This window comes from Triticum urartu, chromosome 3A (genome assembly GCF_056163025.1).
Source record: "Triticum urartu cultivar PI428250 chromosome 3A, HENAU_Tu73, whole genome shotgun sequence".
Lineage (NCBI taxonomy): Eukaryota > Viridiplantae > Streptophyta > Magnoliopsida > Poales > Poaceae > Triticum > Triticum urartu.
Window position 1 is genome coordinate 502,276,003 of NC_141875.1, and position 72,089 is coordinate 502,348,091.

At 41.7% G+C, this 72,089-nt stretch overlaps 1 protein-coding gene across 1 annotated transcript; it reads left to right on the forward strand.

Moving 5' to 3' along the window:
• The first annotated feature begins 28,880 nt into the window (after positions 1–28,880).
• Positions 28,881–30,408, forward strand: LOC125548572 (RING-H2 finger protein ATL67). Its single transcript, XM_048712142.2, has one exon. It carries the CDS (start codon positions 29,247–29,249, stop codon positions 29,829–29,831), a length of 585 nt encoding a protein of 194 aa, XP_048568099.1. The 5' UTR covers positions 28,881–29,246; the 3' UTR covers positions 29,832–30,408.
• Positions 30,409–72,089: the final 41,681 nt, after the last annotated feature.

Below are 72,089 nucleotides of genomic sequence, written 5' to 3' on the forward strand. Positions count from 1 at the left end.
CCTTCAAGAAGGTTTCTAAAACCGGGAGCGATTGGCTGTTAAAATGGGCCGGCCCAGATCGGATTGCTAGCGGCGTAGCGTCGATAGTTCTACGAAACAAGCGGCAAATAGGGAATTCCTTGCTTTCGCAATTCGCACAAAGAAGAAATTGTTGCTGCACAGAAACACCTTCTGCGAGCAGAACATACAAAAAGACACTTCCACACAAGATCAAGCTTCTGACGCATGTTTCTCTACATTATTGATTCTAAAGTATCTTTAAAATACTAGAGCAAGTCATCAATTTACAAAAAGGCAAGAACTAAAATTTGGCAATCTTCTTTTTCTCCAATATGCCTGGGTGCGTATCATTGCATTGATAGGTAGGTGAAATACAAAGTTAGAGGTCCGCCGGCTCGTACATTAGGAGGCATGCCGGGAGCACTCGAGAGCGGAGGAGAGGGGTTGCTCAGCCCCACTACAGTAAGGTTTACAGCGCTGTTAAAATTTGGCAATCTAGCTCTCGGACTTGAATCCTGCTTCCCCATCAGAGGGAAAGAGCCTCTAAGGAGAAACCGATCCAAACTAAGCAACAGAGAACAATGAAACCACACAAACTTAAGCGGAAGCTAAGGTGAGCTCTGAAACTACATGAACTTTACCAAGTAGAACAAGCAAGGGAATGGAATAAAAGAAACCAGATTACTCACAGGTAAAGGCTACAAGGCTTCCAGTAGCCTCCGGAGGCTGCAAATCTGCACCGGAGAAGAGTGGAGAGTGGTCGCACAACCAGAGCAACCGAACATAGTGAGTCGGAAACTGATAACGATCCAGTAGTAAAGCAAAGAGTGGAAGCTGGGATGTGAGAATATGCTACTGGGATGTGCGGATGCTCAGCGGACAGTTCGGAGACAGCTTTGATGCTCTGAATATGCTTTCGTAAGAATTACAACTTAGAAAAGTAGACTTGTAAAAACAGCATCAAAGTCGTTGTAGTATAGTGGTAAGTATTCCCGCCTGTCACGCGGGTGACCGGGGTTCGATCCCCGGCAACGGCGTTTTTTACATTTTTTCCCCATTCGGGACTTCATTTCCCTTCCAAGCACAGGATGGATGGAAGACTGCCAGTACTACATAATTTGGTGAAAAGTTGTGCTCTCAATCCAGATTTTGTATATTAAAAAAAGGAAAAATGGTTTAATGAACATACTATCAATATGATGGTCCTATTTATGAAAAATTAACGTTCATACACTCTTACGCGTGCGCCCACACATACACCATCATTACAATTTAGCATGGAAGTGTAAATAATTTTAATCATAATAGCTTAACGAAGGAAAAATGGTTTGATGAACATACTGATGTGTAAATATTTGCGAAAGGTCGAATGTAATATTAGATAAACCAACCCTTACAAGGATTTCTTACAAGAACAAAGAAATTACAAACAAGTTATTGAAGAAACCAAAACCGTATTCCTTTTGCATTTATCGGCGGCGCAACGTGAGCAATGCATGTTGTCGTCTCCGGGCCTCCGTATCAGCGAAGCAATCTTGTTGAAACCCAAAAGCTTGAAGAAGCAACAACATGGAGACACCGAGAACCACGATTTGAACATATCTCCCTCCTAGAGAAGCTAACACCGAGGGGAAGGGGGTAGAAGATAATCCCAACTACGACCATAGAGAGGAGGGGGACACAATCCTCACAAGTTCCTTGACGGAGCCGCATCAAACTATCCTTCATCAAACGAAAAAGGATTTAAAGAACAAAATCACATTGCAACGTCTTCCAATTCGTAGGACGTCGCCAGTGACATAGAAGAAATTATGAAAAAAGAGGCCCATTAGTTGGCCCTGACTGAAGATACACACACCTACTTTCGGCGACGAACAAAACTTTTATCATATTTTAATTAAAATATTAATTCTGTTATTGGGAGGGTCATTACTCACATCGAATGGAAAACAAATCATACTTTTTCACCTTACTAATTAAAATAAGGTGATAAGTTTTTATATTATGTGATAGTTAGTAAGGTGAAAAAGTATCATATGCCTACAATTTTTTATGTTAGGTGATAATTAGTAAGGTGAAAAAGTATCATCTCTCATGAATGATTTGTATCATATCAAATTTATAATTTCCGCTAACATATGACTACAATTTTTTCTATCATCGAACATGAATACCAAGGACCGATGTCAGCTATTCGCCATGGAGGGAGTATTATCTGGTAAAGTCATATACATTTAATATATTAAAAGATATAATTTATTCTTGTTGAATTATGTAATTGTAACATGGCGACACTTGAAAGACCTTTGTGTAATCGTTGTCACATTTTGAACCATGTTTTGTATCTATAGATCTACTTTCTTTTAGGGAGTATCTAGTTCTGTTTTGGGCAACAGAGGTACTTCCCTCTTCCTCCTTTATCTTCCTTCTCATTTTGACATCTCTTTTTATTGGTTGTAGGTGGTCTGCCTCTTTGCTGCTGGCCATGTATTGCGTCCTAAGTCAATCATACCGAAGATTTCTCCGAGGCATAAGCGTATTTTTTGACTTAAGGTTTGTACAACGGTGCTGCCTTAAGAGTGCCACATAAGATGTCCGCCGAGGTGGAGGAAAGAGAAATCAGACAAAAATACTTGTCATCTTTTAATTAAGAGATGATTTCTTAGAGATAATATTAAAAGGTAACTATTGTACATCTATTGTTTTCTCTAGATTACATGGCATGATTAAGATAAGACCATCTTATCAGCCACTATACATGCCCTTATAAGTCTATCTATAAATACAATATGCTCCCTAATTTTTAAGGCCTCACAGCCAATTAAGGTCTTCAATCTGGAATTGGGCAACCCGATTTTGACCGGATCAACAATTTATTAAGGAGCTCTCTCATTCAAAATTTTTAGTTCACTATGCTTCTTAATTTTTACGGCCTCATAATCAATTAAGGTCTTCTGGGTCAACAGATTTTGACTGGGTCAGTCATTTCTCAAGGAGCTCTCTCATTCAATTTTATAATACATTATGCTCCCTAATTTTCAAGCTCTCCCATTAATTTGAACTATTCAATTTTAGATTTGGTTTATGATTTTGACCAGGTCAACGGTTTTTTGAATCAATAGGCGGCAATCAGCCTATAAAAACATACCAATCCCACACATCCTCTCACTACCTAGAAAAGGAAACGTCAACCTACGATATTCTAGCTTAAATATAATATATGCAGACATGGATGCAGAAAGCAGATAACACATAATCACAACATGAAAAGGACCACCGAAACACCACATTATAATAAAAAGAAAACCCAAATGATAAGTTTTTTTTGAGGCAACCCAAATGATAAGTGCCACACATATGGCACGAAGTAACATGGCCCAAATGCCTCCATTACCATCCATTTTCCCACAACATATGACATCAGCAGTTTTTTTTTGTTTTTCAGACATAAAAATGTTTGATCTCCTAAGTAAAAAATCTGATTAAACATTCGTTTTCATCATTAAATCCGTCTCAACGAGATCTTCACAACTAGATCCCATATTAATATGTTTCGACGACTTTTTTTAGGCCAAAAGTTGTCATGATGTTTACACTGAAGTTGCCATAATATTTACACTAAAATTGTCATGATACGTTTCATATATTTTTTCTTCTAGATTTTAAAGCTAACATTGTATTTCAATTATTTTTTACCATGAATTTTATTAGTTGACCATGGCAATTTATAGTAATTAACCACGACAAATTTACTTCATGGATCATGGCAATTTTTAGTAATTCATCATGGCAAATTTAGTTTATAGAGCATGACAATTTTAGTATTTTCACCATGGTAATTTTTTTGTATGAACCATGGCAAGTCTAGTACGTGTATCATGGAAATTTAAGTAATTCACCATGGTAATTTTAGTTTATGGTTCATGCCAAATTTGAGTCAGTGACCATGCGTTTTTAAAGTAATTGATGACATATTTCCTTTTAATTATGAACCATGGCAAATATTAGTAATTCATCATGACAAGTTTAGTTTCTTAATTCCCTTTTTTTATAACATGTAAAAAAAAATTAAATGTAAAAAAGAAAAGTAGTTGAAACATATCAGGTAACTTCAGTGTAAATGTCATAGCAATTTATGTGCAATAGACATGACAACTTTTAATAAAAAAAGTCATCGGAACATATCAATATGAGATCTAGTTTCGTAGATCTCGTCGCGACGGATTTAACGGTGAAAATGGTTTTTTAATTGGATTTTTAATTTAAGAGATAAAATAATTTAAAAACTGAAAATCAAAAAGATTCCCGTAGACATCATCAGTTTCATTATTTTTGCATGCATGCAGTGACATGGCACACAATGGTGACGAGGCGTTTGGCTCAAGTTGCTTCGTGCCTCACGTGTGATACTTATCGGGGTCCAATGAAAAACAGACTCGATCATGTCCCACACTCGTCTTACCAAATACTTACTAAGTTCCAAAATATAAGGTGTATTTGTTTTTTGAAAACTCAAATTCTCTTTAGCTTCGACCAAGTTCAGAGCTAAAAATATCAACATCCATAATACTAAATAAGTAAATTTGAAAATTCATTTCAAGATGAATCTAATGCTACCAAATTGATATTATCGATATTGATATATGCTACCTCTTGAGCACCGCGTTGGTTTCCCCGAAGAGGAAGGGATGATGCAGCAAAGTAGCGTAAGTATTTCCCTCAGTTTTTGAGAACCAAGGTATCAATCCAGTAGGAGGCTACGCGCGAGTCCCTCGCACCTGCACAAAATAAATAAATCCTCGCAACCAACGCAAATAGGGGTTGTCAATCCCAATAGGGTCACTTACGAGAGTGAGATCTGATAGATATGTTAAGATAATATTTTTGGTATTTTTATGATAAAGATGCAAAATAAAATAAAGGCAAAGTAAATAGCAAAGGAAATAACTAAGTAGTAGGAGATCAATATGATAAAGATAGACCCGGGGGCCATAGGTTTCACTAGTGGCTTCTCTCGAGAGCATAAGTATTCTACGGTGGGTGAACAAATTACTGTTGAGCAATTGACAGAATTGAGCATAGTTATAAGAATATCTAGGTATGATCATGTATATAGGCATCACGTCCGAGACAAGTAGACCGACTCCTGCCTGCATCTACTACTATTACTCCACTCATCGACCGCTATCCAGCATGCATCTAGAGTATTAAGTTAAAAATAGAGTAACACCTTAAGCAAGATGACATGATGTAGAGGGATAGACTCATGCAATATGAAGAAAACCCCATCTTGTTATCCTCGATGGCAACAATACAAGACGTGCCTTGCTGCCCTTACTGGCACCGGGAAAGGACACCGCAAGATTGAACCCAAAACTAAGCACTTCTCCCATTGCAAGAAAGGTCAATCTAGTAGGCCAAACCAAACTGATAATTCGAAGAGACTTGCAAAGATAACCAATCATACATAAAAGAATTCAAAGAAGATTCAAATATTATTCATAGATAGACTTAATCATAAACCCATAATTCATCGGTCTCAACAAACATACCGCAAAAAGAATATTACATCGAATAGATCTTCACAAGAGAGGGGGAGAACATTGTATTGAGATCCAAAAAGAGAGAAGAAGCCATCTAGCTACTAGCTATGGACCCGTAGGTCTGAGGTAAACTACTCACACTTCATCGGAGAGGCTATGGTATTGATGTAGAAGCCCTCCGTGATCGATGCCCCCTCCGATGGAGCTTCGGAATAGGCCCCAAGATGGGATCTCGTGGATACAGAAAGTTACGGCGGTGAAATTAGGGTTTTGGCTCCGTATCTGACCGTTTGGGGGTACGTAGGTATATATAGGAGGAAGGAGTACATCGGTGGAGCAATAGGGGGCCCACGAGGGTGGAGGGCGCGCTTGGTGGGGGTAGGTGCGCCCCCTACCTCGTACCCTCTTGTTTTCTTTCTTGACGTAGGGTCCAAGTCTCCCGGATAATAATCTTCCTAAAAATCACATTCCCGAAGGTTTCATTCCGTTTGGACTCCGTTTGATATTCCTTTTCTTCGAAACCCTAAAACAGGCAAAAAACATCAATTTTGGGTTGGGCCTCCGGTTAATAGGTTAGTTCCAAAAATAATATAAAAATGGATAATAAAGCCCAATAATGTCCAAAACAGTAGATAATATATCATGGAGCAATCAAGAATTATAGATACGTTGGAGACGTATCAAGCATCCCCAAGCTTAATTCCTGCTCGTCCTCGAGTAGGTAAATGATAAAAACAGATTTTTTGATGCGGAGTGCTACTTGGCATAATTTTAATGTAATTCTTCTTAATTGTGGTATGAATATTCAGATCCGAAAGATTCAAGACAAAAGTTCATATTGACATAAAAATAATAATACTTAAAGCATACTAACAAAGTAATTATGTCTTCTCAAAATAACATGGCTAAAGAAAGTTATCCCTACAAAATCATATAGTCTGGCTATACTCTATCTTCACCACACAAAACATTTAAATTATGCACAACCGATGACTAGCCAAGTAATTGTTTCATACTTTTGACATTCTCAAAACTTTTTTGTTTTTCACGCAATACATGAGCGTGAGCCATGGATATAGCACTATAGGTGGAATAGAATGGTGGTTGTGGAGAAGACAAAAAAGGGAATATAGTCTCACATCAACTGGGTGTATCAACGGGCTATGGAGATGCCCATCAATAGATATCAATGTGAGTGGGATTGCCATGCAACGGATGCACTAGAGCTATAAGTATATGAAAGCTCAAAAAGAAACTAAGTGGGTGTGCATCCAACTTGCTTGCTCATGAAGACCTAGGGCAATTTGAGGAAGCCCATCATTGGAATATACAAGCCAAGTTCTATAATGAAAGATTCCCACTAGTATATGAAAGTGATAACATGAGAGACTCTCTACTATGAAGATCATGGTGCTACTTTGTACTATGAAGATCATGGTGCTACTTTGAAACACAAGTGTGATAAAAGGATAGTAACATTGTCCCTTTCTCTTTTTCTCTCATTTTTGGGCCTTTTCTCCTTTTTATGGCCTCTTTCCCTTCTCCCTTTTTTTATTTGGGCTTCTTTGGCCTCTTTTATTTATTTTTCATCCAGAGTCTCATCCCAACTTGTGGGAGAATCATAGTCTCCATCATCCTTTCCTCACTGGGACAATGCTCTAATAATGATGATCATCACACTTTTATTTTTCTTACAACTCAACAATTACAACTCGATACTTAGAACAAAATATGACTCTATGTGAATGCCTCTGGCGGTGTATCGGGATATGCAATGACTTATGATTGACATGTATGAAAGAATTATGAATGGTGGCTTTGCCACAAATACGATGTCAACTACATGATCATGCTAAGCAATATGACAATGATGGAGTGTGTCATAATAAACGGAACGGTGAAAAGTTGCATGGCGATATATCTCGGAATGGCTATGGAAAAACCATAATAGGTAGGTATGGTGGCTATTTTGAGGAAGGTATATGGTGGGTGTATGATACCGGCGAAAGGTGCGCGGTATTAGAGAGGCTAGCAAAGGTGGAAGGGTGAGAGTGCGTATAATCCATGGACTCAACATTAGTCATAAAGAACTCATATACTTATTGCAAAAATCTACAAGTTATCAAAGCAAAGTATTACGCGCATGCTCCTAGGGGGATAGATTGGTAGGAAAAAACCATTGCTCGTCCCCGACCGCCACTCATAAGGAAGACAATCAATAAATAAATCATGCTCCGACTTCATCACATAACAGTTCACCATATGTGCATACTACAGGAATCACAAGCTTCAACACAAGTATTTCTCAAATTCACAACTACTCAACTAGCATGACTTTAATATCACCATCTCTATATCTAAAAACAATTATCAAGTATCAAACTTATCATAGTATTCAACACACTCATAAGAAAGTTTTATTATTAATCTTGTATACCAAGCATATTAAGATTTTAAGCAAATTACCATGATATTTAAGACTCTCAAAATAATCTAAGTGAAGCATGAGAGATCAATAGTTTCTATAAAACAAATCCACCACCGTGCTCTAAAAGATATAAGTGAAGTACTAGAGCAAAATTATATAGCTCAAAAGATATAAGCGAAGCACATAGAGTATTCTACCAAATTCCAAATCATGTATGGCTCTCTCAAAAGGTGTGTACAGCAAGGATGATTGTGGTAAACTAACAAGTAAAGACTCAAATCATACAAGACGCTCCAAGCAAAACACATATCATGTGGTAAATAAAAATATAGCTCCAAGTAAAGTTACCGATAGAAGTAGACTAAAGAGGGGATGCCTTCCGGGGCATCCCCAAGCTTTGGCTTTTAGGTGTCCTTAGATTATCTTCGGGGTGCCATGGGCGTCCCCAAGCTTAGGCTCTTGCCACTCCTTGTTCTTGAAAACTTCACAACACAAAACTTAAAGTAGAAAACCTCGTGAGCTCCGTTAGCGAAAGAAAATAAAAGATCACTTGAAGGTACTGTAATGAACTCATTATTTATTTATATTGGTGTTATAACTATTGTATTCCAACTTATCTATGGTTTATAAACTATTTTACTAGCCATAGATTCATCAAAATAAGCAAACAACACACGAAAAACAGAATCTGTCAAAAACAGAATAGTCTGTAGTAATCTGTAGCTAGCGCAAGATCTGAAACACCAAAAATTATAAAATAAATTTCTGGACTTGAGGAATTTATCTATTAATCATCTGCAAAAATAATTAACTAAATATCACTCTCTAAATAAAAATGACAGCAGTTCTCGTGAGCGCTAAAGTTTCTATTTTTTACAGCAAGTTCAACAAGATTTTCCCCAAGTCTTCCCAATGGTTTTACTTGGCACAAACACTAATTAAACACAAAAAACACAATCAAAACAGAGGCTAGATAAATTATTTATTACTAAACAGGAGCAAAAAGCAAGGAATAAAAATAAAATTGGGTTGCCTCCCAACAAGCGCTATCGTTTAACGCCCCTAGCTAGGCATAACAAGCAAGAATAGATCTAAGTATTGCCATCTTTGGTAGGCAATCCATAAGTGGCTCTCATAATAGATTCATAAGGTAATTTAATCTTCTTTCTAGGAAAGTGTTCCATGCCTTTCCTTAATGGAAATTGGAATCTAATATTTCCTTCCTTCATATCAATAATTGCACCAATCGTTCTAAGGAAAGGTCTACCAAGAATAATAGGACATCAAGGATTACAATCTATGTCAAGAACAATAAAATCTACAGGCACATAATTCCTATTTTCAATAATAATAACATCATTAATTCTTCCCATAGGTTTCTTAATAGTGGAATCCGCAAGGTGCAAGTTTAGAGAGCAATCATCAAAATCACAGAAACCTAACAAATCACACAAAGTCTTTGGAATCATGGAAACACTAGCACCCAAATCACATAAAGCATAGCATTCATGATCTTTAATTTTAATTTTAATAGTTGGTTCCCACTCATCATAAAGTTTTCTAGGGATAGAAACTTCCAATTCAAGTTTTTCTTCATAAGATTGCATCAAGGCATCAACGATATGTTTAGTAAACGCTTTATTTTGACTATAAGCATGAGGAGAATTTAGCACGGATTGCAACAAGGAAATACAATCAATCAAAGAGCAATTTTTATAGTTAAATTCCTTGAAATCCATAATAGTGGGTTTAGCAACATCTAGGGTTTTAATTTCTTCAATCTCACTTTTATCAAATTTAGCATCAAGATCAAGAAATTCCGAATTCTTGGAACGCCTTCCAGGTAAAGGTGGATCATATTCAGTCTCATCATTATCAAGATTCATATTGCAAAACAAATATTTAATAGTGGACACATCAATTACTTTTAGATCTTCATCTTTATTTTCATAGGAACTAGAAGACCACACTCTTATAAAGGCATCTTTCTTTGCACGCATCCTAGCGGTTCTTTCTTTGCACTCATCAATGAAAATTCTCATGGATTTTAGAGACTCATTGATATCATGCTTAGGTGGAATAGATCTAAGTTTCAAAGAATTAACATCAAGAGCAATTCTATCAACGTTCCTAGCCAAATCATCAATCTTAAGCAATTTTTCTTCAATCATAGCGTTAAAATTCTTTTGCGAAGTAATAAATTCTTTAATATTAGATTCAAAATCAGAGGGCATCTTATTATAATTTCCATAAGAATTGTTGTAGGAGTTACCATAATTATTAGAGGGATTACCAGGGTAAGGCCTAGGATTGAAATTTCCTCTATACGCGTTGTTACCAAAATTCTTCCTACCAACAAAATTCACATCCATAAATTCATTATTATTCTCAATCAAAGTAGACAAGGGCATATCATTAGGATCAGAAGAAACACTCTTATTAGCAAATAATTTCATAAGTTTATCCATCTTTCCACTCAAAACATTAATTTCTTCTATCGCATGCACCTTTTTATTAGTAGATCTTTCAGTATGCCATTAAGAATAATTAACCATAATATTATCTAGGAGTTTAGTAGCTTCTCCTAAAGCGATTTCCATAAAAGTGCCTCCCGCGGCCGAATCTAAAAGATTTCTAGAAGCAAAATTCAATCCGGCATAAAAGTTTTGTATAATCATCCACAAATTTAAATCATGAGTAGGGCAATTACGTATCATTAATTTCATTCTCTCCCAAGCTTGTGCAACATGTTCATGATCAAGTTGCTTAAAATTCATAATATCGTTTCTAAGAGAGATGATCTTAGTAGGAGGAAAATACTTAGAGATAAAAGCATCTTTGCACTTGTTCCATGAATCAATACTATTTTTAAAGACGAAAACCAAACTTTAGCACGATCTCTAAGCAAAAAAGGAAATAGCTTCAATTTAACAATATCATTATCCACATCTTTCTTCTTTTGCATGTCACACAAATTAATGAAGCTATTTAGATGGGTAGCGACATCTTCACTAGGAAGGCCGGAGAACGGATCTTTCATGACAAGATTCAGCAAAGCAGCATTAATTTCACAAGATTCAGCACCGGTAAGAGGAGCAATCGGAGTGCTAATAAAATCATTGTTGTTGGTATTGGTGAAGTCACACAATTTAGTATTATCTTGAGCCATCGTGACAAGCAAGCAAACTAACACACAAGCAAACAAAAAGCAAGCGGGCAAAAAGAGGCAAATAGAGAGGGAGGATAAAGAGAGAGAGGGCGAATAAAACGGCAAGGGTGAAGTGGGGGGAGAGGAAAACGAGAGGCAAATGGCAAATAATGTAATGCATGATATAAGGGTATGTGATGGGTACTTGGTATGTTGACTTTTTCGTAGACCTCCCCGGCAACGGTGCCAGAAATCCTTCTTGCTACCTCTTGAGCATTGCGTTGATTTTCCCCGAAGAGGAAGGGATGATGCAGCTGATGGGGAACGTTGCAGAAAACAAAAATTTTCCTACGGTTTCACCAAGATCCATCTAGGAGTTCATCTAGAAACGAGTGATTGGATTGCATCTACATAACTTTGTAGATCACGCGCGGAAGCGTTCAAAGAACGGGGATGAGGAAGGCGTACTCGACGTGATCCAAATCACCGGAGATCCTAGCGCCGAACGGACGGCACCTCCGCGTTCAACACACGTACGGTCAGCGTAACATCTCCTTCTTGTTGATCCAGCAAGGGGGAAGGATAGGTTGAGGAAGATGGCTCCAACAGCAGCACGACGGCGTGGTGGTGGTGGAGCTGCAGTACTCCGGCAAGGCTTCACCAAGCACTATGGAGGAGGAGGATGTGTTGGAGAGGAAGAGGGAGGCACCAAAGGCGTGGGTTGAGAGGCCCTCCTTCCCCCACTATATATAGGGAGTCCAAGGGGGGGGGGCGCCGGCCCTAGGAGATCCAATCTCCTAGGGGGGTGCGGCCAAGGGAGGAATCCCTCCTCCCCAAGGCACCTAGGAGGTGCCTTCCCCTTTTGGGACTCTTCCCTTCCTTGAACCCTAGGCGCATGGGCCTCTTGGGACTGGTGCCCTTGGCCCATATAGGCCAAGGCGCACCCCCTATAGCCCATGTGCCCCCCCGGGGCAGGTGGCCCCACCCGGTGGACCCCCGGGACCCTTCCGGTGGTCTCGGTACAATACCGGTGACCCCGAAACTTGTCCCGATGCCCGAAATAGCACTTCCTATATATAATTCTTTACCTCCGGACCATTCTGGAACTCCTCGTGACGTCCGGGATCTCATTCGGGACTCCGAACAACATTCGGGTTACTGCATATACATATCCCTACAACCCTAGCGTCACCGAACCTTAAGTGTGTAGACCGTACGGGTTCGGGAGACATGTAGACATGACCGAGACGACTCTCCGGTCAATAACCAACATAGGGATCTGGATACCCATGTTGGCTCCCACATGCTCCTCGATGATCTCATCGGATGAACCACGATTTCGAGGATTCAAGCAACCCCGTATACAATTCCCTTTGTCAATCGGTATGTTACTTGCCCGAGATTCGATCGTCGGTATCCCAATACCTCGTTCAATCTCGTTACCGGCAAGTCACTTTACTCGTACCGTAATGCATGATCCCGTGACCAGACACTTGGTCACTTTGAGCTCATTATGATGATGCATTACCGAGTGGGCCCAGTGATACCTCTCCGTCATACGGAGTGACAAATCCCAGTCTTGATCCGTGTCAACCCAACAGACACTTTCGGAGATACCCGTAGTATACCTTTATAGTCACCCAGTTACGTTGTGACGTTTGGTACACCCAAAGCACTCCTACGGTATCCGGGAGTTACACGATCTCATGGTCTAAGGAAAGGATACTTGACATTGGAGAACTCTAGCAAACGAACTATACGATCTTGTGCTATGTTTAGGATTGGGTCTTGTCCATCACATCATTCTCCTAATGATGTGATCTCGTTATCAATGACATCCAATGTCCATAGTCAGGAAACCACGACTATCTGTTGATCAACGAGCTAGTCAACTAGAGGCTTACTAGGGACATGTTGGTGTCTATTATTCACACATGTATTACGATTTCCGGATAACACAATTATAGCATGAATAAAGACAATTATCATGAACAAGGAAATATAATAATAATGCTTTTATTATTGCCTCTAGGGCATATTTCCAACAGTCTCCCACTTGCACCAAAGTCAATAATCTAGTTACATTGTGATGAATCGAACACCCATGGAATTCTGGTGTTGATCATGTTTTGCTCTAGGGAGAGGTTTAGTCAACGGATCTGCTACATTCAGGTCCGTGTGTACTTTACAAATATCTATGTCTCCATCTTGAACATTTTCACGAATGGAGTTGAAGCGACGCTTGATGTGCCTTGTCTTCTTGTGAAACCTGGGCTCCTTGGCAAGAGCAATAGCTCCAGTGTTGTCACAGAAGAGCTTGATTGGCCCCGACGCATTGGGTATGACTCCTAGGTCGGTGATGAACTCCTTCACCCAAATTGCTTCATGTGCTGCCTCCGAGGCTGCCATGTACTCCGCTTCACATGTAGATCCCACCACGATGCTCTGCTTGCAACTGCACCAGCTTACTGTCCCACCATTCAAAATATACATGTATCCGGTTTGTGACTTAGAGTCATCCAGATCTGTGTCGAAGCTAGCGTCGACGTAACCCTTTACGACGAGCTCTTCGTCACCTCCATAAACGAGAAACATTTTCTTAGTCCTTTTAAGGTACTTCAGGATATGAAGCAATTTGTCGAAATCCGGGCCCGCCATCGCTTCTTCATAGTTCGAAGGTTCACCGTTGTCTAACAACATGATTTACAAGACAGGGTTGCCGTACCACTCTGGTGCGGAACGTGTCCTTGTGGACCTACGAATTTCAGTAGGAGCTTGATCAGAAGTATCTTGATCATCATCATTAACTTCCTCTCTAGTCGGTGCAGACACCTCAGGAACATTTTCTTGAGTTGCGCCCTTTTCCGGTTCAAGAGGTAATACTTCATCAAGTTCTACTTTCCTCCCACTTACTTCTTTCGAGAGAAACTCTTTCTCTAGAAATGATCCATTCTTGGCAACAAAGATCTTGCCTTCGGATCTGAGGTAGAAGGTATACCCAATAGTTTCTTTAGGGTATCCTATGAAGACGCATTTTTCCGACTTGGGTTTGAGCTTTTCAGGTTGAAGTTTCTTGACATAAGCATCGCATCCCCAAACTTTTAGAAACGACAGCTTAGGTTTCTTCCCAAACCATAATTCATACGGTGTCGTCAAAACGGATTTCGACAGAGCCCTATTTAAAGTGAATGCGGCAGTCTCTAAAGCATAGCCCCAAAAAGATAGCGGTAAATCGGTAAGAGACATCATAGATCGCACCATATCTAATAGAGTGCGATTACGACGTTCGGACACACCATTACGCTGAGGTGTTCCAGGCGGCGTGAGTTGTGAAACTATTCCACATTTTCTTAAGTGTGTGCCAAACTCGTGACTCAAGTATTCTCCTCCACGATCTGATCGCAGGAACTTGATTTTCCTGTCACGTTGATTCTCAACCTCACTCTGAAATTCCTTGAACTTTTCAAAGGTCTCAGACTTGTGTTTCATTAAGTAGACATACCCATATCTACTCAAGTCATCAGTGAGGGTGAGAAAATAACGATAGCCACCGCGAGCCTCAACACTCATTGGACCACACACATTAGTATGTATGATTTCCAATAAGTTGGTTGCTCGCTCCATTGTTCCTGAGAACGGAGTCTTGGTCATTTTACCCATGAGGCATGGTTCGCACGTGTCAAATGATTCATAATCAAGAGACTCTAAAAGTCCATCAGCATGGAGCTTCTTCATGCGTTTGACACCTATGTGACCAAGGCGGCAGTGCCACAAGTATGTGGGACTATCATTATCAATCTTACATCTTTTGGTACTCACACTATGAACATGTGTAGCATTACGCTCGAGATTCATTAAGAATAAACCATTCACCATCGGAGCATGACCATAAAACATATCTCTCATATAAATAGAACAACCATTATTCTCGGATTTAAATGAGTAGCCATCTCGAATTAAACGAGATCCTGATACAATGTTCATGCTCAAAGCTGGCACTAAATAACAATTATTAAGGTTTAAAACTAATCCCGAAGGTAAATGTAGAGGCAGCGTGCCGACGGCGATCACATTGACCTTGGAACCATTCCCGACGCGCATCGTCACCTCATCCTTTGCCAGTCTCCGCTTATTCCACAGCTCCTGTTTTGAGTTACAAATGTGAGCAACCGCACCGGTATCAAATACCCAGGAGCTACTACGAGTACTGGTAAGGTACACATCAATTACATGTATATCACATATACCTTTCGCGATGCCGGCCTTCTTGTCCGCTAAGTATTTGGGGCAGTTCCGCTTCCAGTGACCACTTCCCTTGCAATAAAAGCACACAGTCTCGGGCTTGGGTCCATTCTTTGGCTTCTTCCCAGCAGCTTGCTTGCCGGGCGCGGCAACTCCCTTGCCGTCCTTCTTGAAGGCTTTCTTACCCTTGCCCTTCTTGAACTTAGTGGTTTTATTCACCATCAACACTTGATGTTCCTTTTTGACTTCTACCTCTGCTGATTTCAGCATTGCAAATACTTCAGGAATGGTCTTTTCCATCCCCTGCATATTGAAGTTCATCACAAAGCTCTTGTAGCTCGGTGGAAGCAACTGAAGGATTCTTTCAATGACCGCATCATCCGGGAGATTAACTCCCAGCTGAGTCAAGCGGTTATGCAACCCAGACATAGTGAGTATGTGCTCACTGACATAACTGTTTTTCCTCCATCTTACAGCTGAAGAACTTGTCGGAGACTTGATATCTCTCGACCCGGGCATGAGCTTGGAAAACCATTTTCAGCTCTTCGAACATCTCATATGCTCCGTGTCTCTCAAAACGCTTTTGGAGCCCCGGCTCTAAGCTATAAAGCATGCCGCACTGAACGAGGGAGTAGTCATCGGTACGTGCCTGCCAAGCGTTCATAACGTCTTGTTCTGCAGGGAGAACAGGTGCGTCACCTAGCGGTGCTTGTAGGACATAATCTTTCTTGGCAGCTATGAGGATGATCCTCAGGTTCCGTACCCAGTCCGTGTAGTTGCTGCCATCGTCTTTCAGCTTGGTTTTCTCTAGGAACGCGTTGAAGTTGAGGACTACGTTGGCCATTTGATCTACAAGACATATTGTAAAAAATTTAGACTAAGTTCATGATAATTAAGTTCATCTAATCAAATTATTCAATGAACTCCCACTTAGATAGACATCCCTCCAGTAATCTAAGTATAACATGATCCGAGTTAACTAGGCCGTGTCCGATCATCACGTGAGACGGACTAGTCAACATCGGTGAACATCTTCATGTTGATCGTATCTTTTATACGACTCATGCTCGACCTTTCGGTCTTCTGTGTTCCGAGGCCATGTCTGTACATGCTAGGCTCGTCAAGTCAACCTAAGTGTTTGCATGTGTAAATCTGTCTTACACCCGTTGTATGTGAACGTTGGAATCTAACACCCGATCATCACGTGGTGCTTCGAAACAACGAACTGTCGCAACGGTGCACAGTTAGGGGGAACACTTTCTTGAAATTATTATGAGGGATCATCTTATTTACTACCGTCGTTCTAAGTAAACAAGATGCAAAAACATGATAAACATCACATGCAATCAAATAATAATAGTGACATGATATGGCCAATATCACATAGCTCCTTTGATCTCCATCTTGGGGCTCCATGATCATCTTGTCACCGGCATGACACCATGATCTCCATCATCATGATCTCCATCATCGTGTCTCCATGAAGTTGCTCGCCAATTATTACTTCTACTACTACGGCTAACGCGTTTAGCAATAAAGTAAAGTAATTTACATGGCGTTTCTCAATGACACGCAGGTCATACAAAAAATAAAGACAACTCCTATGGCTCCTGCCGGTTGTCATACTCATCGACATGCAAGTCGTGATTCCTATTACAATAGCATGAACATCTCATACATCACATATATATCATTCATCATTCATCACAACTTTGGCCATATCACATCACAGAACACTTGTTGCAAAAACAAGTTAGACGTCCTCTAATTGTTGTTGCAAGTTTTACGTGGCTGCAATAGGGTTCTAGCAAGAACGTTTTCTTACCTACGTGAAAGCCACAACGTGATTTGTCAACTTCTATTTACCCTTCATAAGGACCCTTTTCATCGAATCCGCTCCAACTAAAGTGGGAGAGACAGACACCCGCCAGCCACCTTATGCAACTTGTGCATGTTAGTCGGTGGAACCGGTCTCACGTAAGCGTACGTGTAAGGTTGGTCCGGGCCACAACATCATACAATACCGCTGAAGCAAGATAAGACTAGTAGCGGCAAGAAAGTTGACAACATCTACGCCCACAACAAATTGTGTTCTACTCGTGCAAAAGAACTACGCATAGACCTAGCTCATGATGCCACTGATGGGGAACGTTGCAGAAAACAAAAAATTTCCTACGGTTTCATCAAGATCCATCTAGGAGTTCATCTAGCAACGAGTGATTGGATTGCATCTACATACCTTTGTAGATAACGCGCAGAAGCGTTCAAAGAACGGGGATGAGGAAGGCGTACTCGACGTGATCCAAATCACCGGAGATCCTAGCGCCGAACGGACGGCACCTCCGCGTTCAACACACGTACGGTCAGCGTAACGTCTCCTTCTTCTTGATCCAGCAAGGGGGAAGGAGAGGTTGAGGAAGATGGCTCCAACAGCAGCACGACGGCATGGTGGTGGTGGAGCTGCAGTACTCCGGCAGGGCTTCGCCAAGCACTATGGAGGAGGAGGATGTGTTGGAGAGGGAGAGGGAGGCACCAAAGGCGTGGGTTGAGAGGCCCTCCTTCCCCCACTATATATAGGGAGTCCAAGGGGGGGGGGCGGCCCTAGGAGATCCAATCTCCTAGGGGGGTGCGGCCAAGGGAGGAATCCCTCCTTCCCAAGGCACCTAGGAGGTGCCTTCCCCTTTTGGGACTCTTCCCTTCCTTGAACCCTAGGCGCATGGGCCTCTTGGGACTGGTGCCCTTGGCCCATATAGGCCAAGGCGCACCCCCTATAGCCCATGTGCCCCCCCGGGGCAGGTGGCCCCACCCGGTGGACCCCCGGGACCCTTCCTGTGGTCCCGGTACAATACCGGTGACCCCGAAACTTGTCCCGATGCCCGAAATAGCACTTCCTATATATAATTCTTTACCTCCGGACCATTCCGGAACTCCTCGTGACGTCCGGGATCTCATTCGGGACTCCAAAAAACATTCAGGTTACTGCATATACATATCCCTACAACCCTAGCGTCACCGAACCTTAAGTGTGTAGACCGTACGGGTTCGGGAGACATGTAGACATGACCGAGACGACTCTCCGGTCAATAACCAACATCGGGATCTGGATACCCATGTTGGCTCCCACATGCTCCTCGATGATCTCATCGGATGAACCACGATTTCGAGGATTCAAGCAACCCCGTATACAATTCCCTTTGTCAATCGGTATGTTACTTGCCCGAGATTCGATCGTCGGTATCCCAATACCTCGTTCAATCTCGTTACCGGCAAGTCACTTTACTCGTACCGTAATGCATGATCCCGTGACCAGACACTTGGTCACTTTGAGCTCATTATGATGATGCATTACCGAGTGGGCCCAGTGATACCTCTCCGTCATACGAGTGACAAATCCCAGTCTTGATCCGTGTCAACCCAACAGACACTTTCGGAGATACCCGTAGTATACCTTTATAGTCACCCAGTTACGTTGTGACGTTTGGTACACCCAAAGCACACCTACGGTATCCGGGAGTTACACGATCTCATGGTCTAAGGAAAGGATACTTGACATTGGAGAACTCTAGCAAACGAACTATACGATCTTGTGCTATGTTTAGGATTGGGTCTTGTCCATCACATCATTCTCCTAATGATGTGATCTCGTTATCAATGACATCCAATGTCCATAGTCAGGAAACCATGACTATCTGTTGATCAACGAGCTAGTCAACTAGAGGCTTACTAGGGACATGTTGGTGTCTATTATTCACACATGTATTACGATTTCCGGATAACACAATTATAGCATGAATAAAGACAATTATCATGAACAAGGAAATATAATAATAATGCTTTTATTATTGCCTCTAGGGCATATTTCCAACAGTCTCCCACTTGCACCAGAGTCAATAATCTAGTTACATTGTGATGAATCGAACACCCATGGAATTCTGGTGTTGATCATGTTTTGCTCTAGGGAGAGGTTTAGTCAACGGATCTTCTACATTCAGGTCCGTGTGTACTTTACAAATATCTATGTCTCCATCTTGAACATTTTCACGAATGGAGTTGAAGCGACGCTTGATGTGCCTTGTCTTCTTGTGAAACCTGGGCTCCTTGGCAAGAGCAATAGCTCTAGTGTTGTCACAGAAGAGCTTGATTGGCCCCGACGCATTGGGTATGACTCCTAGGTCGGTGATGAACTCCTTCACCCAAATTGCTTCATGTGCTGCCTCCGAGGCTGCCATGTACTCCGCTTCACATGTAGATCCTGCCACGACGCTCTGCTTGCAACTGCACCAGCTTAGTGCCCCACCATTCAAAATATACACGTATCCGGTTTGTGACTTAGAGTCATCCAGATCTGTGTCGAAGCTAGCGTCGACGTAACCCTTTACGACGAGCTCTTCGTCACCTCCATAAACGAGAAACATTTTCTTAGTCCTTTTCAGGTACTTCAGGATATTCTTGACCGCTGTCCAGTGTTCCTTGTCGGGATTACTTTGGTACCTACCTACCAAACTTACGGCAAGGTTTACATCAGGTCTGGTACACAGCATGGCATACATAATAGAACCTATGGCTGAGGCATAGGGGATGACACTCATCTCTTCTATATCTTCTGCCGTGGTCGGACATTGAGCTGAGCTCAATTTCACACCTTGCAACACAGGCAAGAACCCCTTCTTAGACTGATCCATATTGAACTTCTTCAATATCTTATCAAGGTATGTGCTTTGTGAAAGACCCATGAGGCGTCTTGATCTATCTCTGTAGATCTTGATGCCTAATATATAAGCATCTTCTCCAAGGTCCTTCGTTGAAAAACTCTTATTCAAGTAGGCCTTTATGTTGTCCAAGAGTTCTATATCATTTCCCATCAAAAGTATGTCATCTACATATAATATGAGAAATGCTACAGAGCTCCCACTCACTTTCTTGTAAACACAGGCTTCTCCATAAGTCTGCGTAAACCCAAACGCTTTGATCATCTCATCAAAGCGAATGTTCCAACTCCGAGATGCTTGCACCAGCCCATAAATCGAGCGTTGGAGCTTGCACACCTTGTCAGCATTCTTAGGATCGACAAAACCTTCCGGCTGCATCATATACAATTCTTCCTTAAGGAAACCATTAAGGAATGCCGTTTTGACGTCCATTTGCCATATTTCATAATCATACAATGCGGCAATCGCTAACATGATTCGGACGGACTTCAGCTTCGCTACCGGTGAGAAAGTCTCATCGTAGTCAACCCCTTGAACTTGTCGATAACCCTTAGCGACAAGCCGAGCTTTATAGATGGTCACATTACCATCCGCGTCTGTCTTCTTCTTAAAGATCCATTTATTTTCTATGGCTCGCCACTCAACAGGCAAGTCAGTCAAATTCCATACTTCGTTTTCATACATGGATCCTATCTCGGATTTCATGGCTTCTAGCCATTTGTCGGAATCCGGGCCCGCCATCGCTTCTTCATAGTTCGAAGGTTCACCGTTGTCTAACAACATGATTTCCAAGACAGGGTTGCCGTACCACTCTGGTGCGGAACGTGTCCTTGTGGACCTACGAATTTCAGTAGGAGCTTGATCAGAAGTATCTTGATCATCATCATTAACTTCCTCTCTAGTCGGTGCAGACACCTTAGGAACATTTTCTTGAGTTGCGCCCTTTTCCGGTTCAAGAGGTAATACTTCATCAAGTTCTACTTTCCTCCCACTTACTTCTTTCGAGAGAAACTCTTTCTCTAGAAATGATCCATTCTTGGCAACAAATATCTTGCCTTCGGATCTGAGGTAGAAGGTATACCCAATAGTTTCTTTAGGGTATCCTATGAAGACGCATTTTTCCGACTTGGGTTTGAGCTTTTCAGGTTGAAGTTTCTTGACATAAGCATCGCATCCCCAAACTTTTAGAAACGACAGCTTAGGTTTCTTCCCAAACCATAATTCATACGGTGTCGTCTCAACGGATTTCGACGGAGCCCTATTTAAAGTGAATGCGGCAGTCTCTAAAGCATAGCCCCCAAAAGATAGCGGTAAATAGGTAAGAGACATCATAGATCGCACCATATCTAATAGAGTGCGATTACGACGTTCGGACACACCATTACGCTGAGGTGTTCCAGGCGGCGTGAGTTGTGAAACTATTCCACATTTTCTTAAGTGTGTGCCAAACTCGTGACTCAAGTATTCTCCTCCACGATCTGATCGCATGAACTTGATTTTCCTGTCACGTTGATTCTCAACCTCACTCTGAAATTCCTTGAACTTTTCAAAGGTCTCAGACTTGTGTTTCATTAAGTAGACATACCCATATCTACTCAAGTCATCAGTGAGGGTGAGAACATAACGATAGCCACCGCGAGCCTCAACAATCATTGGACCACACACATCAGTATGTATGATTTCCAATAAGTTGGTTGCTCGCTCCATTGTTCCTGAGAACGGAGTCTTGGTCATTTTACCCATGAGGCATGGTTCGCACGTGTCAAATGATTCATAATCAAGAGACTCTAAAAGTCCATCAGCATGGAGCTTCTTCATGCGTTTGACACCTATGTGACCAAGGCGGCAGTGCCACAAGTATGTGGGACTATCATTATCAATCTTACATCTTTTGGTACTCACACTATGAACATGTGTAGCATTACGCTCGAGATTCATTAAGAATAAACCATTCACCATCGGAGCATGACCATAAAACATATCTCTCATATAAATAGAACAACCATTATTCTCGGATTTAAATGAGTAGCCATCTCGAATTAAACGAGATCCTGATACAATGTTCATGCTCAAAGCTGGCACTAAATAACAATTATTAAGGTTTAAAACTAATCCCGAAGGTAAATGTAGAGGCAGCGTGCCGACGGCGATCACATTGACCTTGGAACCATTCCCGACGCGCATCGTCACCTCGTCCTTTGCCAGTCTCCGCTTATTCCACAGCTCCTGTTTTGAGTTACAAATGTGAGCAACCGCACCGGTATCAAATACCCAGGAGCTACTACGAGTACTGGTAAGGTACACATCAATTACATGTATATCACATATACCTTTCGCGATGCCGGCCTTCTTGTCCGCTAAGTATTTGGGGCAGTTCCGCTTCCAGTGACCACTTCCCTTGCAATAAAAGCACACAGTCTCGGGCTTGGGTCCATTCTTTGGCTTCTTCCCAGCAGCTTGCTTGCCGGGCGCGGCAACTCCCTTGCCATCCTTCTTGAAGGCTTTCTTACCCTTGCCCTTCTTGAACTTAGTGGTTTTATTCACCATCAACACTTGATGTTCCTTTTTGACTTCTACCTCTGCTGATTTCAGCATTGCAAATACTTCAGGAATGGTCTTTTCCATCCCCTGCATATTGAAGTTCATCACAAAGCTCTTGTAGCTCGGTGGAAGCGACTGAAGGATTCTTTCAATGACCGCATCATCCGGGAGATTAACTCCCAGCTGAGTCAAGCGGTTATGCAACCCAGACATAGTGAGTATGTGCTCACTGACAGAACTGTTTTTCCTCCATCTTACAGCTGAAGAACTTGTCGGAGACTTGATATCTCTCGACCCGGGCATGAGCTTGGAAAACCATTTTCAGCTCTTCGAACATCTCATATTCTCCGTGTCTCTCAAAACGCTTTTGGAGCCCCGGCTCTAAGCTGTAAAGCATGCCGCACTGAACGAGGGAGTAGTCATCGGTACGTGCCTGCCAAGCGTTCATAACGTCTTGTTCTGCAGGGAGAACAGGTGCATCACCTAGCGGTGCTTGTAGGACATAATCTTTCTTGGCAGCTATGAGGATGATCCTCAGGTTCCGTACCCAGTCCGTGTAGTTGCTGCCATCGTCTTTCAGCTTGGTTTTCTCTAGGAACGCGTTGAAGTTGAGGACTACGTTGGCCATTTGATCTACAAGACATATTGTAAAAAATTTAGACTAAGTTCATGATAATTAAGTTCATCTAATCAAATTATTCAATGAACTCCCACTTAGATAGACATCCCTCCAGTAATCTAAGTATAACATGATCCGAGTTAACTAGGCCGTGTCCGATCATCACGTGAGACGGACTAGTCAACATCGGCGAACATCTTCATGTTGATCGTATCTTTTATACGACTCATGCTCGACCTTTCGGTCTTCTGTGTTCCGAGGCCATGTCTGTACATGCTAGGCTCGTCAAGTCAACCTAAGTGTTTGCATGTGTAAATCTGTCTTACACCCGTTGTATGTGAACGTTGGAATCTAACACCCGATCATCACGTGGTGCTTCGAAACAACGAACTGTCGCAACGGTGCACAGTTACGGGGAACACTTTCTTGAAATTATTATGAGGGATCATCTTATTTACTACCATCGTTTTAAGTAAACAAGATGCAAAAACATGATAAACATCACATGCAATCAAATAATAATAGTGACATGATATGGCCAATATCACATAGCTCCTTTGATCTCCATCTTGGGGCTCCATGATCATCTTGTCACCGGCATGACACCATGATCTCCATCATCATGATCTCCATCATCGTGTCTCCATGAAGTTGCTCGCCAATTATTACTTCTACTACTACGGCTAACGCGTTTAGCAATAAAGTAAAGTAATTTACATGGCGTTTCTCAATGACACGCAGGTCATACAAAAAATAAAGACAACTCCTATGGCTCCTGCCGGTTGTCATACTCATCGACATGCAAGTCGTGATTCCTATTACAATAGCATGAACATCTCATACATCACATATATATCATTCATCATTCATCACAACTTTGGCCATATCACATCACAGAACACTTGTTGCAAAAACAAGTTAGACGTCCTCTAATTGTTGTTGCAAGTTTTACGTGGCTGCAATAGGGTTCTAGCAAGAACGTTTTCTTACCTACGTGAAAGCCACAACGTGATTTGTCAACTTCTATTTACCCTTCATAAGGACCCTTTTCATCGAATCCGCTCCAACTAAAGTGGGAGAGACAGACACCCGCCAGCCACCTTATGCAACTTGTGCATGTTAGTCGGTGGAACCGGTCTCACGTAAGCGTACGTGTAAGGTTGGTCCGGGCCGCAACATCCTACAATACCGCTGAAGCAAGATAAGACTAGTAGCGGCAAGAAAGTTGACAACATCTACGCCCACAACAAATTGTGTTCTACTCGTGCAAAAGAACTACGCATAGACCTAGCTCATGATGCCACTAATGGGGAACGTTGCAGAAAACAAAAATTTTCCTACGGTTTCACCAAGATCCATCTAGGAGTTCATCTAGCAACGAGTGATTGGATTGCATCTACATACCTTTGTAGATCACGCGCGGAAGCGTTCAAAGAACGGGGATGAGGAAGGCGTACTCGACGTGATCCAAATCACCGGAGATCCTAGCGCCGAACGGACGGCACCTCCGCGTTCAACACACGTACGGTCAGCGTAACGTCTCCTTCTTCTTGATCCAGCAAGGGGAAGGAGAGGTTGAGGAAGATGGCTCCAACAGCAGCACGACGGCGTGGTGGTGGTGGAGCTGCAGTACTCCGGCAGGGCTTCGCCAAGCACTATGGAGGAGGAGGATGTGTTGGCGAGGGAGAGGGAGGCACCAAAGGCGTGGGTTGAGAGGCCCTCCTTCCCCCACTATATATAAGGAGTCCAAGGGGGGGGGGGCGCCGGCCCTAGGAGATCCAATCTCCTAGGGGGGTGCGGCCAAGGGAGGAATCCCTCCTCCCCAAGGCACCTAGGAGGTGCCTTCCCCTTTTGGGACTCTTCCCTTCCTTGAACCCTAAGCGCATGGGCCTCTTGGGACTAGTGCCCTTGGCCCATATAGGCCAAGGCGCACCCCCTATAGCCCATGTTCCCCCCCGGGGCAGGTGGCCCCACCCGGTGGACCCCCGTGACCCTTTCGGTGGTCCCGGTACAATACCGGTGACCCCGAAACTTGTCCCGATGCCCAAAATAGCACTTCCTATATATAATTCTTTACCTCCGGACCATTCCGGAACTCCTTGTGACGTCCGGGATCTCATCCGGGACTCCGAACAACATTCGGGTTACTGCATATACATATCCCTACAACCCTAGCGTCACCGAACCTTAAGTGTGTAGACCCTACGGGTTCGGGAGACATGTAGACATGACCGAGACGACTCTCCGGTCAATAACCAACAGCGGGATCTGGATACCCATGTTGGCTCCCACATGCTCCTCGATGATCTCATCGGATGAACCACGATGTCGAGGATTCAAGCAACCCCGTATACAATTCCCTTTGTTAATCGGTATGTTACTTGCCCGAGATTCGATCGTCGGTATCCCAATACCTCGTTCAATCTCGTTACCGGCAAGTCACTTTACTCGTACCGTAATGCATGATCCCGTGACCAGACACTTGGTCACTTTGAGCTCATTATGATGATGCATTACCGAGTGGGCCCAGTGATACCTCTCCGTCATACGGAGTGACAAATCCCAGTCTTGATCCATGTCAACCCAACAGACACTTTCGGAGATACCCGTAGTATACCTTTATAGTCACCCAGTTACGTTGTGACGTTTGGTACACCCAAAGCACTCCTACGGTATCCGGGAGTTACACGATCTCATGGTCTAAGGAAAGGATACTTGACATTGGAGAACTCTAGCAAACGAACTATACGATCTTGTGCTATGTTTAGGATTGGGTCTTGTCCATCACATCATTCTCCTAATGATGTGATCTCGTTATCAATGACATCCAATGTCCATAGTCAGGAAACCATGACTATCTGTTGATCAACGAGCTAGTCAACTAGAGGCTTACTAGGGACATGTTGGTGTCTATTATTCACACATGTATTACGATTCCCGGATAACACAATTATAGCATGAATAAAGACAATTATCATGAACAAGGAAATATAATAATAATGCTTTTATTATTGCCTCTAGGGCATATTTCCAACAGCAGCAAAGTAGCATAAGTATTTCCCTCAGTTTTTGAGAACCAAGGTATCAATCCAGTAGGAGGCTACGCGCGAGTCCCTCGCACCTGCACAAAACAAATAAATCCTCGCAACCAACGCAAATAGTGGTTGTCAATCCCTATAGGGCCACTTACGAGAGTGAGATCTGATAGATATGATAAGATAATATTTTTGGTATTTTTATGATAAAGATGCAAAGTAAAATAAAGACAAAGTAAATAGCAAAGGAAATAACTAAGTAGTAGGAGATCAATATGATAAAGATAGACCCGGGGGCCATAGGTTTCACTAGTGGCTTCTCTCGAGAGCATAAGTATTCTACGGTGGGTGAACAAATTACTATTGAGCAATTGACAGAATTGAGCATAGTTATGAGAATATCTAGGTATGATCATGTATATAGGCATCACGTCCGAGACAAGTAGACCGACTCCTGCCTGCATCTACTACTATTACTCCACTCATCGACCGCTATCCAGCATGCATCTAGAGTATTAAGTTAAAAATAGAGTAACACCTTAAGCAAGATGACATGATGTAGAGGGATAGACTCATGCAATATGAAGAAAACCCCATCTTGTTATCCTCGATGGCAACAATACAATATGTGCCTTGCTGCCCTTACTGTCATCGGGAAATGACACCGCAAGATTGAAACCAAAGCTAAGCACTTCTCCCATTGCAAGAAAGATCAATCTAGTAGGCCAAACCAAACTGATAATTTGAAGAGACTTGCAAAGATAACCAATTATACATAAAAGAATTCAGAGAAGATTCAAATATTATTCATAGATAGACTTGATTATAAACCCACAATTCATCGGTCTCAACAAACACACCGCAAAAAGAAGATTACATCGAATAGATCTCCACAAGAGAGGGGGAGAACATTGTATTGAGATCTAAAAAGAGAGAAGAAGCCATCTAGCTACTAACTATGGACCCGTAGGTCTGAGGTAAACTACTCACACTTCATCGGAGAGGCTATGGGGTTGATGTAGAAGCCCTCCGTGATCGATGCCCCCTCCGGCGGAGCTCCGGAACAGGCCCCAAAATGGGATCTCGTGGATACAGAAAGTTACGGCGGTGGAATTAGGGTTTTGGCTTCGTATCTGATCATTTCGGGGTACATAGGTATATATAGGAGGAAGGAGTACGTCGGTGGAGCAACAGGGGACCCACGAGGGTGGAGGGCGCGCCTGGTGGGGGTAGGCACGCCCCCTACCTCGTGCCCTGCTGTTTTGTTTCTTGACGTATGGTCCAAGTCTCCCGGATCGTAATTTTCCTAAAAATCATGTTCCGGAAGGTTTCATTCCGTTTGGACTCCGTTTGATATTCCTTTTCTTCAAAACCCTAAAACAGGCAAAAAACAACAATTCTGGGCTGGGCCTTCGGTTAATAGGTTAGTCCCAAAAATAATACAAAAGTGGATAATAAAGCTTAATAATGTCCAAAACAATAGATAATATAGCATAGAGCAATAAAAAATTATAGATACATTGGAGACGTATCAATATACTTCTCTACAAATTTGGCCTAGCTTATAAAGGCTTGACTTTTCAAAATCTTATACACTTTATATTTTAAAACAGAGTCAATTTTATGAAAACCAAACAACAACAACGGCTCTGCAGGGCGCCCAACTCTTCTAGTCATACAAGTTAGCCATAAGAAAACAACAACGAGAACTAAGGATAAACTATAGTTTAAGTGCCAACGACCTCTCGCAAGGCGACTAGGATAAAGCCTTCATTCTCTCGATCTTCGCCGGCGAGTCCATGGATTCGCCTCCCCTCCGCTTGTTGATTTGGCGGACAGTGGTAGGGAGGGGAATCCTGGTGCCTCGTCTCCCAGTAGATGGGTGGGGCTTTACTGCTCACATGGGGGACACTCGAACGGATAACAACGCTTCTTCTTCGAGTTACTCTTTTGGGCTCCGATCGTCCTCAAGTTCGTTCGCTGAGACAGATTAGATGGAGCTTCAGCGCAAATTCCTTCCAGCTCCTCGGAGCAGGGTGGTTAAGGTTCCTTGTCATGCCACGGCGTGATTAGGTGCCAGGTTCTTTAGATTGATTCAAGGATTCAAACAGTGACGACTGCGGCTCCGGGGCCCTAGTTCTTAGGGGCACGTGCTTGAAGATTTTTCAGTTGTCATCGACAAGATTAGGCCGGCCCTGGTGTGAGAGCCGCGACAGCGGTGCGTCGGTGGCTCGTTCTGGCGGCTGCCTAGTCGTTCGATAGTCCATGGACTTCAATGTAAATTTTATTACATCTGAGGTGCTTTATTTGTTTGATGATTCTTTATATAAATCTGATCATGTTTTAGAAAAAACAAACAAACAAACAATGGATCATGGAAAAAATAAAGCATTTTACTTAGTATCAATGTTGCATATCACCATCACTGATCCATGGTGCCTCAACGACAGGATATCTTCCAAGGAATTGACCCCGCTCTGAGTGGCATTGCTCACCAGCATGGCGCTCCAAAGGTCAAACGGAGTGACCTCCAACTCCAACATCCAACATCCCATGCCGCAGCACTCCAGCAGTGAGCACAGGCAGATAGCCCCCCTCCCACGCTGCCATGCCACGACGCTCCCGTCCTCTCCCTCCCGAAGTCATGACAGCTGAGCCGAGCAGAGCATCTCCATCCGCCGCCATTACTCCTCGGCCCGTGCCACTTCTCCGGCAATAAATGCAGCCGCTGGCGCCGTCCACCCACCACCATCAGATCTAGCGCCCCCTCGCCGCGACGGGACGAGAAGGAAACGAAGAAAAATCACCACGCCACCATCCACATTTACTCCCTTCCACCCCACCCCACCAGGACTCGACTCTAGCTAGAGCTAGTCGTTCGATCGACCCACCCACACGCGCACGCCACCGATGCCATTCCTCCACTTTCCCACTGCAAAATCATCTCGGCCGCCGCCGCCGCCGGTACCGCTACCCTCGCCATGACGACACCGTCCCTCCTCTCCTCGCTCGCCACGCTCGGCCTCGGCTACTCCATTGCCATCGCGCTTGGCTTCCTCGTCCTCCTCGCCTCCGTCCTGCTCGCGTCCTACTTCTGCTTCCGACACGGCGAGGGCGCGGGCGGCCACTTCGCCGGCGCCATCACGCCCACGTCCAGCTCCAGCCACCTCTCCATCACCGTCCCGCGCGTGCTGTTCGTCGCCGAGGGGTCCGAGTCCCCCGAGGCCTACTCCTCGGCAGCCGCGGCCGCCTCGTCGCCAGTCGGGCTCGACCTCGCTGCCATCGCGTCGTATCCCAAGGCCCTCTTCTCCAGGGCCGCGGGCGGCGACGCCATGTGTTCGATCTGCCTGTCCGAGTACATGGACGGCGAGATGCTACGGCTGATGCCCGAGTGCAGGCACAGGTTCCACGTCATGTGCCTCGACGCCTGGCTGCGCAGGAGCGCGTCGTGCCCCGTTTGCAGATCGTCCCCCATCCCCACGCCAGTCACCACGCCGCTCGCGACGCCACTCTCGGAGCTCGTCCCGCTCTCGCAATACGCCGCTGACCGGCGGCGCAGCAGGTGACGGATACTCTACATGGGTGCACCTCGCTGATCTTCATTGTTACTCCTTTTTTTTTGCGTTGAAGGGTTCTGTAAATTTGTGGATTGTTTGATTGGTAAGGATACATGAGGGGTTTTAGGTGCTAGTACGACTGATGGAGTGCTTAGGATTTGTAAAGAGTTGCTTGGTTCCATTACTATTACTTCGAGAAAATTTTGTAATGTAGAAGTAGATGGGTTTCTCGAAAAAACAAGTAGATGTTGGAGCAAGGCATAGTTGTGAAGAGCAGTGCTATACGGATGATAAAACACAGACGATTCACGCACGACAGTGAAATCCAGCCACACATGCAGGTGTACAGGGGAGCAACGGCCGCTGGATACTTAGTCGTCTTCACATCGTGTACGCTTTTATCATGTGTAGAGCAGTTTCGAGTTGTGAATACAGTGTTGCTGGTTTGCCTTATTGAGAAATGTTATGATTAGTATTGTCTACTGCTACATAAGGTTTACTTTGCATTTCATTTTTCTATCGTGATCATGATGTGGTCGCTTTAATTGTATGAACTCTATATCTTGAAGATTTGTCTAGTGTTTTCTGTCTTGTTGCAATGTTTTTATTTTCTTATATTTTTTTTTCTAATAACTACTTCTAGCATGAAGAAACCCTTGCATGGCTTCGTCTTGCATGGCCTTTACAGGCGCTGTGGATCCCCGTGGATCCCGGTCCTTACTGGTGGAAGGGTCCCTGTTTTGTTTTTTAGGTGTTTTTTTGTTCGTTTAGGGTTTGTGTCCTGCTCAAAAACACATAAAGACAAGAAGGCGGCGGTGGCTCCCTGAAGTTGAAATAAGGTTCTTCCCGTCTAGCCTCCATTATTATGATGTTTCTAGCGACATCGGAAGGTGTGTGGACGTGTGTCTCTGACGGATCTTGTGGGATTCGGTCGGCGTTTATTTTTGGTGGTTCTACTTGGATCTGGTGTTCGCTCGTTTGTGCTTGTGTGTTTTCAGGTTGGATTCTTCTGATCTACACTTCTCTTTATCGGCGGCGGTTGCTGTTCTCGTGTGCTGATACTCTCGGGTCTTAGCATAACGACTTTTGATTGTCTATTATAATAAGGTTTGCCCGGCTCCAATGGGGAGGGGCGATGACAACGACGCACTTCTGGCATGCTCCAGTGTTTGTACTCTAGATTATCTATGAACTTAAACGTAATTTTTTACTTCTTGTGTTCTTTGCACGGAAGTTTTCCGGAAAAAGAAGAAACCTTGCATTTCCCCCATAAGACCTTGCATTTAAGTGAAGTTTGTTGTGTGTCAAGAAGCAATCCGTGTGCATGCAATCAGTTGCTGCAATAGGGCGACAGCATTCTTCATTAAAGCCTTTTTTATACACTGAGAGTAATTTTTTGATGGGTTTTGTAGTAATTTCAAAAAATTTCTACGCACACACAAGATCATGGTGATGCATAGCAACGAGAGGGGGAGAGTGTGATCTACGTACCCTTGTAGATCGACAACGGAAGCGTTAACTTGGTTGATGTAGTCGTACGTCTTCACGGCCCGACCGATCAAGCACCGAAACTACGACACCTCCGAGTTCTAGCACACGTTCAGCTCGATGACGATCCCCGGACTCCGATCCAGCAAAGTGTCGGGGAAGAGTTCCGTCAGCACGACGGCGTGGTGACGATCTTGATGTACTACTGTCGCAAGGCTTTGCCTAAGCACCGCTACAATATTATCGAGGACTATGGTGGAAGGGGGCACCGCACACGGCTAAGAATATGATCACGTGGATCAACTTGTGTCTCTAGGGGGTGCCCCTGCCTCCGTATATAAAGGTTCAAGGGAGGGGGGCCGGCCGGCCAGGAGAGGCGCGCCAGGAGGAGTCCTACTCCCTCCTCCCTTTCCTAGTTGGAATAGGATTCGTGGAGGGGGGAAAGAGGAGAGAGAGGAGGAAGGGGGGCCGGCCCCCTCTCCTTGTCCAATTCGGACCAAGGGGGAGGGGTGCGCGGCCCATCTCTGGCCACCTCTCCTCTCTTCCACTAAGGCCCACTAAGGCCCATATACCTCCCGGGGGTTCCGGTAACCTCCCGGTACTCCGGTAAAATCCCGATTTCACCCGGAACACTTCAGATATCCAAACATAGGCTTCCAATATATCAATCTTTATGTCTCGACCATTTCGAGACTCCTCGTCATGTCCGTGATCACATCCGGGACTCCGGACAACCTTCGGTACATCAAAATGCATAAACTCATAATATAACTGTCATCGTAACCTTAAGCGTGCGGACCCTACGGGTTCGAGAACAATGTAGACATGACCGAGACACGTCTCCGGACAATAACCAATAGCGGAACCTGGATGCTCATATTGGCTCCTACATATTCTACGAAGATCTTTTATCGGTCAGACCGCACAACAACATACGTTGTTCCCTTTGTCATCGGTATGTTACTTGCCCGAGATTCGATCGTCGGTATCCCATACCTAGTTCAATCTCGTTACCGGCAAGTCTCTTTACTCGTTCTGTAATACATCATCCCGCAACTAACTCATTAGTTGCAATGCTTGCAAGGCTTAAGTGATGTGCATTACCGAGAGGGCCCAGAGATACCTCTCCGACAATTGGAGTGACAAATCCTAATCTCGAAATACGCCAACCCAACATGTACCTTTGGAGACACCTGTAGAGCTCCTTTATAATCACCCAGTTACGTTGTGACGTTTGGTAGCACACAAAGTGTTCCTCTGGCAAACGGGAGTTGCATAATCTCATAGTCATAGGAACATGTATAAGTCATGAAGAAAGCAATAGCAACATACTAAACGATCGGGTGCTAAGCTAATGGAATGGGTCATGTCAATCAGATCATTCAACTAATGATGTGATCCCGTTAATCAAATAACAACTCTTTGTCCATGGTTAGGAAACATAACCATCTTTGATTAACGAGCTAGTCAAGTAGAGGCATACTAGTGACACTCTGTTTGTCTATGTATTCACACATGTATTATGTCTCCGGGTAATACAATTCTAGCATGAATAATAAAATTTTGTCATGATATAAGGAAATAAATAATAACTTTATTATTGCCTCTAGGGCATATTTCCTTCAGTCTCCCACTTGCACTAGAGTCAATAATCTAGATTACACAGTAATGATTCTAACACCCATGGAGCCTTGGTGCTGATCATGTTTTGCTCGTGGAAGAGGCTTAGTCAACGGGTCTGCAACATTCAGATCCGTATGTATCTTGCAAATCTCTATGTCTCCCACCTGGACTAGATCCCGGATGGAATTGAAGCGTCTCTTGATGTGCTTGGTTCTCTTGTGAAATCTGGATTCCTTCGCCAAGGCAATTGCACCAGTATTGTCACAAAAGATTTTCATTGGACCCGATGCACTAGGTATGACACCTAGATCGGATATGAACTCCTTCATCCAGACTCCTTCATTCGCTGCTTCCGAAGCAGCTATGTATTCCGCTTCACACGTAGATCCCGCCACGACGCTCTGTTTAGAACCGCACCAACTGACAGCTCCACCGTTTAATGTAAACACGTATCCGGTTTGCGATTTAGAATCGTCCGGATCAGTTTCAAAGCTTGCATCAACGTAACCGTTTACGATTAGCTCTTTGTCACCTCCATATACGAGAAACATATCCTTAGTCCTTTTCAGGTACTTCAGGATGTTCTTGACCGCTGTCCAGTGATCCACTCCTGGATTACTTTGGTACCTCCCTGCTAGACTTATAGCAAGGCACACATTAGGTCTGGTACACAGCATTGCATACATGATAGAGCCTATGGCTGAAGCATAGGGAACATCTTTCATTTTCTCTCTATCTTCTGAAGTGGTCGGGCATTGAGTCTGACTCAACTTCACACCTTGTAACACAGGCAAGAACCCTTTCTTTGCTTGATCCATTTTGAACTTCTTCAAAATCTTGTCAAGGTATGTGCTTTGTGAAAGTCCAATTAAACGTCTTGATCTATCTCTATAGATCTTTATGCCTAATATGTAAGCAGCTTCACCGAGGTTTTTCATTGAAAAACTCTTATTCAAGTATCCCTTTATGCTATCCAGAAATTCTATATCATTTCCAATCAGTAATATGTCATCCACATATAATATCAGAAATGCTATAGAGCTCCCACTCACTTTCTAGTAAATACAGGCTTCTTCAAAAGTCTGTATAAAACCAAATGCTTTGATCACACTATCAAAGCGTTTATTCCAACTCCGAGAGGCTTGCACCAGTCCATAAATGGATTGCTGGAGCTTGCACACTTTGTTAGCTCCCTTTGGATCGACAAAACCTTCCGGTTGCATCATATACAACTCTTCTTCCAGAAATCCATTCAGGAATGCAGTTTTGACATCCATCTGCCAAATTTCATAATCATAAAATGCGGCAATTGCTAACATGATTCGGACAGACTTAAGCATCGCTACGGGTGAGAAGGTCTCATCATAGTCAATCCCTTGAACTTGCCGAAACCCTTTTGCGACAAGTCGAGCTTTGTAGACAGTAATATTACCGTCGGCGTCAGTCTTCTTCTTGAAGATCCATTTATTCTCAATTGCTTGCCGATCATTGGGCAAGTCAACCAAAGTCCATACTTTGTTCTCATACATGGATCCCATCTCAGATTTCATGGCTTCAAGCCATTTTGCGGAATCTGGGCTCACCATCGCTTCTTCATAGTTCGTAGGTTCATCATGATCTAGTAGCATGACTTCCAGAACAGGATTACCGTACCACTCTGGTGCGGATCTCACTCTGGTTGATCTACGAGGTTCAGTAGTATCTTGTTCTGAAGTTTCATGATCATTATCATTAGCTTCCTCACTAATTGGTGTAGGTGTCATAGAAACAGTTTTCTATGATGCACTACTTTCCAATAAGGGAGCAGGTACAGTTACCTTGTCAAGTTCTACTTTCCTCCCACTCACTTCTTTCGAGAGAAACTCCTTCTCCAGAAAGTTTCCGAACTTAGCAACAAAAGTCTTGCCTTCGGATCTATGATAGAAGGTGTATCCAATAGTCTCCTTTGGATATCCTATGAAGACACATTTCTCCGATTTGGGTTCGAGCTTATCAGGTTGAAGCTTTTTCACATAAGCATCGCAGCCCCAAACTTTCAGAAACGACAACTTTGGTTTCTTGCCAAACCATAGTTCATAAGGCGTCGTCTCAACGGATTTTGATGGTGCCCTATTTAACGTGAATGCGGCCGTCTCCAAAGCATAACCCCAAAACGATAGCGGTAAATCAGTAAGAGACATCATAGATCGCATCATATCTAGTAAAGTACGATTACGACATTCGGACACACCATTACGCTGTGGTGTTCTGGGTGGCGTGAGTTGCGAAACTATTCCACAATTTTTCAAATGTACACCAAACTCGTAACTCAAATATTCTCCTCCACGATCAGATCGTAGAAACTTTATTTTCTTGTTACGATGATTTTCAACTTCACTCTGAAATTCTTTGAACTTTTCAAACGTTTCAGACTTATGTTTCATTAAGTAGATATACCCATATCTGCTTAAGTCATCTGTGAAGGTGAGAAAATAATGATATCCGCCACGAGCCTCAATATTCATCGGACCACATACATCTGTATGTATGATTTCCAACAAATCTGTTGCTCTCTCCATAGTACCGGAGAACGGCGTTTTAGTCATCTTGCCCATGAGGCACGGTTCGCAAGTATCAAGTGATTCATAATCAAGTGGTTCCAAAAGTCCATCAGTATGGAGTTTCTTCATGCGCTTTACACCGATATGACCTAAACGGTAGTGCCACAAATAGGTTGCACTATCATTATCAACTCTGCATCTTTTGGCTTCAACATTATGAATATGCGTGTTACTACTATCGAGATTCAATAAGAATAGACCACTCTTCAAGGGTGCATGACCATAAAAGATATTACTCATATAAATAGAACAACCATTATTCTCTGATTTAAATGAATAACCGTCTCGCATCAAACAAGATCCAGATATAATGTTCATGCTTAACGCTGGCACCAAATAACAATTATTTAGGTCTAATATTAATCCCGAAGGTAGATGTAGAGGTAGCATGCCGACTGCGATCACATCGACTTTGGAACCGTTTCCCACGCGCATCGTCACCTCGTCATTAGCCAATCTTTGCTTAATTCGTAGTCCCTGTTTCGAGTTGCAAATATTAGCAACAGAACTAGTATCAAATACCCAGGTGCTACTGCGAGCATTAGTAAGGTACACATCAGTAACATGTATATCACATATACCTTTGTTCACCTTGCCATCCTTCTTATCCGCCAAATACTTGGGGCAGTTCCGCTTCCAGTGACCAGTCTGCTTGCAGTAGAAGCACTCAGTTTCAGGCTTAGGTCCAGACTTGGGTTTCTTCTTTTGAGCAGCAACTTGCTTGCTGTTCTTCTTGAAGTTCCCTTTCTTCTTCCCTTTGCCCTTTTTCTTGAAACTAGTGGTCTTGTTGACCATCAACACTTGATGCTCCTTTTTGATTTCTACCTCCGCAGCTTTCAGCATTGCGAAGAGCTCAGGAATAGTCTTATTCATCCCTTGCATATTATAGTTCATCACGAAGCTCTTGTAGCTTCGTGGCAGTGATTGGAGAATTCTGTCAATGACGCAATCATCTGGAAGATTAACTCCCATTTGAATCAAGTGATTATTATACCCAGACATTTTGAGTATATGCTCACTGACAGAACTGTTCTCCTCCATCTTGCAGCTATAGAACTTATTGGAGACTTCATATCTTTCAATACAGGCATTTTCTTGAAATATTAACTTTAACTCCTGGAACATCTCATATGCTCCATGACGTTCAAAACGTCGTTGAAGTCCCGGTTCTAAGCCGTAAAGCATGGCACACTGAACTATCGAGTAGTCATCAGCTTTGCTCTGCCAGACGTTCACAACATCTGGTGTTGCTCCAGCAGCAGGCCTGGCACCCAGCGGTGCTTCCAGGACGTAATTCTTCTGTGCAGCAATGAGGATAATCCTCAAGTTACGGACCCAGTCCGTGTAATTGCTACCATCATCTTTCAATTTTGCTTTCTCAAGGAACGCATTAAAATTCAACGGAACAACAACACGGGCCATTTATCTACAATCATACATAAACAAGCAAGATACTATCAGGTACTAAGTTCATGATAAATTTAGGTTCAATTAATCAAATTACTTAAAGAACTCCCACTTAGATAGACATCCCTCTAATCCTCTAAGTGATTACGTGATCCAAATCAACTAAACCATGTCCGATCATCACGTGAGATGGAGTAGTTTCATTGGTGAACATCACTATCTTGATCATATCTACTATATGATTCGCGCTCGACCTTTCGGTCTCCGTGTTCCGAGGCCATATCTGTATATGCTTGGCTCGTCAAGTATAACCTGAGTATTCCGCGTGTGCAACTGTTTTGCACCCGTTGTATTTGAACGTAGAGCCTATCACACCCGATCATCACGTGGTGTCTCAGCACGAAGAAATTTCGCAACGGTGCATACTCAGGGAGAACACTTCTTGATAATTTAGTGAGAGATCATCTTATAATGCTACCGTCAATCAAAGCAAGATAAGATGCATAAAAGATAAACATCACATGCAATCAATATAAGTGATATGATATGGCCATCATCATCTTGTGCTTGTGATCTCCATCTCCGAAGCACCGTCATGATCACCATCGTCACCGGCGCGACACCTTGATCTCCATCGTAGCATCGTTGTCGTCTCGCCAATCTTATGCTTCCACGACTATCGCTACCGCTTAGTGATAAAGTAAAGCATTACAGCGCGATTGCATTGCATACAATAAAGCAACAACCATATGGCTCCTGCCAGTTGCCAATAACTCGGTTACAAAACATGATCATCTCATACAATAAAATTTAGCATCATGTCTTGACCATATCACATCACAACATGCCCTGCAAAAACAAGTTAGACGTCCTCTACTTTGTTGTTGCATGTTTTACGTGGCTGCTACGGGCTTAAGCAAGAACCAATCTTACCTACGCATCAAAACCACAACGATAGTTTTTCAAGTTGGTGCTGTTTTAACCTTCACAAGGACCGGGCGTAGCCACACTTGGTTCAACTAAAGTTGGAGAAACTGTCACCCGCAAGCCACCTATGTGCAAAGCACGTCGGGAGAACCGGTCTCGCGTAAGCGTACGCGTAATGTCGGTCCGGGCCGCTTCGTCCAACAATACCGCCGAACCAAAGTATGACATGCTGGTAAGCAGTATGACTTATATCGCCCACAACTCACTTGTGTTCTACTCGTGCATATAACATCAACATATAAAACCAAGGCTCGGATGCCACTGATGGGTTTCGTAGTAATTTCAAAAAATTTCCTACGCACACGCAAGATCATGGTGATGCATAGCAACGAGAGAGGGAGAGTGTGATCTACGTACCCTTGTAGATCGACAACGGAAGCGTTAACTTGGTTGATGTAGTCGTACGTCTTCACGACCTAACCGATCAAGCACCGAAACTACGGCACCTCCGAGTTCTAGCACACGTTCAGCTCGATGATGATCCCCGGACTCCGATCCAGCAAAGTGTCGGGGAAGAGTTCCGTCAGCACGATGGCGTGGTGACGATCTTGATGTACTACTGTCGCAGGGCTTCGCCTAAGCACCGCTACAATATTATCGAGGACTATGGTGGAAGGGGGCACCGCACACGGCTAAGAATATGATCACGTGGATCAACTTGTGTCTCTAGGGGGTGCCCCTGCCTCCGTATATAAAGGTTCAAGGGAGGGGGGCCGGCCAGCCAGGAGAGGCGCGCCAGGAGGAGTCCTACTCCCTCCCCCCCTTTCCTAGTTGGAATAGGATTCGTGGAGGGGGGGAAAGAGGAGAGAGAGGAGGAAGGGGGGCCGGCCCCCTCTCCTTGTCCAATTCGGACCAAGGCGGGGAGGGGCGCGCGGCCCATCTCTGTCCACCTCTCCTCTCTTCCACTAAGGCCCACTAAGGCCCATATACCTCCCGGGGGGTTCCGGTAACCTCCCGGTACTCCGGTAAAATCCCGATTTCACCCGGAACACTTCCGATATCCAAACATAGGCTTCCAATATATCAATCTTTATGTCTCGACCATTTCGAGACTCCTTGTCATGTCCGTGATCACATCCGGGAGTCCGAACAACCTTCGGTACATCAAAATGCATAAACTCATAATATAACTGTCATCGTAACCTTAAGCGTGCGGACCCTACGGGTTCGAGAACAATGTAGACATGACCGAGACACGTCTCCGGTCAATAACCAATAGCGGAACCTGGATGCTCATATTGGCTCCTACATATTCTATGAAGATCTTTTATCGGTCAGACCGCACAACAACATACGTTGTTCCCTTTGTCATCGGTATGTTACTTGCCTGAGATTCGATCATCGGTATCCCATACCTAGTTCAATCTCGTTACCGGCAAGTCTCTTTACTCGTTCTATAATACATCATCCCGCAACTAACTCATTAGTTGCAATGCTTGCAAGGCTTAAGTGATGTGCATTACCGAGAGGGCCCAGAGATACCTCTCCGACAATCGGAGTGACAAATCCTAATCTCGAAATACGCCAACCCAACATGTACCTTTGGAGACACCTGTAGAGCTCCTTTATAATCACCCAGTTACGTTGTGACGTTTGGTAGCACACAAAGTGTTCCTCTGGCAAACGGGAGTTGCATAATCTCATAGTCATAGGAACATGTATAAGTCATGAAGAAAGCAATAGCAACATACTAAACGATCGGGTGCTAAGCTAATGGAATGGGTCATGTCAATCAGATCATTCAACTAATGATGTGATCCCGTTAATCAAATAACAACTCTTTGTCCATGGTTAGGAAACATAACCATCTTTGATTAACGAGCTAGTCAAGTAGAGGCATACTAGTGACACTCTGTTTGTCTATGTATTCACACATGTATTATGTCTCCGGTTAATACAATTCTAGCATGAATAATAAACTTTTATCATGATATAAGGAAATAAATAATAACTTTATTATTGCCTCTAGGGCATATTTCCTTCATTTTTATGTCCATGGATCTTTCGGCATGGGGTAGTTGGTCATTTGGAAGTCCGTGTGGGGCCACGCCGTCAGGCCGACATGGTGGGCGTGACCGGGTGCCCCATATCTGTCCCATATTTAAACTAAATATAGAAGGTGTCGGTCAGCTCGGGAGTTCGAGGGCCGTTTGAGAGGCTCGTTTAGGTCAAAAAACCGTGACCGGACAATGACCGGGCGGTCCGCCCGGCCTTATGAGTCCGGTTTGAGAGGTCCGATTATAGATGCTCTAACCATGACCTTATTATGAAGTAGCAATGTACGTTCAAGTAAACATGTTGAAATATAAGTCATTTTGCTGTAAATGTTAAACTACCTTTTTTATGTTTTCTCCCATGCCATAATGACGAAATATTGATATTTTTGGTACACATTGAATTCGTACTTGCTCCCTTGTCTCATCGTGTATGTCTGTTGGCATGCCATCACTTGGAGTTACTACTTGTGCACTTGAAAGTGCTCCAAATGAGCCCACTTGATTTACAAAAGAAACAAAAATTGCGGCTAAGAGCAAGTACAATAGAAGGCTTATAATCTGGAAAATGCCAATGGCTCGCGACCTCCATGAAGGCCATTTTTAAAAATAAAGTAAAAAATATTTTACGTTTCAAAAAAATCTTAAAAAATCATACATGTTCTTATGGATATATTCTACATGTGTACAGTTTTTGATGATGATATACATTATGGTGAGAGCTACACAAAAAGACAAAATTATGATCTGAAATTGGTGAACAGTACAAACACTGTTCACTATTAGAAATGCATGATTTTGTCTTTTTGTGTAGCTCTCACTATAATGTATTTCATAGTTAGACTTTATACACATGTAGAATACATTCATATTGTGTAGATTTTTTTAGGTTTTTTGGGAACTCCAAAATATGATGATCAAAATCAAACTAACCACCTTCATGGAGGTTGCCTGCCAAAAGCCTGCACCCGCTTATAACCCTCTTTCCTCTATGCGGAGGAGAGGGACAAGGAATGATGATGGGAATGAGCTCTTGTAATAGTCCATGACCCATACTTCTCTTAGAAATTGATTCCTATATCATAATCATTTCTGAGCATCATATTGCATTCAATGTTAATATGAAATGATAATTTTTTCAACCCTCATCTTTTGGAAAGGGCTAAAACCTTAAATGCCCATTGTCAAAACATACCCTCTTAAACCCTAATAAATTTGGCTAGAGCCTCATGTTCATTATGTTGGCCCTCCCAAATTTTAATAAGAAATAAAAGAAAATAATTTTGGATTAAACCTGAAATAAAATGCAAATTTAATAAAATGGTTTGATTCCATCTATGTTAAAATAAGAGATTTCATGTGGCGATTTCTCTTGAAATCCGCATTATAGACTTCCAATATTATTAGGAAGCTAGAATAAGTATTCCATAATTTCTGGAGCAATATATAACACACTTAAAATTCAAATCCCTTTAATAAATAAATTGCAATTAATTTTTCAAATAAAATATACTATAATTCCAAACACGTTGGATATTTTTACGTGGCTTTGTATTGGTCTACATAAAAAGGTACATTTTGAGACCTCAAAACCATTCTAAACATTATCCCAATCATTTAAACAATAAATTATGTGCACTGTGCTTTTGGGTCAACCCATGAGTGCACTATAGTATTTGATGTTCAGTAACCGCCATTTAATTAACCGAGCCCACAATCCAATCTGATCTTACCCTAAAAGATTGTGTGCCGGCCCAAGACGCGCACCCGCCCTTTACCGCATTTGGAGAGAAACTATTGATGATGTCGACGAAAAATATGTCATTAGCAAATAACAAAATATATCAGCATAGATATCAAACATATAGAAACATAGAAAAAATATTAGCATATATATCAACATAAAAAATGCCTTCTATATCAACATATATACCAAACATTACACATTAGCACATAGCAACAATAATTATCAAACTAATTAGCATGTAGCAACATTACCACATTACCACATTACCAATGACTCGTTTTTGCTTCCAAGGTATCATTTTTTGTTGCCATGACACCATTTTTGAGCTAAAAGGCTCATTTTTGGTGCCATGATAACTATTATGAGAAAACCTAGAGAGGATACTTCCTAGGTATGAAACAACAAAGAATAATTCTCTTCTCTTTTATTAGCATCAACAAATGTCGCTCATCTAGACTTGAGGATAGTTCTCTTCGTATTCTTAGAATACTAGAGAACTATCCTTATCTACACTTGTACGTTACCATTAAGAGCTTGTAGCTTGACAGTTCCTGAGGTATTTTGCCCCGAAAGGTTCACAAACCACTCTTCTGTCACATGTTTCCTATAGGTGATACTAGAAAGGTTTGTGAACACGAAAGATCTAGGGAACAGTTACAATATAGAACCTTCTAGTGGAAAAATATATGATGTTAGGCTTATGAATAGAACAATACTAAAGTCTAGGTCGGCGACATTTGTTGATACCAATAAAATAGAAGATAATTATTACTTGATATTTCACTATGTAGGAAACCTTCTCAAGTACATAAAATATAAAGAATAGGATCGATAACTCTACATAAGACGATGACAATGTTAATTTAAGAATGCATCTTAAAAACACAAGAGCATCTAGAACCAGCATCCTCAAATCCTCCTCAAACATCCGCGGACACGCTCGGTCAGTGACCGAATAGGAGAGAGAAGGAAAAAAGTGACCCAACCGGACCCCTCATATCATCCTTATACATCTCGGGGAGGATATAAGGGCTCACAGATGCGCCTAGTTGGTCCGCCACGTAGAGCGCGGCCCACCCCAAACCACCTTTTCTCTTTCTTTATTCATTCTTTTCTTTCTCTCTCTTCATATCCACCAAACACATGCAAGTGACCGGACATATGAGGGAGAAAATGAGGAGTGTGGCTACATAGATGGAGAAATAGGGGTTCAAAACAGACACGCCCGATCACTGACCAGGCACGTCCGCGGGCGTTTAGGGGGGCAGATTTGGTAAGTCTGGTTGTAGATGCTTTAAGTAACACGATGACAAGGTTACTATAGATAGTCAAGTTTGGGAAAAATTTAAGATAACAACTATTCGTATACACAAGACCACCACCCCATCGCCAGTCATTCACTTTAGGGCTGCATACTTCAATTATATTTGGAGGAACAAGGGTGTTTTCCATGGAGGAGTACAAGGGTGACAGGTAGTCAACCTATCCTTTCAAGCGAGTCGCTCGCTCATCCAAGGTGACTTTGTTGCCGTATAAGATACTGTTCTCCTGGACGACATCCTTGTTGATGATCTTTGAAAGGCTTAGTTAATTACATGGAGTTCCTTGACTTTTGGTCTTTACCATCCAATTCACGTTCCTTGGTCTCATAATTAAATTTGTATCTACCCCTGATGAAATTGGTGTAGTGTTGGTTTTAGGATTATTTGAAGGGATTTGGTGTGCCTGCAGTAGCAAACATAGGGTCCACCTTATCCCTCTTCCGCTTCTTCCATCAATAAACATGCCTTCCCAGGGTGTGGTTGAAGGAAATATGCCATAGAGGCAATAATAAAGTTATTATTTTATTTACTTATCTCATGATAAATGTTTATTATCCATGCTAGAATTGTATTAACCGGAAACTTAGTACATGTGTGAATACATAGACAAACAGAGTGTCACTAGTATGCCTCTACTTGACTAGCTCGTTAATCAAAGATGGTTAAGTTTCCTAACCATAGACATGAGATGTCATTTGATTAACGAGATCACATCATTAGGAGAATGATGTGATTTACTTGACCCATTCCGTTAGCTTAGCACTTGATTGTTTAGTTTACCGCTATTGCTTTCTTCATGACTTATACATGTTCCTATGACTATGAGGTTATGCAACTCCCGATTACCGGAGGAACACTTTGTGTGCTACCAAACGTCACAACGTAACTGGGTGATTATAAAGGTGCTCTACAGGTGTCTCCAATGGTACTTGTTGAGTTGGCATAGATCAAGATTAGGATTTGTCACTCCGATTGTCGGAGAGGTATCTCTGGGCCCACTCGGTAATACACATCACTATAAGCCTTGCAAGCATTGTAACTAATGAGTTAGTTGCGAGATGATGTATTACGGAACGAGTAAAGAGACTTGCCGGTAACGAGATTGAACTAGGTATTGAGATACCGACAATCGAATCTCGGGCAAGAAACATACCGATGACAACGGGAACAACGTATGTTGTTATGCGGTTTGACCAATAAAGATCTTCGTAGAATATGTAGGAGCCAATATGAGCATCCAGGTTCCGGTATTGGTTATTGACCGGAGACGTGGCCCAGTCATGTCTACATAGTTCTCGAACCCGCAGGGTCCGCACGCTTAAAGTTCGGTGACGATCGGTATTATGTGTTTTTGTGTTTTGATGTACCAAAGGTAGTTTGGAGTACCGGATATGATCACCGACATGACGAGGAGTCTCTAAATGGTCGAGACGTAAAGATCGATATATTGGACGACTATATTTGGACACCGGAAGTGTTCCGGGTGGTTTCGGAGGAAACTGGAGTGCCGGAGGGTTACCGGAACCCCCCGGGAGAAATAGTGGGCCTTATGGGCCTTAGTGGAGAGAGAGAGGGCTGGCCTAGGGCAGGCCGCGCGCCCCTCCCCCTCTGGTCCGAATTGTACTAGGAGAGGGGGCAACGCCCCCTTTCCTTCTCCCTGTCCCCTTCCTTTCCCCCTCCTAGTAGGAGTAGGAAAGATGGGAGTCCTACTCCTACTAGGAGGAGGACTCCTCCTCCCGGCGTGCCTACAGGGGCTGGCCGGCCTCCCCCTTGCTCCTTTATATACGGGGGCACGGGGGCACCTCTAGACACACAAGTTGATCTGTTGATCTCTCCCAGCCGTGTGCGGTGCCCCCTCCACCATAATCCACCTCGATCATATCGTAGCGGTGCTTAGGCGAAGCCCTGCGTCGATAGCATCATCATCACCGTCATCACGCCGTCGTGCTGACGAAACTCTCCTGTGAAGCTCTGCTGGATCGGAGTCCGTGGGACGTCATCGAGCTGAACGTGTGCTGAACTCGGAGGTGCCGTGCGTTCGGTACTTGGATCGGTCGGATCGTGAAGACGTACAACTACATCAACCGCGTTGTGCTAATGCTTCCGCTTTTGGTCTACGAGGGTACGTGGACACACTCTCCCCTCTCGTTGCTATGCATCACCATGATCCTGTGTGTGCGTAGGAATTTTTTTGAAATTACTATGTTCCCCAACAGTGGCATCCGAGCCAGGTTTATGCGTAGATGTTATATGCACGAGTAGAACACAAGTGAGTTGTGGGCGATACAAGTCATACCGCTTACCAGCATGTCATACTTTGGTTCGGCGGTATTGTTGGATGAAGCGGCTCGGACCGACATTACGCGTACGCTTACGCGAGACTGGTTCTACCAACGTGCTTTGCACACAGGTGGCTGGGGGGTGTCAGTTTCTCCAACTTTAGTTGAACCGAGTGTGACTACGCCTGGTCCTTGTTGAAGGTTAAAACATCACTAACTCGACGAAATATCGTTGTGGTTTTGATGCGTAGGTAAGAACGGTTCTTGCTCAACCCGTAGCAGCCACGTAAAACTTGCAACAACCAAGTAGAGGACGCCTAACTTGTTTTTGCAGGGCATGTTGTGATGTGATATGGTCAAGACATGATGCTAAATTTTATTGTATGAGATGATCATGTTTTGTAACACAGTTATCGGCAACTGGCAGAAGCCATATGGTTGTCGCTTTATTGTATGAAATTCAATCGCCATGTAATTGCTTTACTTTATCACTAAGCGGTAGCAATAGTCATGGAGGCAATAGTTGGCGTGACGACAGCGATGCTTCGATGGAGATCAAGGTGTCAAGCCGGTGACGATGGTGATCATGATGGTGCTTCGGAGATGGAGATCACAAGCACAAGATGATGATGGCCATATCATATCACTTATATTGATTGCATGTGATGTTTATCTTTTATGCATCTTATTTTGCTTAGATCGACGGTAGCATTATAAGATGATCTCTCACTAAATTTCAAGGTACAAGTGTTCTCCCTGAGTATGCACCGTTGTGAAAGTTCATCATGCCGAGACACCACGTGATGATCGGGTGTGATAAGCTCTACGTTCACATACAACGGGTGCAAGCCAGTTTTGCACATGCAGAATACTCGGGTTAAACTTGACGAGCCTAGCATATGCAGATATGGCCTCGGAACACTAGAGACCTAAAGGTCAAGCATGAATCATATAGAAGATATGATCAACATAATGATGTTCACCATTGAAAACTACTCCATCTCACGTGATGACCGGACATGGTTTAGTTGATATGGATCACATGATCACTTAGATGATTAGAGGGATGTCTATCTAAGTGGGATTTCTTTAATAATTTGATGAACCGAACTTTAATTTATCATGAACTTAGTCCTGATAGTATTTGCATATCTATGTTGTAGATCAATAGCTCGCACATAGCTTCCCCGTTTTTTATATGTTCCTAGAGAAAAATAAATTGAAAGATGTTAGTAGCAATGATGCGGATTGGATCCATGATGTGAGGATTATCCTCATTGCTGCATAGAAGAATTATGTCCTTGATGCACCGCTAGGTGACAGACCTATTGCAGGAGCATATGCAGACGTTATGAACGTTTGACGAAGCTCGGTATGATGACTACTTAATAGTTTAGTGCACCATCCTTTACGGCTTAGAACCGGGACTTCAAAAATTTTTTGAACGCCACGGAGCATATAAGATGTTCCAAGAGTTGAAATTAGTATTTCATACTCATGCCCGTGTCGAGAGGTAGGAGACCCCTGATAGTACTTTGCCTACAAAGATGGAGGAGAATAGCTCAACCAGTGAGCATGTGCTCAGATTGTCTGGGTACTGCCATTGCTTGAATCAAGTGGGAGTTAATCTTCCAGATAAGATAGTAATTGACAAAGTTCTCTAGTCACTATCACCAAGTTACTAGAACTTAGTGATGAACTATAATATGCAAGGGATAACGGAAATGATTCCCAAGCTCTTCACGATGCTAAAATCGACGAAGGTAGAAATCAAGAAAAGCATCAAGTGTTGATGGTTGACAAGACCACTAGTTTCAAGAAAAGGGCAAAGGGAAGAAGGGGAACTTCAAGAAGAACGGCAAGCAAGTTGCTGCTCAAGTGAAGAAGCCCAAGTCTAGACCTAAGCCTAAGACTAAGTGCTTCTATTGCAAAGGGACTGGACACTGGAAGCACAACTACCCCAAGTATTTGGCGGATAAGAAGGATGGCAAAGTGAACAAAGGTATATTTGATATACATGTTATTGATGTGTACTTTGCTAGTGTTTATAGCAACCCCTCAGTATTTGATACTAGTTCAGTTGCTAAGATTAGTAACTAGAAACGGGAGTTGCAAAATGAACAGAGACTAGTTAAGGGTGAAGTGACGATGTGTGTTGGAAGTGATTCCAAAATTGATATGATCATCATCGCACACTCCCTATACTTTCGGGATTAGTGTTGAACCTAAATAAATGTTATTTGGTGTTTGTGTTAAGCATGAATATGATTTGATCATGTTTATTGCAATACGGTTATTCATTTAAAGTCCGAGAATAATTGTTGTTTTGTCTGCATGAATAAAACCTTCAATGGTCATACACCCAAGGTGAATGGTTTATTGAATCTCGATCATAGTGATACACATATTCATAATATTTAAACCAAATGATGCAAAGTTAATAATGATAGTGCAACTTATTTGTGGTAGTGCCGTTTAGGTCATATTGGTGTAAAGCGCATGAAGAAAATCCATGCTGATGGGCTTTTGGAATCACTTGATTATGAATCAGTTGATGCTTGCGAACCATGCCTCATAGGCAAGATGACTAAAACACCGTTCCACGGAACAATGGAGCGAGCAACTGACTTATTGGAAATAATACATACTGATGTATGGGGTCTGATGAGTGTTGAGGCTCGCGGCGGGTATCGTTATTTTCTGACCTTCACATTTGATTTGAGTAGATATGGGTATATCTACTTGATGAAACATAAGTCTGAAACATTTGAAAAGTTCAAAGAATTTAAGAGTGAAGTGGAAAATCATCGTAACAAGAAAATAAAGTTTCTACGATCTGATCGTGGAGGAGAATATTTGAGTTACGAGTTTGGTCTTCATTTAAAACAATGCGGAATAGTTTCGCAACTCACGCCACCTGGAACACCACAGCGTAATGGTGTGTGCGAATGTCGTAATCGCACTTTACTAGATATGGTGTGATCTATGACGTCTCTTACTGATTTACCGCTATCGTTTTGGGGTTATGCATTAGAGACAGCTGCATTCACGTTAAATAGGGCACCATCTAAATCCGTTGAGATGACACCATATGAACTATGGTTTGGCAAGAAACCAAAGCTGTCATTTCTTAAAGTTTGGGGTTGTGATGCTTATGTAAAAAAGTTTCAGCCAGATAAGCACAAACCTAAATCAGAAAAGTGCGTCTTCATAGGATACCCAAAAGAAACTGTTGGGTACACCTTCTATCACAGATCCGAAGGCAAGACATTTGTTGCTAAAAGTGGATCCTTTCTAGAGAAGAAGTTTCTCTCGAAAGAAGTGAGTGGGAGGAATGTAGAACTTGATAAGATAATTGTGCCTTCTCCCGAATTGGAAAGTAGTTCATCATAGAAACCAGTTCTAGTGATCTCTACACCAATTAGTGAGGAAGCTAATGATGATGATCATGAAACTTCAGATCAAGTTACTACCGAACCTCGTAGGACAACCAGAGTATGGTGGCACCAGAGTGGTACGGTAATCCTTTATGGAAGTCATGTTACTTGACCATGACGAACCTACGAACTATGAGGAAGCTATGATGAGCCCAGATTCCGCAAAATGGCTTGAGGCCATCAAATCTGAGATGGGATCCATGTATGAGAACAAAATGTGGACTTTGGTTGACTTGCCTGATGATAGGTAAGCCATCGAGAATAAATGGATCTTCAAGAAGAAGACATACGCTGATGGTAATGTTACTGTCTACAAAGCTCGACTTGTTGCAAAAGGTTTTTGACAAGTTCAAGGAGTTGACTACGATGAGACCTTCTCACCCATAGCGATGCTTAAGTCCGTCCGAATCATGTTAGCTATTGCCGCATTTTATGATTATGAAATTTGGCAAATGGATGTAAAGACTGCATTCCTGAATGGATTTTTGGAAGAAGAGTTGTATATGATGCAACCTGAAGGTTTTATCGATCCAAAGGGTGCTAACAAAGTGTGCAAGCTCCAACGATCCATTTATGTACTGGTGCAAGCCTCTCGGAGTTGGAATAAACGTTTTGATAGTGTGATCAAAGCATATGGTTTTTTACAAACTTTTGGAGAAGCCTGTATTTACAAGAAAGTGAGTGGGAGCACTACATCATTTCTGATAAGTATATGTGAATGACATATTGTTGATCAGAAATAATGTAGAATTTTCTGGAAAGCATAAAGGAGTGTTTGAAAAGAGTTTTTTTTAAAGAAAGACCTCGATGAAGCTGCTTACATATTGAGCATCAAGATCTATAGAGATAGATCAAGATGCTTGATATATTTTCAATGAATACATACCTTGACAAGATTTTGATGTAGTTCAAAATGGAACAGTCAAAGAAGGAGTTCTTGCCTGTGTTGCAAGGTGTGAAGTTGAGTAAAGACTCAAAACCTGACCATGACAGAAAATAGAAAGAGAATGAAAAGTCATTCCCCATGCCTCGGTCATAGGTTCTATAAAGTATGATATGTTGTGTACCAGTCCTATTGTATACCTTAGCATGATTCTGGCAAGGGAGTACAATAGTGATCTAGGAGTAGATCACTGGACAGTGGTCAAAATTATCCTTAGAGGACTAAGGAAATATTTCTCGGTTATGGAGGTGATAAAAGAGTTCGTCGTAAAGAGTTACGTCGATGCAAGCTTTTTACATCGATCTAGATGACTCTAAGTCTCAATCTGGATACATATTGAAAGTGGGAGCAATTAGCTAGAGTAGCTCCGTGCGGAGCATTGTAGACATAGAAATTTGTGAAATACATACAGATCTGAATGTTGCAGACCCATAGACTAAACTTCTCTCACAAGCAAAACATGATCACTCTTTGGGTGTTAATCACATAGCAATGTGAACTAGATTATTGACTCTAGTAAACCCTTTGGGTATTAGTCACATGGAGATGTGAATTAGATTATTAACTCTAGTGCAAGTGGGAGACTGAAGGAAATATGCCCTAGAGGCAATAATAAAGTTATTATTTATTTCCTTATATCATGATAAATGTTTATTATTCATGCTAGAATTGTATTAACCGGAAACTTAGTACATGTGTGAATACATAGACAAACAGAGTGTCACTAGTATGCCTCTACTTGACTAGCTCGTTAATCAAAGATGGTTAAGTTTCCTAACCATAGACATGAGATGTCATTTGATTAACGAGATCACATCATTAGGAGAATGATGTGATTTACTTGACCCATTCCGTTAGCTTAGCACTTGATTGTTTAGTTTACCGCTATTGCTTTCTTCATGACTTATACATGTTCCTATGACTATGAGGTTATGCAACTCCCGATTACCGGAGGAACACTTTGTGTGCTACCAAACGTCACAACGTAACTGGGTGATTATAAAGGTGCTCTACAGGTGTCTCCAATGGTACTTGTTGAGTTGGCATAGATCAAGATTAGGATTTGTCACTCCGATTGTCAGAGAGGTATCTCTGGGCCCACGATAATACACATCACTATAAGCCTTGCAAGCATTGTAACTAATGAGTTAGTTGCGATATGATGTATTACGGAACGAGTAAAGAGACTTGCCGGTAACGAGATTGAACTAGGTATTGAGATACCGGCGATCGAATCTCGGGCAAGTAACATACCGATGACAAAGGGAACAATGTATGTTGTTATGCGGTTTGACCGATAAAGATCTTCATAGAATATGTAGGAGCCAATATGAGCATCCAGGTTCCGCTATTGGTTATTGACCGGAGACGTGTCTCAGTCATGTCTACATAGTTCTCGAACCCGTAGGGTTCGCATGCTTAAAGTTCAGTGACGATCGGTATTATGAGTTTTTGTGTTTTGATGTACCGAAGGTAGTTCGGAGTACCGGATATGATCACGGACATGATGAGGAGTCTCGAAATGGTCGAGACGTAAAGATCGATATATTGGACGGCTATATTCGGACACCGGAAGTGTTCCGGGTGGTTTCGGAGAAAACCGGAGTGCCGGAGGGTTAGCGGAACCCCCCGGGAGAAATAGTGGGCCTTATGGGCCTTAGTGGAGAGAGAGAGAAGGCAGGCCTAGGGCAGGCCACGCGCCCCTCCCCCTTTGGTCCGAATTGGACTAGGGGAGGGGGGCCCCTTTCCTTCTCCCTCTCCCCCTTCCTTTCCCCCTCCTAGTAGGAGTAGGAAAGAGGGGAGTCCTACTCCTACTAGGAGGAGGACTCCTCCTCCTGGCGTGCATACAGGGGCCGGCCGGCCTCCCCCTTGCTCCTTTATATACGGGGGCAGGGGGGTACCTCTAGACACACAAGTTGATCCGTTGATCTCTCCTAGCCGTGTGCGGTGCCCCCGTCCACCATAATCCACCTTGATCATATCGTAGAGGTGCTTAGGCGAAGCCTTGCGTCGGTAGCATCATCATCACCGTCATCAGGCCGTCGTGCTAACGAAACTCTCCCATGAAGCTCTGCTGGATCGGAGTTCGTGGGGCGTCATCGAGCTGAACGAGTGCTGAACTTGGAGGTGCCGTGCGTTCGGTACTTGGATCGGTCGGATCGTGAAGACGTACGACTACATCAACCGCGTTGTGCTAACGCTTCCGCTTTCGGTCTATGAGGGTACGTGGACACACTCTCCCCTCTCGTTGCTATGCATCACCATGATCCTGTGTGTGCGTAGGATTTTTTTTGAAATTACTACGTTCCCCAACAATGGTTACCAAATGTTCTTTGATCGCATATCCTTTCCCCATTTTTCAATCTCCTTGAGTACGGGGTGATACGTCTCCATTGTATCTACTTTTCCAAACTCTTTTGCCCTTCTTTTGGAATCTAATTTGCATGATTTGAATGGAACTAACCCAGACTGACACTGTTTTCAGCAGAATTGCCATGGTGTTATTTTTGTGCAGAAATAAAAGTTCTCGGATTTACATGAAAAATTATGTAGAATTTTGATGGAATATATAAAAAATACTAGCACAAGAAGTTACCAGAGGGGGTCCACCCAGTGGCCACAAGCCTAGGGGCGCCACCTGGGGCGCACCTAGAGGGCTTGTGGGCGCCCTAGACCTTCTCCGACCTTAACTCCAACTCCATAGAACCGTATTCAGGGAGAAAAAAAATCAAAGATAATGATTCATCACGTTTTTCGATATGGAGCCGCCGGCTCCTGTTCTTCATCAGGAGGGTTGATCTGGAGTCCGTTCGTGGCTCCGGAGAGGGGGATTAGTGGCCATCATCATCACCAACCTTCCTCCATCACCAATTTCATGATGCTCACCGCCGTGCGTGAGTAATTCCGTCGTAGGCTTGCTGGACGGTGATGGGTTGTATGAGATTTATCATGTAATCGAGTTAGTTTTGTTAGGGTTTGATCCCTGGTATCCACTATGTTCTGAGATTGATGTTGCTATGACTTTGCTGTGCTTAATGCTTGTCACTAGGGCCCGAGTGCCATGATTTCAGATCTGAACCTATTATGTTTTCATGAATATATTTGTGTTCTTAATCCTTCTTGCAAGTTGTAGACACCTATTATGAGTTATGATCCGCATACCCCAAGGTGACAATATTTAGGATTCTTTCCGATGATTACCGTAGTTTGAGGAGTTCATGTATTCACTAAGTGCTAATGCTTTGGTCCGGTTCTCTATTAAAAGGAGGCCTTAATATCCCTTAGTTTTTCCATTAGGATCCCGCTGCGACAAAAGATGGCATGCAAGTTCTTTTCCATAAGCATGTATGACTATATACGGAATACATGCCTACATTATATTGATGAATTGGAGCTAGTTCTGTGTCACCCTATGTTATGACTGCTACATGATGAATATTATCCAACACAATTATCATTGCTGATCCATTGCCTATGAGCTTTTCACATATTGATCTTTGCTAAGTTACTTTCGTTGCTACTGTTGTTACAATCACTACAAAACTGCTACTGTTACTTTTGCCACTATTACCGTTACTTCCATACTACTTTGCTACTAAATACTTTGCTGCAGATATTACGTCTTTCACGTGTGATTGAATTGACAACTCAACTGCTAATACTCGTGACTTTGGCTCCCCTTGTGTCGAATCAATAAATTTGGGTTGAATACTCTACCCTAAAAAACTATTGTGATCCCCTATACTTGTGGGTTATCAAGACCTTTTTCTGGCGCCGTTGTCGGGGAGCATAGCTCTATTCTCTGAGTCACTTGGTATTTATATCTGTTGATCACTATGAGGAATCTGAAAGATACCAAAACCAAGATTTTTCCTTCTACTACGAGGGAGGTAAGGAACTGCGTGATAACTCTCTGACTATAGCGCCAGAAAAGCTCCTGTCTGCTAGGACTACGTTGGTATTTCCTCAAAGAGGAAGGGATGATGCAGCACAGCGACGATAGGTATTTCTCTTAGTGAAGAAACCAAGGTTATCGAACCAGTAGGAGAACCAAGCAACACAACGTAAACAACACCTGCACACAAATAACAACACCTCGCAACCCGACGTGTTAAAGGGGTTGTCAATCCCTTTCGGGTAACGATGCCAGAAAATTGTAGTAGATTGAAATAATAGATCGCAAATAAAATAAAGTGCAGCAAAGTATTTTTGGTTTAATAGATCTGAATAAAAATGCAAAGGAAAAATAGATCGCAAGCAAATATATGAGGTAGAAGACCCGAGGGCCGTAGGTTTCACTAGTGGCTTCTCTCAAGAAAGATAGCAAACGGTGGGTAAACAAATTACTGTTGGGAAATTGATAGAACCTCAAACAATTATGACGATATCCAGGCAATGATCATTACATAGGCATTACGTCCAAGATTAGTAGACCGACTCCTGCCTGCATCTACGACTATTACTCCACACATCGACTGCTATCCAGCATGCATCTAGTGTATTAAGTTCATGGGAAAACAAAGTAATGCAATAAGAATGATGACATGATGTAGATAAGATCCGTTTAGCTATTGCGTAGATATAGATCCCATCTTTTTATCCTTAGTAGCAATGATACATACGTGTCGGTTCCCTTTCTGTCACTGGGATCAAGCATCGTAAGATTGAACCCACTACCAGCACCTCTTTCCATTACAGGATAAATAGATCAAGTTGGCCAAACAAAACCCAAATACCGGAGAAGAAATACGAGGCTATAAGAGATCATGCATATAAGAGATCAAAGAAACTCAAATAACTTTCATGGATATAAAAAGATATGACTGGTCATAAACTCAAAGTTCATCAGATCCCAACAAACACACCGCAAAAAGAGTTACATCATATGGATCTCCAAGAGACCATTGTATTGATAATCAAGAGACAGAGATGAAGCCATCTAGCTACTAACTATGGCCCCGATGGTCTACGAAGAACTACTCACACATCATCGGAGAGGCACCAATGGAGGTGGTGAACCCCATCCGAGATGGTGTCTAGATTGGATCAGGTGGTTCTGGACTCTGCGGCGGCTCGATGAATATTTCATCGACTCCCCTAGGGCTTTGGGAATTTTTTGGTATTTATAGAGAAAAGAGGCGGTCCGGGGCACCCGAGGTGGGCACAACCCACCAGGGCGCGCCTGGGCCTCCTGGCGCGCCCTAGCGGGTTGTCCCCTCCTCGGGACTCCCCCCAGGTGCAACCAGGGCCCAACATGTTCCTTCTAGTCCATTAAAAATCTCCGTAAAGTTTCGTGGCATTTGCACTCCGTCTGATATTGATTTTCTGCGATGTTAAAAAAAGACGGAAAAACAAGAACTGGCACTTGGCACTATGTCAATAGTTAGTACCAAAAAATGATATAAAATGACTATAAAACATCCAAGATTGATAATATAACAATATGGAACAATAAAAAATTATAGATGCATTGGAGATGTATCAACATCCCCAAGCTTAACTCCTACTCGTCCTCGAGTAGGTAGGTGATAAAAACGGAATTTTTGATGTGGAGTGTTGTTTAACATGTCATATCATGTTCTTTTCTTTATAACATGGACAATTGGACTTTTTATGTGATTCAAAGCAATAGTCTAGTTTTGTCATGATGATTTAGATACTCAAGCATATCAACAAGAAACCATGTCTTTCAAAATATCAATGCTAAAATAAGTTATCCCTACAAAATCATATAGTCTTGTCATGCTCTGTCTTCTTAACACAAAGTATTTATCATGCACAACCCCGACGGCAAGCCGAGCAATTGGTTCATACTTTTTAACGCGCTTCAGCGTTTTAACTCTTACGCAATACATGAGCACAAGCCATGGATATAGCACTACAGGTGGAATAGAGTATGACGATAGGGTTAAATATAGAGAAGACAAAAAAGTAAGAAAGTCTCACATCGATGGGAGGCGGACAAAGTGCACAGGGAGGCGCACCTTCCTGTAATGTGAACCACAATTGATGTCCATTGGGATGCGGATTGAAACCCTTTTTAGTTTCCCTATTGAACCAATACAATTTTAATACTCACATGACATTGTAGAGAAGTAAAGGTGAGTAACTGCTGGGTACAGATGCAGGACATGATTTTTGAATTGTTAATGGTATGCCAAAAGTAAATGTGCATTGACTTTGTGTGCACACATGGTTAATCCATGCGTGTTGGCATAAACTAAACTAGTGATAAAACAAGAAACTAAAAGACTCGATTGCAAGATTTAAAGATATACCTTCAAGCACTCACCTCCCCGGCAACGGCGCCAGAAAAGAGCTTGATGTCTACTACACAACCTTCTTCTTGTAGACGTTGTTGGGCCTCCAAGTGCAGAGGTTTGTAGGACAGTAGCAAATTTTCCTCAAGTGGATGACCTAAGGTTTATCAATCCGTAGAAGGCGTAGGATGAAGATGGTCCCTCTCAAGCAACCCTGCAACCAAATAAAAAAGAGTCTCTTGTGTCCCCAACACACCCAATACAATGGTAAATTGTATAGGTGCACTAGTTCGGCGAAGAGATGGTGATACAAGTGGTATATGGATAGTAGATAATAGTCTTTGTAATCTGAAAATATAAAAACAGCAAGGTAGCAAGTGATAAAAGTGAGCATAAACGGTATTGCAATGATAGGAAACAAGGCCTAGGGTTCATACTTTCGCTAGTGTAAGTTCCCTCAACAATGATAACATAATTGGATCACATAACTATCCCTCAACATGCAACAAAGAGTCACTCCAAAGTCACTAATAGCGGAGAACGAACGAAGAGATTATGGTAGGGTACGAAACCACCTCAAAGTTATTCTTTCCGATCAATTCGTTGGGCTATTCCTATAAGTGTCACAAACAGCCCTAGAGTTTGTAGTAAAATAACACCTTAAGACACAAATCAACCAAAACCCTAATGTCACCTAGATACTCCAATGTCACCTCAAGTATCCGTGGGTATGATTATACGATATGCGTCACACAATCTCAGATTCATCTATTCAACCAACACAAAGGACCTCAAAGAGTGCCCCAAAGTTCCTAGCGGAGAATCACGACGAAAACGTGTGCCAACCCCTATGCATAGGTTCATGGGCGGAACCCACAAGTTGATCACCAAAACATACATCAAGTGAATCACGTGGTATCCCATTGTCACCACAGATACGCACGGCAAGACATACATCAAGTGTTCTCAAATCTTTAAAGACTCAATCCAATAAGATAACTTCAAAGGGAAAACTCAATCCATTACAAGAGAGTAGAGGGGGAGGAGAAACACAAGATCCAACTATGATAGCAAAGCTCGCGATACATCAAGATCGTGCCAAATCAAGAACACGAGAGAGAGAGAGAGGGATCAAACACATAGCTACTGGTACATACCCTCAGCTCCGAGGGAGAACTACTCCCTCCTCGTCATGGAGAGCACCGGGATGATGAAGATGTCCACCGGAGAGGGATTCCCCCCTCCGGCAGGGTGCCGGAACGGGTCTAGATTGGTTTTCGGTGGCTACGGAGGCTTCTGGCGGCGGAACTCCCGATCTATTGTGCTCCCGGATGTTTTAGGGTATATGGAGATATATAGGCGGAAAAAGTACGCCAGGGGAGCCACGAGGGCCCCACGAGGGTGGAGGGCGCGCCCCCCTGCCTCGTGGCATCCTCGTTGCTTCCCTTACGTGGACTCCAAGTATCCCGGGTTGCTTTCCTTCCAAAAATAAGTTCCGTGAAGTTTCAGGTCAATTGGACTCCATTTGATTTCCTTTTCTGCGATACTCTAAAACAAGGAAAAAAACAGAAACTAGCACTGGGCTCTGGGTTAATAGGTTAGTCCCAAAAATCATATAAAATAGCATATAAATGCATATAAAACATCCAAGGTTGGTAATATAATAGCATGGAACAATAAAAAATTATAGATACGTTGGAGACGTATCAGCATCCCCAAGCTTAATTCCTGCTCATCCTCGAGTAGGTAAATGATAAAAACTGAATTTTTGATGTGGAATGCTACCTAACATATTCATCATGTATTTCTCTTTATTGTAGCAAGAATATTCAGATCCATAAGATTCAAGACAAAAGTTTAATATTGACATAAAAACAATAATACTTCAAGCATACTAACTAAGCAATCACGTCTTCTCAAAATAGCATGGCCAAAGAAAGCTATCCCTATAAAATCATATAGTTTGGCTATGCTCCATCTTCACCACACAATATATTTAAATCATGCACAACCCCGATGACAAGCCAAGCAATTGTTTCATACTTTTGATGTTCTCAAACTTTTTCAATCTTCACGCAATACATGAGCATGAGCCATGGACATATCATTATAGGTGGAATAGAATGGTGGTTGTGGAGAAGACAAAAAGGAGAAGATGGTCTCACATCAACTAGGCGTATCAACGGGATATGGAGATGCCCATCAATAGATATCAACATGAGTGAGTAGGGATTGCCATGCAACGGATGAACTAGAGCTATAAGTGTATGAAAGCTCAACAAAAGAAACTAGTGGGTGTGCATCCAACTCGCTTTCTCACGAAGACCTAGGGCATTTTGAGGAAGCCCATCATTGGAATATACAAGCCAAGTTCTATAATGAAAGATTCCCACTAGTATATGAAAGTGACAACATAGGAGACTCTCTATCATGAAGATCATGGAGCTACTTTGAAGCACGAGTGTGGTAAAAGGATAGTAGCATTGCCCCTTCTCTCTTTTTCTCTCATTTTTTATTTTTATTTATTTTTATTTTTTTATTTGGGCCTTCTCTTTTTTATGGCCTCTTTTTTTATTTGGGCTTCTTTGGCCTGTTTTTTTCCGTCCAGAGTCTCATCCCGACTTGTGGGGGAATCATAGTCTCCATCATCCTTTCCTCACCGGGACAATGCTCTAATAATGATGATCATCACACTTTTATTTTCTTACAACTCAAGAATTACAACTCGATACTTAGGACAAGATATGAATCTATATGAATGCCTCCGGCGGTGTACGGGATGTGCAATGACTCATGACTGACATGTATGAACAAATTATGAACGGTGGCTTTGCCACAAATACGATGTCAACTACATGATCATGCAAAGTAATATGACAATGATGAAGTGTGTCATAATAAACGGAACGGTGGAAAGTTGCATGGCAATATATCTCGGAATGGCTATGGAAATGCCATAATAGGTAGGTATGGTGGCTGTTTTGAGGAAGGTATATGGTGGGTTTATGATACCGGCAAAAAGTGCACGGTATTAGAGATGCTAGCAATGGTGGAAGGGTGAGAGTGCGTATAATCCATGGACTCAACATTAGTCATAAAGAACTCACATACTTATTGCAAAAATCTATTAGTTATCGAAACAAAGTACTACGCGCATGCTCCCAGGGGGATAGATTGGTAGGAAAAGACCATCGCTTGTCCCCGACCGCCACTCATAAGGAGGACAATCAATAAATAAATCATGCTCCGACTTCATCACATAACGGTTCACCATACGTGCATGCTACGGGAATCACAAACTTCAACACAAGTATTTCTCAAATTCACAACTACTCAACTAGCATGACTCTAATATCACCATCTCCATATCTCAAAACAATTATCAAGTATCAGACTTCTCATAGTATTCAATGCACTTTATATGAAAGTTTTTATTATACCCATCTTGGATGCCCATCATATTAGGACTAAATTCATACCAAAGCAATTTACCATGCTGTTCTAAAGACTCTCAAAATAATATAAGTGAAGCATGATAGTTCATCTATTTCTTCAAAATAAAACCACCACCGTGCTCTAAAAAGATATAAGTGAAGTACTAGAGCAAATGACAAACTATTCCAAAAGATATAAGTGAAGATCAATGAGTAGTTGAATAATTATGCAACTATGTGAAGACTCTCTAACATTTAAGAATTTCAGATCTTGATACTTTATTCAAACAGCAAGCAAAATAAAAGAAAATTGCATTCTAAGAATGGTAAACATCATGTGAAGAAGCAAAAACTTAGGATCAACCGATACTAACCGATAGTTGTTGAAGAAGAAAGGTGGGATGGCAAAGGGGCATCCCCAAGCTTAGACGCTTGAGACTTCTTGAAATATTATCTTGGGGTGCCTTGGGCATCCCCAAGCTTGAGCTTTTGTGTCTCCTTAATTCCTCTCATATCGCGGTCTCCCTAAATCTCAAAAGCTTCATCCACACAAAACTCAACAAGGACTCGTGAGATAAGTTAGTATAAACCATTGCAAAAACTTTATCATACTCTACTGTAGCAAATCACTAAAATTATTATTCAACATTGCATACCAAATTCCTCTTCTTATTTAATAGTCCTATCCTCAAATAGAATCATTAAAAAAGCATACATATACAAACAATGCAAACATAACAACAATCTGCCTAAACAGGACAGTCTGTAAAGAATGCAGCAACATCCATACTTACCTAGCTCCAAAAATTATGAAAGAAAATTCCAAATGTAGTAAATTTATCAGAGATTAATATGAAAAAGGTTTCAACATTTTATCACATTCTGACTTTTCTAAGGAATTATTGCAACAGCGGTAAACTTTCTGTTTTCAAACAACAACATGTGGACTTCTAAAATAGGCATAGTAAAGGCTATCAATGCCACTTTTATTGAAATAAAAGATGCAAATTTTTTTTCCAAATAACAGCAAGAAAATCTTAACAAAATAAATTGACGCTCCAAGAAAAACCCATATCATGTGGTGAATAAAAATATAGCTCCAAGTAAAGTTACCGATGAACGAAGACGAAAGAGGGGATGCCTTCCGAGGCATCCCCAAGGTTAGGATCTTGGTTGTACTTGAATATTAACTTGTGGTGCCTTGGGCATACCCAATATTAGGCTCTTGCCACTCCTTATTCCATAGTCCATCGAATCTTTACCCAAAACTTGAAAACTTCACAACACAAAACTTAACAGAAAACTCGTGAGCTCCGTTAGCGAAAGAAAACAAAACACCACTTCAAGGTACTGTAATGAACTCATTATTTATTTATATTGGTGTTAAACCTACTGTATTCCAACTTCTCTATGGTTTATAAACTATTTTACTAGCCATAGATTCATTAAAATAAGCAAACAACACATGAAAAACAGAATCTGTCAAAAACAGAACAGTCTGTAGTAATCTATAACTAACGCAAACTTCTGGAACCCGTAAAATTCTAAAATAAATTGCTGGACCTGAGTAATTTATCTATTAATCATCTGAAAAAATAATTAACTAAATAGAACTTTCCAAATAAAAATGGCAGCAATTCTTGTGAGCGCTAAAGTTTCTGTTTTTTACAGCATGATCAACAAGACTTTCCCCAAGTCTTCCCAAAGGTTCTACTTGGCACACACACTAATTAAAAGCATAAAACCACATATAAACAGAGGCTAGATGAATTACTATTACTAAACAGAAACAAAAAGCAAGGAATAAAAATAAAGTTGGGTTGCCTCCCAACAAGCGCTACCGTTTAACGCCCCTAGCTAGGCATGATGATTTCAATGATGCTCACATAAAAGATAAGAATTGTAACATAAAGAGAGCATCATGAAGAATATGACTAGCAAATTTAAGTCTAACCCACTTCCTATGCATAGGGATTTTGTGAGAAAACAACTTGTGGGAACAAGAATCAACTTGCATAGGAAGGTAAAGCAAGCAAAACTTCAAAACTTTAAGCACATAGAAAGGAAACTTGATATTATTGCAATTCCTACAAGCATATATTCCTCCATCATAATAATTTTCAGTAGCATGATGAATGAATTCAAAAATATAACCAGCACCTAAAGCATTCTTTTCATGATCTACAAGCATAGAAAATTTACTACTCTCCACACAAGCAAAATTCTTCTCATGAATAATAGTGGGAGCAAACTCAACAAAATAACTATCATGTGAGGCATAATCCAATTGAAAACTAAAATCATGATGACAAGTTTCATGGATATCATTATTCTTTATAGCATACAAGTCATCACAATAATCATCATAGATAACAACTTTGTTCTCGTAATCAATTGGAACCTCTTCCGAAATAGTGGAATCATTACTAAATAAATTCATGACCTCTCCAAATCCACTTTCATCAATATAATCATCATAAATAGGAGGCATGATTTCATCATAATAAATTTGCTCATCAAAACTTGGGGACAAAAAATATCATCTTCATCAAACATAGCTTCCCCAAGCTTGAGGATTTGCATATCATTAGCATCATGGATATTCAGGGAATTTATACTAACAACATTGCAATCATGCTCATCATTAAAATATTTAGTGCCAAACATTCTAATGCATTCTTCTTCTAGCACTTGAGCACAATTATCGGAATCCTTATTCTCACGATAGATATTAAAAAGATAAAGCGTATGAGGCAAACTTAATTCCATTTTTTAATTTTCTTTTATAAACTAAACAGTGATAAAACAAGAAACTAAAAGACTCGATTGCAAGATCTAAAGATATACCTTCAAGCACTCACCTCCCCGGCAACGGCGCCAGAAAAGAGCTTGATGTCTACTACACAACCTTCTTCTTGTAGACGTTGTTGGGCCTCCAAGTGCAGAGGTTTGTAGGACAGTAGCAAATTTCCCTCAAGTGGATCACCTAAGGTTTATCAATCCGTAGGAGGCGTAGGATGAAGATGGTCTCTCTCAAGCAACCCTACAACCAAATAACAAAGAGTCTCTTGTGTCCCCAACACACAAAATACAATGGTAAATTGTATAGGTGCACTAGTTCGGCGAAGAGATGGTGATACAAGTGGTATATGGATAGTACATAATAGTTTTTGTAATATGAAAATATAAAAACAGCAAGGTAGCAAGTGATAAAAGTGAGCATAAACGGTATTGCAATGATATGAAACAAGGCCTAGGGTTCATACTTTCGCTAGTGTAAGTTCCCTCAACAATGATAACATAATTGGATCACATAACTATCCCTCAACATGCAACAAAGAGTCACTCCAAAGTCACTAATAGCGGAGAACGAACGAAGAGATTATGGTAGGGTACGAAACCACCTCAAAGTTATTCTTTTCGATCAATCCATTGGGCTATTCCTATAAGTGTCACAAACAGCCCTAGAGTTTGTAGTAAAATAACACCTTAAGACACAAATCAACCAAAACCCTAATGTCACCTAGATACTCCAATGTCACCTCAAGTATCCGTGGGTATGATTATACGATATGCGTCACACAATCTCAGATTCATCTATTCAACCAACACAAAGGACCTCAAAGAGTGCCCCAAAGTTCCTAGCGGAGAATCACGACGAAAACGTGTGCCAACCCCTATGCATAGGTTCATGGGCGGAACCCACAAGTTGATCACCAAAACATACATCAAGTGAATCACGTGGTATCCCATTGTCACCACAGATACGCACGGCAAGACATACATCAAGTGTTCTCAAATCTTTAAAGACTCAATCCAATAAGATAACTTCAAAGGGAAAACTCAATCCATTACAAGAGAGTAGAGGGGGAGGAGAAACATAAGATCCAACTATAATAGCAAAGCTCGCGATACATCAAGATCGTGCCAAATCAAGAACACGAGAGAGAGAGAGAGATGAAACACATAACTACTGGTACATACCCTCAGCCCCGAGGGAGAACTACTCCCTCCTCATCATGGAGAGCACCGGGATGATGAAGATGGCCACCAGAGAGGGATTCCCCCCTCCGACAGGGTGCCGGAACGGGTCTAGATTGGTTTTTGGTGGCTACAGAGGCTTCTGGCGGCGGAACTCCCGATCTATTGTGCTCCCGGATGTTTTAGGATATATGGAGATATATAGGCAGGAAAAGTACGTCAGGGGAGCCACGAGGGGCCCACGAGAGTGGAGGGCGCGCCCAGGGGGGTGGGCGCCCCCCCTGCCTCGTGGCCTCCTCGTTGCTTCCCTTACGTGGACTCCAAGTCTCTCGGGTTGCTTTCCTTCCAAAAATAAGTTCCGTGAAGTTTCAGGTTAATTGGACTCCGTTTGATTTTCCTTTTCTGCGATACTCTAAAACAAGGAAAAAACAGAAACAGAAACTGGCACTGGGCTCTGGGTTAATAGGTTAGTCCCAAAAATCATATAAAATAGCATATAAATGCATATAAAACGTCCAAGGTTGATAATATAATAGCATGGAACAATCAAAAATTATTGATACGTTGGAGACGTATCACGTATCATATCACGGGTTTGGATGCACCTGCAAAGTTTGCACCACGTCTCAATGTGAGAAAGGGCAATGCACGGTACCGTAGAGGCTAGAAAATTGCGAAAAGGTAAGAGTGCGTATAATCCATGGACTCACATTAGTCATAAAGAACTCATATACTTAATGTAAAAGTTTATTAGCCCTCGAAGCAAAGTACTACTACACTTGCCCCTAGGGGGATAGATTGGTAGGAAAAGACCATCGCTCATCCCCGACCTCCACTCATAAGGAAGACAATCAAAAATAAATCATGCTCCAACATCATAGCATGACGAGAGACTATACGTGCATGCTTCAGGAATCACAAACCTTAACACCAATATTCCTACTAGAGCATAATTACTCATCAACATAACTCACATATCACATCATCATATCTCAAATCTATTACTAAGAATCAAGTTTATTTTGTCCAATGATCTTCATGACATTTTTATTTTCTTTACCTTTCTTGGATATCTATCACCTTGGGACTAATTTTCATGTGTTGCTTTCCATAAGCTCAAAAAAATATAAGTGAAGATCATGAGCATAATATTTCTTTCTCTCAAAATAATTTAAGTGAAGCAAGAGAGAATTTCTTCAAAATTTTACTAATTCTCAAATAAATCTAAGTGATGCAAGAGAGTATTTCTTCAAAAATACTAAGCACACCGTGCTCAAAAAGATATAAGTGAAGCACTAGAGCAAGCCCTAGCTCATAAAAGATTTAAGTGAAGCATAGAGAGCAATTCTAACAAGTCATGACATAATTTTGGATCTCTCGAATGGGTGTGTCCAGCAAGGATTGATGACTTAAAACACAAAATAAAACAAGCAAAGACACATATCATACAAGACGCTCCAAGCAAAACACATATCACATGACGAATAAAAATATAGTCTCGAGTAAAATACCGATAGTTGTTGGAAGAAAGCGGGGATGCCACTCGGGGGCATCCCCAAGCTTAGTTGGTCGGTCAATTTTAGATAATAGCTTGGGATGCCAGGGCATCCCCAAGCTTAGGCTCTTCCATCCTTCCTTCATCCATCGTAAGATAACCCAAAACTTGAAAACTTCAATCACACAAAACTCAACAAAACCTTCGTGAGATCCGTTAGTATAAGAATAATAAACCACTACTATAAGTGCTTTATCAAACCAATTCATATTTTGTTTTTATATTATATCTACTTTATTCCAACTTTTCTATGGCAAAAAATCGTCAAAGAAAACCATAGAGCCATCAAAATAAGCACACAACACAAAGAAAATAGAATCTGTCAAAACAGAACGGTCTATAGCAATCTGACTATTTCGAATACTTCTGTAACTCAAAAAATTCTGAAAAAATTAGGAAGACCTGAGAAATTTGTATATTGATCTACTACAAGTGGAATGGGTATTTTATCGCTCTCTGGTAAAAAACGAAAATTAATTTCGTGGGCGTAAAAGTTTCTGTTTTTTCAGCAAGATCAAACAACTATCACCCAAGAAGATCCTAAAGGCTTTACTTGGCACAAACACTAATTAAAACATAAAAACATAATCATAACAGTATCATAATTGTGCTAACACACAAGAACGGGAAGCAAAAAGCAAAAACAGATTTTATTCATTGGGTTGCCTCCCAACAAGCGCTATAGTTTTACGCCCTTAGCTAGGCATAAAGCAATGATCTAAGTTTTGTCATATTTGTCCAACTCTTCAATCAAACACTTAGAATCCTTCAAGGATTTAGCTTAAAGGTTTTCAATAACAATACTCCTAGGAATAAATTCAAAGATTTCATTATTGCAAAAAGGATCTCTTATCACTTCAACAAAATCCAGGTGAACACTAATCATCTTAAGATCTCCATTATTACTATTACTAGAAGTTGCACCCTTGTTCCTGGATCTCCTACTCTTTACGGGAGTTTCCTCAGTAATTTTAGTGGTAGTAAAATCTGTGCTTAGATTACTAAAGATTTCTTCCAATTTATCGACCCGAGACAAACTTTCTTCTATTGTCTCATGGATTAAGGTACCCCTGTCTTTTAACAACTTAAAAATATCTCCCGCTTTTGACCCAAGATTAGTAGCAAAATTATGCATCTTTTTATATATTATTTCCATATGATCTTCGGTGAGCATTTTCTTTTCGATAGCATCTAATCTTTCCATAACGTGCTCAAGATTTAAAATTGTTTCATTAACCATAAGAGGCGGTGATTCCACAAAATTTCCCATAGCATTAAGGGCATAAAAAGGAGGAATCGTTAAGAAATTGCCACCGGTAATCATATCAAGGACGAATCTATACCAAGTGGTGATGCCAACATAAAAACAACGCATAAGCATAATAGATCTATTATTAGCATTGCAAATTCTATACCAAGCATCTTTTAAATTTTCTCCTCCCCTTTGTTTAAAGTTGAGGACTTCGTCCTCAGGAGTGCAAGCAATAGAAGGAGAACTATCCATAACGGCAAAAAAAGATGCATGCAAAAACAGACCTGGCAAGAAAATGGTGAACGATAAGGAGAGGCGAATAAAACGACAAATTTTTGTAAGGGGGCGGGGGAGGAAAATGAGAGGCAAATGGATAATAATGTAAATTGTGAGGAGATGAGATTTGTGATTAGGAACCTGGTTATGAAGAAGATCCTCCCCAGCAACGGTGCCAGAAATTCCTTTTGGTTGCTCTTTGACTATAGTGCTAGAAAAGCTCCTGTCTACTAGGACTACGTCGGTATTTCCCCAAAGAGGAAGGGATGATGCAGCACATCGATGGTAGGTATTTCCCTTTGTTAAGAAACCAAGGTTATCGAACCAGTAGGAGAACCAAGCAACATAACGTAAACAACACCTGCACACAAATAACAACACCTTGCAACCTGACGTGTTAAAGGGGTTGTCAATACATTTCGGGTAAGGATGCTAGAAAATTGTAGTAGATTGAAATAATAGATCGCAGATAAAATAAAGTGTAACAAAGTATTTTTGTATTTTTGGTTTAATAGATCTGAATAAAAATGCAAAGGAAAAATAGATCGCAAGCAAATATATGAGGAAGAAGACTCGGGGGCCGTAGGTTTCACTAGTGGCTTCTCTCAAGAAAGATAGCAAATGGTGGGTAAACAAATTACTGTTGGGCAATTGATAGTACCTCAAATAATTATGACGATATCGAGGCAATGATCATTACATAGGCATCACGTCCAAGATTAGTAGACCGACTCCTGCCTGCATCTACTACTATTACTCCACACATCGACCACTACCCAACATGCATCTAGTGTATTAAGTTCATGGAAAAACGGAGTAATGCAATAAGAACGATGACATGATGTAGACAAGATCCGTTTAGCTATTGCGTAGATATAGATCCCATCTTTTTATCCTTAGTAGAAACGTTACATACGTGTCGGTTCCCTTTCTGTCACTGGGATCAAGCACCGTAAGATTGAACCCACTACCAGGCACCTCTTCCCATTGCAAGATAAATAGATCAAGTTGGCCAAAAAAAACCCAAATACCGGAGAAGAAATACGAGGCTATAAGAGATCATGCATATAAGAGATCAAAGAAACTCAAATAAATTTCATGGATATAAAAAGATATGACTGATCATAAACTCAAAGTTCATCAGATCCCAACAAACACACCGCAAAAAGAGTTACATCATATGGATCTCCAAGAGACCATTGTATTGAGAATCAAGAGAGAGAGAGAGATGAAGCCATCTAGCTACTAACTACGGACCCGAAGGTCTATAAAGAACTACTCACGCATCATCGGAGAGGCACCAATGGAGGTGGTGAACCCCACTCGAGATGGTGTCTAGATTGGATCTGGTGGTTCTGGACTCCGCGGCGGCTGGATGAATATTTCGTCGACTCCCCTAGGGTTTTGGGAATATTTGGGTATTTATAGAGCAAAGAGGCGGTCCGGGGCGAACCCGAGGTGGGCGTAACCCACCAGGGCGCACATGGGCCTCCTAGCGCACCCTGGTGGGTTGTCCCCTCTTTGGGACTCCCCATAGGTGCAACCAGGGCCCAATATGTTCCTTCTGGTCCATAAAAAATCTTCGTAAAGTTTCGTGGCATTTGGACTCCGTCTGATATTGATTTTCTGCGATGTAAAAAACATGGAAAAAACAGGAACTGGCACTTGGCGCTATGTCAATAGGTTGGTACCAAAAAATGATATAAAATGACTATAAAATAATTATAAAACATCCAAGATTGATAGTATAACAGCATGGAACAATAAAAATATAGATACGTTGGAGACGTATCACTGCCATCTAACTCTGCACTTGATTCACCTTCTGTTTTGAGTAAGCTTGCGACACCACCACATGTTATGAATTCCGATATGTTGCAAGTAATTGATGATGCTACATCTGCTATGCATGATGCTTATGATGATACTACTACTTTACTTGATAATAATGTGTCACCGGGTGAATTTCTTGATGAACAACTTGCTAGAGCTAATGTTATTGAGATTACTGAAACTCATGAAATTATTGAAACTGAAAACTTTGAAACACTTGCTAGATCTAGCTCTCCTAGATATGAATTGCCTGTTATACCTAAGGGTTATGTTATGGATGGAGAGGTAGCTAGGGACTTTCTTGCTTTTAAGGATAGAGATGATCATAAGAAATTACTATGCATGTGGAAAGAAAAATCTTTGAATGCTAGAATGCAATATGATCCTATGTTTGCTACTTCATCTATATTTGTTACTGATAAGGATTATGAATTCTCTGTCTATTCTGAGTTAGTCACTTTGGTTGAATCCGATCCTTTCCATGGTTATGAATCTGAAACTGTTGTGGCACATCTTACTAACATAGCCACCCTATTTGCCCATGAGGAAAAAATTCACTATTACTATATTTTTAAGTTGTTTCCTTTCTCATTAAAGGGTGATGCTATAATATGGTTTAATTCTCTTGCTCCTGGTTGTGTGCATAGTCCCCAGGATATGATATATTACTTCTCTGAAAAATATTTTCCTACTCATAAGAAACAAGCTGCTTTATAGGAAATATTTAACTTTGTGCAAATTGAAAAAGAGAGTCTCCCACAAGCTTGGGGGAGGCTTCTTCAATTACTTAATGCTTTTCCTGATCATCCTCTCAAGAAAAATGAATTACTTGACATCTTTTATAATGGGCTAACTGATGCTTCTAGGGACCACCTAGATAGTTGTGCTGGTTGTGTTTTTAGGGAACGAACTGTTGAACAAGCTGAAGTACTATTGAATAATATATTGAGTAATGATAATGATTGGACTATTCCTGAACCACCTCCTAAGCCAACTCCGAAGAAGAGATGTATTCTATTTCTCAGTCCAGAAGATATGCAAGAGGCAAAGAAATCTATGAAAGAAAAAGGTATTAAAGCTGAAGATGTTAAGAATTTACCACCTATTGAAGAAACACATGGTCTTGATAACCCGACACAAGTAGTAGAGGTAAATTCTCTCTATAGATTTAATGAAGGTGATATTCCTTATAATAAGTCTGCTAGTCAATGCTTGGATGAATTTGATAACTTTATTGTTAAACAAGAAAACTTCAATGCATATGATAGTAAACAATTGAAACAAAATGCTTTTATGCTTGGGTGACTATATGTGTATAACTTTTAATGATCTCAAGATTGTTAGTAAACATGCTTCCTTGGTCAAAACTCAAGTAGAACAAGTTCTCAAGGCACAAAACGATTTGCTCAATGAAATGAATAATAAGATGAATGATCATGCTGTTAGAGTTATGAATACAGGTGGTAAAATGACTCAAGAACCTTTGTATCCCGAAGGCTATCCTAAGAGAATTGAACAAGACTCTCAGAGAATTAATACTGATGCATCTATTCCTCCTAGTAATAAAATAAAAAGAATGATGATAGGACTTTGCATGCTTCTAGTGAACCTATTGTAGAAACACTTGAGAATCCAAATGATATTTCTACTTTTGATGCTGAAACACAATCTGGTGATGAACATGAACCTAGTGATAATGTTAATGATGATGTTCATGTTGATGCTCAACCTAGTAATGATAATGATGTGGAGATTGAACCTGCTTTGATCTTGATAACCCACAACCTAAGAATAAAAATATGATAAGAGAGACTTCATTGCTAGGAAACATGGTAAAGAAAGAGAACCATGGGTTTAGAAACCCATGCCCTTTCCTCCTAAACCATCCAAGAAAAAGGATGATGAGGAATTTGAGCGCTTTGTTGAAATTCACTTTTTGCGTATGCGCTTGACCGATATTATGAAAATATCTCCTTATGCTAAGTATATGAAAGATATTGTGTTACAAATAAAAGAAAGATGCCGGAAGCTGAAATTTCCACCATGCTTGCTAATTATACATTTAAGGGTGGAATACCAAAGAAACTAGGAGATTCAGGAATACCAACTATACCATGCTCCATTAAAAGAACTATGTAAGAACTGCTTTATGTGATTTGGTAGCCAATGTTAGTGTTATGCCTTCCTCTTTATATAATAGACTTGATTTGAATAAGTTGACACCAACTGAAATCTCTTTGCAAATGACCGATAAATCTACTGCTATACCTATCGGTATTTGTGAGGATGTGCCTATAGTAGCTGCAAATGTCACTATCTTAACAAACTTTCTTATTCTTGATATAACTAAGGACGACAGTATGTTGATCATCCTTGGTAGACCTTTTTGAATACTATAGGGGCTGTTATTGATTGCAACAAAGGCAATGTCACTTTTCATGTTAATGGTAACGAGCATACGGTACACTTTTCGAAGAAACAACCTCAAGTGAATAGTATCAATTCTATTGGAAAAATTTCAACTATTGCTATTCGAGGTTTTGATTCCCTATTCCTACTGTCAAAAAGAAATACGATATTCTTACTATTGGGGACATGCATATCCCTGTTGAGGTAACCTAGTGTTCTATGAACATTCTTCGCTTCATGTCATTCGGAAGAAGTTTGTTAACAAGACTCGATCAACCGTGTTAATGGATTCTTTTTGATGGATATGAGATGGATGAATTTAGTAAACACAACTTTCTGCACCCACATTTACCCTCTATCATTTAGAATTAATAAAGCAAAAATGTTATTACTTTTCTGTTTTCTGAATTATCCGTGCAATAAGAAAAATGACCAGAAAATAAAAGTTCTCCAAATGCCCATTAAATTCAGTATGATTTTTGAATAATATTTAAGAATTTTTGGCACTGAAAACACATCAGGGGGGTGCACTAGTGGGCCACAAGCCCCCTGGGCACGCCCACCCCCCAGGGCGTGCCTAGAAGGCTTGTGGGTCCCACGTGGGCCACCTCACTTATTTCAGCACCCATCCACTTTGTCTTCCTCCAAAAAAATCCCACCATTGCTCAAACCCGTGTTCTTGCTCATTTTGCTGCCATTTTAGATCTCCTTGCTCGAAACTCCGTCTCCGAAACTGTTTCAAGGGATTGTTCTTCGGTATGTGACTCCTCCAGCGGTCCACTTAGTTTTCGTTCTAGTGCTTTATATATTGCAAATTTTTGCTGCTGTGGTGACCTTGTTCTTGAGCTTGCATGTCAAATTTATATGGTCCCAAGTAGTTTTGTTGCATGATATAGCCTCTAGACACTTGTGAGAGTAGTTGCTATCAATTTTGTTGAGTTTGGTTCACTTTTATTTTGAGCCACTAAATTTTTCAGAATTTCTTCAAAGGAAGAAAATGTTTAGGAAAAATGTTCCAAGGTGGTTCCTCGAAGAAGAAATCCCCAAGGCCCGTGATACGTGAGCCGGATCTCGAACCACCATGGGAGCCTTCAGTGCAACCTTGTGAATGGCCGTCGGATCATTTAATGACTCGTGCTGGTTTTAAGGAAGAATTCTATACATATGTGCATAACACCAAGCTGAAGGACTTCATGTTAGATAAGTGTCCCCAGTAGTACAACCTTACTGATTCCTTTGTGAGGAGGTTTAAGTATTCTGTCCAGCGCAATACGCATTATGTTTTATTTGATCTTTATGATAAGTCATATACCATGGACCTTGAAGATTTTAATATGCATGTAAAATTCGAATGGGGCAGTTGTACTAAACCTCGTAAATCCGATTGTTCTAAGTTCCTTGCTAGCATTACTGTAGGTGAAACCAGAACCGTAACACAAG

Bases quoted from the DNA above. Each gene is read 5' to 3' on its own strand.
- LOC125548572 (XM_048712142.2), top strand. From the start codon at position 29,247: ATGACGACACCGTCCCTCCTCTCCTCGCTCGCCACGCTCGGCCTCGGC.